The sequence below is a fragment of the Mixophyes fleayi genome, chromosome 5 (genome assembly GCF_038048845.1).
Source record: "Mixophyes fleayi isolate aMixFle1 chromosome 5, aMixFle1.hap1, whole genome shotgun sequence".
Lineage (NCBI taxonomy): Eukaryota > Metazoa > Chordata > Amphibia > Anura > Limnodynastidae > Mixophyes > Mixophyes fleayi.
Genome location: NC_134406.1, coordinates 230579772 through 230640506, shown reverse-complemented (window position 1 = coordinate 230640506; position 60735 = coordinate 230579772). Strand labels below are relative to the sequence as shown.

General features: G+C 39.2%; 1 protein-coding gene across 1 annotated transcript; it reads right to left on the bottom strand.

Moving 5' to 3' along the window:
- Positions 1-3652: 3652 nt before the first annotated feature.
- On the bottom strand, positions 3653-59928 carry SGK3 (serum/glucocorticoid regulated kinase family member 3). The gene is made up of 17 exons (XM_075213601.1): positions 59770-59928; positions 29700-29910; positions 27271-27354; positions 25589-25661; positions 24154-24229; positions 19170-19257; positions 17552-17601; positions 15529-15586; positions 15250-15333; positions 14119-14250; positions 11770-11882; positions 11635-11671; positions 10950-11036; positions 8697-8792; positions 6852-7007; positions 5355-5444; positions 3653-5253 (listed from the first exon to the last, which is right to left on the bottom strand). Exons 2-17 carry the CDS (start codon positions 29775-29777, stop codon positions 5083-5085), a joined length of 1473 nt encoding a protein of 490 aa, XP_075069702.1. The 5' UTR covers positions 29778-29910; positions 59770-59928; the 3' UTR covers positions 3653-5082.
- Between the last annotated feature and the right edge of the window lie 807 nt (positions 59929-60735).

Genomic DNA, 60735 nt, shown 5'->3' with positions numbered 1-60735 from the left:
GTTCCTCGTGTTCTGAATGGCAAGATAGCTCTAACATGCAGTTTCTGCTACCTTGCCATTCTAAAGCAGGTTTTTAAAACCGCCGGCAGTTTAACCGTCTTCAATCAGCCACGTATCCCAGGCATTTATCATCCCAGTCTCAAACCACACTAAAGTAAATGCTGCAATTTCAGGCACTAAACTACCGGCAATGTGCAGCAGTTTACAACTACCACCAAACACAATTTTTAGTAAATCTAATGCCCTTTTCTCACATGAGGCTTATTTTATTATTTCCATTGTTTATTTGCCTTAGACCCTTGCCACTTATCCTCAAATCTATATCAAAGCCCTTAATGTTTATCATTTTGTTTTAATTACTCTCCTTCCATGGTATTATTCTTAGAGTTACAACAGTTTAACAGCCTGGATCTCACCCCTGTCTATATTACCCCTCACTGCTTCACTCCCATTTAATTCATAGACATGAACAGTGGCAGATCTACTGTAGCTGCAGGATTCACAGTTGTTATGGGGCCTGAAGGTGAGTGCGCCCCCCGTAGTTACTGCATTCTCTGCGTAGAGTATAGGAGATTGTTGGCACATGCAGGAAGCGACCAGTTCCTGCCAGAAATTCCTTCAGCTCATTTAATGTTGCCGTAGGGCTCTTGGTTGCCTCCCTGAGTTTTATCTGATTGGTTGCTAAAGGCAACATCCCCACTTTTTCAAACCTGCAGCTTAGTAAATCTGGACCAAAGTTAGAAATATGGGACCATATCATAGATATGCTTTATTGATTCACATATCTGGTACGCATAGTTACTATCACATTTGTATTCGGCAGTAATCCTGAAAATACTACTATAATATATATAAAAATTTATTTTTTATTTTTTATTTTCTTGGGGTTCCAACTGTGCCACAGGATTCTTCTATGTTCAGCATTTTAATTGAAGGATCTGGGACGTCCCTGTCACTCCTGTGGAGCACATTAAGAACTCGTTCGAATGATCATTGCGTGAAGCGGTGCTAGTCCAATACCTGCAGCTTCACAAGCATAGCACACAGCCTCTTGCACGTGATCCGCTACTGGGGTGAGGATATGATGTAAGTAGACTTGCAATAATGGGGCATGTTTTAGACAAAACACAGCTCAGAGCAGAAATGAAGGTGGGGCTACCTATGCAGTAACTTCTAGGGCGGTAGTGCACCATTTCACATGTAAAGAAAAAACACCTTCTGACATGCTTAATAGGAATACAGAGGGTTAAAAAAGATTGTTCATTTTATATAGGACAGACAAGCAGACCCTCCAACATAACCTCCATTCAGCCATGGCCCTGGTCTGTCTTGGTCATGCCGTTGGTCCACAGGCCAGCACATTTTATTTTTTTGCGCATACTTGTTAAAGTCAGTAGTGTTCTGCCAAAAACAGGACAGTGGGGAACATGTCAAAACACTTCTTATGATGCAATTATATTTGATAAAAGGTTATTGATATTCAGGTGCCTGTAAGCATCACAACCTAAACATATATTACAGATGTTTCTGTGAGGTGGTGTTCAGGCCAATAAATGATCAAGCTCATCTGGGATCCATTTCGCACAAGACTTTAAGGGAAAAACTCATCCACCCTAATATCTCTAGTTCAATTCATCCTTCCTGTGTGTGGCAACCTGTTCACCCACCCCCTTTGCAGTTTTTATATGTTCCCCTCCATAGGCTTTCAACAGGACTGTAGCACTAAAACATAAAAACCACCAAGGGGTTAAAACACACTGGTGCAAGGTAGCCCCACTCTTTTTTTTTGACTCTTTGGCCCTGCATTAGCTATTTTATTGAGGATCTTCATCCCAGTGTAGGGTCTGGGGAAAGATATTGGATTAATTCATCATCATCATCACCTATTTATATACATCCATTTATTAATTGAAACCTATGAAGAAAGTGAAAGATAATGGGACATGCTGCACCCACATCCATTCACCATTAATGCACTTTGACGCCTAGAGGCATTCTTAGAACATCTTCGTGTTCAGTGGGCCCTATGTCAAGTGTTGGCTATGTTGCATTCACCATAAGCGGTACCATTAGCCCCAGCAGACAGGCCCTATTCTACCAGCTGTGGTCTAGGCAAGGGAGACTAGGGGGTAAAATCTATCATGCTGAGGGTTTCTGGCTGGTTTGAAAAGTGGAGATGTTGCCTATAGCAATCAGATTCTAGTTATTTATTTAGTATATTATACAAAATAATAGCTAGAATCTGATTGGCTGCTATAGGAAACATCTCCACTTTTCAAACCCGCAGCTTGATAAAAGCACCCCTAGGTCTCATTTGGTTAAACCACTCATATTATATTGGCAGGGACAGTTCTTTCAAACATGGACTGTCTCCACAATCTGGAAACAGCTGGTCACTGCACATTGGTCTTATTTTCAAAAGAGAATCTATGTTATAAGATTTTAAAATAAGACCAAATTCCTTTTTTTTTTTTTTTAAATTATTCATCTTCAAGCAATGCCAAGAAATATAAGCAGTTTAACTATGTATTTTATTTTTGCTTACCAAGTTTTCTAAGTAAACGTCATAGGGAAACATGGGTAGGAGGAAAGGTATATGAACTCTGAGACCAGGATAAACAGTTTTCTGTAAGTTTTGTTTTCCCTCTTATCCAATCAAGTGAAAGCTTAATTGAAATAGAAAGAAGTTTCACAATCTGCTTGGTCAAAAGTGCCGTTCTAGGAGGGGTCAAATAAATGTATAGAAGATTCCTCACCTTCCTCCAGAAACTGGACACTCCCATCCTACATACTAGTACTATTAGCTAAGCAGCCTCTAAGAGAGTAAGACGACACTAGTAAATCCTAATGGGTATAGTGTACCACCTTGTTAACACCTTAAGGGCAATTATTTTATCATTGCATGGCAAGCTTTACATTTATATCTGTGAATGTTATAAAATGCCTTCTCATAATATAGATCTGTGACTAGGTTTACTGATCTTTAAAGCACACAAGCAATTGTGTAAAAACCTAATTAAGGGCCCGCTCTACCCTCTGTCTCATGTTTGCACATCCTCTAGCATGCGCATGAAGGTAAAAAAAAAATGATAAGTGACGAAAATGTAAAAATATTTAAATGAGCACAGTATGACAAAACAAATACTATGCCTACACATACCTTCCCATATTCCATATAACCAATATATCGGCATTCAGCCAATATAACTACATAAAGCCATTATACATGCGTATAGTCACAATGCAGACACATAGCCAATATGCCTACACAGCCAAAATGCCATTTTATTTTCATGTTCTCCCATATAGTTTTTGAATTTAAATGAGATTATGCAATATTCTTGCTCTTCTCTCTATAACCCACAAATTATGCACCATATTTGGTTATTGGAATCAGAGGGTACTGCCTTTGACTGTCCTCCCTCCCTCTCTCTGTTCCTGCATTTGCTTATTTATAGCAGAGCATTTGGACGTAGGTGGTCATGACATCACAGGAGACTTGGCTCAGCCAATAGGATGATCGCCGTGACAGAGTGAGATGTGATTCCAAAGCGTGAAACTCATAGTGGGACCATGAGATTTGGCAGGTGTGATTAAAATAATGATATATAGAAAATCTGTCTACATAAATAAGAAACAATAGCAAAAAAAATATAGTTTAACTTTGTTATTTACTAGTGGAGTTTGTATTATAAAATTACATTTTATAAAGAAAAACAATATGATTTATCTCTCTGTTACAAAATAGATTTTGCATAGTAAATATAAAGCACACAATTGCTTGCTTTAAAGGCAGCAGACTATTCTAGCTTAGTTTCCAGTTTTATATAGTACTCGGGACGCAGACCTGTACAGTTAATAAGACAAAGCTAAACTTGAGACATCAAGGATAACACAAATCATCATTTTGGCTACAGTGAACGGGTGTCATTTTGGAGCACATACGTTAATCATTGTTCATTGCCAATTAAAATGGCTCACAATCCAATATATGCTTTTTATTTAAGTATAGGGCTGTCCTGAAAGTTGCATTAAATGTGGAATAGCTTAAAAGACCTTAAAAAGAGTATGATGTCAAATGATGAGAAAAGATTTAAGAACAGCAACATATAACACAAAGCTAATTTAATTACATGATGCCGTCTTCATATCTAGGTGTGTTTCCTGTGTAGTCATTCTTTAGAACATTTCAAAAAGGAGTGATGTCTTGCAGGTTTTATATTTTATAGATGCTGGCCAGAAGTATTTGGTTTATTTTCACTCCTAGTTTTTACCCCTGTGAAACATTTGTCATTAACCAGAGGCCAAGGAAGAGACACATATTTTGTTATGTCACAAACACACACACCATTAGTTTTCAAATGCAGGAAGATTAAAAATAATTATCCAAAACATAGGTGCCATAATTGACCAATATTGTGCCCCAATGACAGCACGAATTCTCATCGGCCAGTGAGTGTGAGGCTTGCACGGCAGCCAAATTAATTCTATTAAAAGAATCAGGAACATCTCAGTAAATTAGTGGAATGTAGAAGGTACAAGGGTGATCACCAGAAAAAAGAAAAATTTGCAGCTCGATTCTAGCAAAACACCCTGTACCATGTTTTAGACAAAAGAAATGGAAGGGAATGCAACTTTCACAGTCAACCTATAACAATGGTTTTCATGTGTAACAATCTAAAAGGCCCAAATTTCAACATCAGTAGGATGGAGCGTTTCATACAAAAGCAATGATTACATTGAGTCAACATACATTAACATGGTGGGCTACTGTGTAATGTTGGCAGCTCTTCCATTGCCACAAAGCAACTGTCCAGTGAAATCCTATTGTTAACATACACAGTGGAGGTAGGCATTTTAAGGGCTAAACCAATATTCATGAAATGGCAGCCAATCAACTCACTAGGAACTAGTGATGTCACTCAAGTTATAGTTGCTCCTAATAAAGTAATAGGCTGGAGTGTCATGAATATTGGCTCATCACAAAACATGGCAGACTCCACTGCGGGTAGGTGACAGATGTACTAGATACCATGTAACAATCCATATATGCCTAGACGGAGTGTATTACAAGTCCAAGTTCTAAAAGGAAAAGTCATCGGATGGTGGAGCATAGGAGAAGCCAATAAAGGCATCATCAGCTTCTTCCACGCTGGCATTAACGATAGAATAGTCAGAAGATATGCACACGGAATCTGGAACCATAGCATCCGTAAACTCTGTGTCAAAGTTTGAAATATCATCCGGGCCATCCTAATCATGAAAAATAAAGGCAATAAGAGTCATTATTAGAAACTGGATTAATAAAAACCTCTTTATTGCAATTTTTAGCAATATAAAACACTTGAGCTTACCACATGAGGGTCATACGGTGTTGGGATTTTCTTTTCAACAAGATCTGTCCAGTTTATACACGAAAAGAATGGATGCTTTTTAATATCTTGCTGCAAAGCAACAGAAAAAGAAAGATGTTTTATAACAACAAGAGGAGGGGAAATCAAAACACATACTTAGCGCTGCTACTAACTAAAGAACAGGACAAAAGACAAGGAAGTTACAAGTAATATTTCAATGACAGCTGGAATGCAAGTTGTACCAGGAAATATATATTCAAAATATATTGTTTTACTGTGCAAATATGCACCAAAACATTGTCTAGCTTTCATTACACAGATGAAAGGTAAGTATTGATTGGTAGAAACACTTTTCACTTTGCTAGTCAAATTTGGGGGAATTCTATACACTATTAGGAAGTTGGACACTGATGAAAACACGAAAGTGTTACATTTACTTGAGAAAGCATTTTGCCGCTGGAAGCCTACCATGTATATATTGGGCTTCCATAGTCTATTCAAACCCACAGTTTATTAGAATATATTGAAAGCTATTTTTATTTATTATCTATCACAATTAATATTTTTGTCAATTTAAGATACTATACAAACTTGACTATTCTTCTATTATGTAGGCCTGTAAAATTCTCAGTATTTATGCATTCTGATAGCAATAACACTTTTATTAACAGTTTCACACAAATAGAATATATATCACACGTCAAGGTTGTATTATCCCCCTCATTCACTTACTGCCACTAACTATCTTTTGTGTGTCTAACAGCACATGCTTTCATTACTAAAGCAAGTGTGTTTCCTTTCTCTGCATTATTTCTAGAGACTTCCTATCATTTGTGGGCCCCCCCCCACGCGCTTGAGAGATCTTGATTAATGTGCTCTGCTGTGGTAACACTAAATTAATTTTGAATGTTCTGCGTAATATATATATACAGAAAACACAATCCCACTCCAAACGAAAAAACAAACTCAGAACCAAAACACACAAAAACAAATTATGTCAAACAAAACTCAATGCATTTTTTTGTCACTCTATGGTGGCAAAAATTTGACAATCAACTATAATGACGCAAAAATGGAATGGAGAAAAAAAATGTACCCTATATTACTAGTCTCAATTAAGCACACACTGTACGCGTAGCTTTTAATCCATATAATGCACAAATGGTGCATTAACAAACACCAGTTTTTACAAGTACATTAGCCACCGCAGAATGTAGTCTTTGGACCCCAACCAACTTCCATTAAAGGATGCTAATGTGTTAGAATGAACAGGTTGCGAGAAATTATGACCAACTGGTGTATTGAAATATTATGCCTGTTAGAGGACAGCCTAAATTTTACAAATTACAATAGATTTTCTACAATTTCTGCTAGGTTCCCATTATCTATCCGGGTATGAAATTGGTAGGGAAATAAAAAGGAATAACCAAACATTATATAGGAATTATTAAAATCAAACTAATACAGGTTTAAAAATATTATATGAGAGTCACATACAAAATCATTACTTGACCCAAGCCTGTGTTTTGGATATTTTTCAAGCAGCTCCTCCAAGATAGATGATGCGGTCACACTTATATCAGTCCTTATAACCAGCGAATTGTGGAGAATGTTTTCATACATGATTGTAGTATCACGGTTGTAAAAGGGGGGCTGCAACAAAGAAATTAGCAATCAATGCTCTCAAATATATTCAGCATCATATAAAAGGTGGAGAGCTTAAGCAAAAATAATATGGAACCATACTGATTACATTTGCCATCTTCATAGACCTAAAAGGCACACACACATCTACTATATAAATGCCTAGTGGCGTGTGTGAAAAAAAAACCCCCCAAGCTGCAGCGCCACCTGCTGGGAAGAGTTATACACTGACCTATAACATTTCTTGAAGGAAAAGTGACAGTTGGGAGTGGTTGGTGGTTGCCGGGGGTGACAGTGGGGAGTTCTTAACACCTTAAGTAGCTTGATGAAGGATGTGGCGATGAAGATTAAGGATGAGGTGATGGAGAAAAATGATGAGGTGGTGACATGTGGACAAAACCACGTTAAAAAAGGGCGCTTGCTTCGGGAAGTAACGCTCTTCCCCTGAGGAGGCCTGGGCTAGGCCCAAATGCATGACAAGAACCTTTTTAACACCTTAAGTAGCTTGATTTGACTAGAATGCATGAGTATCATGCACGGGTTAACATACACACACACACACATATATATACATACATACATACATACATACATACACATATATATATATATACACATACATACTGGCCAACGTGGAAATTTAGAAGTGGTGGTGTGGAAAAATGTGAATGAATGACTGAGGGCAGTTCACATTGATCATAGGATTCCCATCCCCATTGCACCATGAAATCTGGCTCTATCATTAAAGTACTAAAATGTTTAGAGTATGACCAAACCCATCTGTTTCATGAGAATGCCGTTTGATCAAACCTGGAGTTCTGTTTGTTGCTTCCATATTGCCACTCTGCTGAGGAGAAAGTTCTAAATAGACCTTTCCCCTGAACATCTTAAGGTGAATTCACTTTTAACTTAAAGTGTGTCTGTATTCATGACTGAGTCATATAAGGCAGCAGCCATTTTTCTGGAGATCAAAATGCACTTAGGTCTATGTAAATAGCTCACTCACTGTTGTTTTTACATTAGAGACAAGTTTATGTGTGTGTATCTATCTAGCCAATAAGGTACTTTATACGCAATGGACATGTTGATCGCCAATTTGTAGCCAGCTGGGAGAACTGGCAAATCCTATCAAAAGGTGACTGCATACGCAGTCCTCGTCCAACCATGGTAACTGTGCCTTCTGTAATCTGACTGCATGGCCTGTAAGCCAAATAGATGAATCTTTCATACTTAGCCATACAGGAGTATGGACGAATCTATTGAAACCTGGCAGATATCCAGCAGTCTCTGGTCGGGCTGCGCAGTCGGATCGCCCTTTCCATGAGCAGCTTGAGAGAGGCGTTTTGAGCTAGTCGCCTTAGGGTCAATATGCAAATTATCCTTTAATATTCAGGAGAACAGACTTGTTGAAGATACCATTTACTTAGATGCCCCTGGAGTCAATACTTTGAGATAATACAGAATATTCATGTTCAGATAACCAGACTCATAACACATAATCACAAGAAAATATACTAGGTTCAAAAAGTACTTCTATTTCACAGCTATTTAATAAACATAGCCTGTCCCCAAAAATTTTATGATATTTTATTGGCTTTATCAAAAGCAATTCCGGGTGGAAGCTGCTAAAATATAGTACAACATATTTACAGCCAATATATAGCAACATAATGCAAATATAACAAAAATAAATCTTACCAGACCATGCAGCATTTCATACAGGACAGAACCAAGACACCACCAATCTACTGTATTGTCATATGGCTGTTTCTTTATAACTTCTGGTGCTAAATACTGAAAAAAGGAGCAAATTACATACAACGGACATCAAGATAAAAAATGAATAATTTTTTGTAAAACAGAACAGTAACAATGTATGCACTACAACTAAACGTAGTAGTCATCAGCTGGTCATTTATTGAGATGAATTTTAAAAAATGCTGTTTTGAATATGAGTATTCTTTCCCATTTATCTTTATCCTCTGTACCATGTTTCAAAGTGGGTGGGGATAAAACAGCCTATAGCAAATCAGATCCTTGGAAGGTTTATAGCTGCAGGTAATGAGTGTGCGGACCTTGTGGGAATCAGTGACTTGTTCACCTGTGTAATTGTTCTATATGATATATAAGGAGTGGGATGCAGGCAAGCAGGAAATTGGATAGTGGAATGAGCTAAGCCCCCGACAGCACAGATTAGTGATGTAAGATTACGATCACACTGGTTCAGGAAACAGTGGTGTGAAAAGTATAACATCTATACATTCAACTTGTTTGTATCATAAACAGTGCAATTATAATTTATATGAAATACCCCTATTAAATACTGTACGGCTGAACTTATTCTACCTACATTTACACAGGGATTTTTCTTTTTAATTGACCCTTCTGGTTTGAACAGGTCAGAATTTGATCTAACAGGGTGTGAGACAATATTTTAATATGAAATCTGAGATGTATGAAGGAATGGTGTAAATTGAATTGTCTCTGGAGGTTATGGGGAGCCAGTTAAGGGATTTGCAGGTTGATATGTTTAATGTGGAGTGGTGAGAGAGTAGGATGCAGAAGCATTTAGGATGTATTGAAGCAGGGATGGAGGGGGAGGAAAGCCAGATAGGAGGAGGTTGCAATATTCAAGGTGAAAGATGATGAGAGAATGTATAAAAGATTTGGTTGCATCTTGGGTAAGTAGTCTACAAATAGTTTGACAGTGGAGGCCAGGACTGGGAAAAGACACTGGATGTGAGGAATAAAGCAAAGACAAACATTAGCCCTTATCCATCCCCATTCCACCAGGTCCAGGATCTCACCCATGTCCCACTCCAAAGCCAGCTCAAGCAAATTCCTGCATTCCAAAAGATAGCAGAAGGCTGTTATAGTGAATAATAGATCTCCAACATATGTGTAGTGCAAAGATAGGAATTCTAGTGTGGGTTATTGGGAACTCAAGAAGACTTTGTAGTACCGGTGATAGAGATGTTGAAGCTGAAGATATTGAAAGAGACCAGAATGTGATATCTGTCTTCTGAAAATGAGGGGAAGCTCTAGAGGGGTTAAATGTGTGTTAGGAACAATGTTCCCCAATCCTTCCAGGCAGAGAAGCAATGAGGGTCGAGTCATGGAGGAAAGGCTTGGTTATTATAGATAGGCATAGCAGACATTACAATCCCATATTTCTAAGGAAAATGTAAAAATTTGGATGCTTTTTGAGGTCAGAAGATCTGAGAAGGGATGTACATGGCGGAGGCAATTGAAACTGAATTTGTGAGTATGGATTCTATGGACACCCAAACTCTGGTACCATGAGGTGTGTGCCAAAGAGGTAGCTATGAAATAGAGCTCCAAGTTAGAGAACCCAAGATCCCAACTCCTTTACAGTTTTGTTGAGGGCACAAATTCTCACAAGCGTCATTCACCCGCCCAGAGAAAGATTGTCATTTTAGGCTGGGGCTCTTTGAGGTCTTTAGTCGGTATGTCAATCTGCAATTTTTGGAACATGTATAGGGACCTCGGTAGTGTATTCATTTTGACTGTGTTTTCTCGTCCGGTCTTTATTAAACAATTTGTAATAAAATCCAAAGCACAATTCTGTTGTTGAAATATAAAACACATGCAGAGAGTGTGCACAGTTTCCCCTGGCAGCTAGCAGAAAAGATATGACTGAATTCTTTAAATCAGGATGTGAGAACCAAGCAAAGTATCAACTACAAGTTGTGTTCTATTAAATGATAGATATTTATACAGTCGAGAGCTGGCTCACATATCACTTTACCTATTATTGACACTTTCCCTTGAATACAGAAGAATATTTGTGTATAAATACAGCATTGGCGGAATAGCAGCAATTGCATTCAAATTTGTAAGGCTACATTTGGTAAATCACTTTATTTAAAAAAAAAATAAAAAAATAAAAAATGAAAATCAATTCTCGACTCTAGGAGACCAATCGCTTACCTCTGGTGTCCCACAAAATGTGAGCGTCTTGTCAGAATTCGAAATCCCTTCTTTGCAAAGTCCAAAATCTGTTAAAACAATGTGACCCTAAACCGAAAAAAGTTGGACGTTTAAGGGTTGAGATATCACATTAAAGAAAAGTTACATAGATTGAATAATTATACAAAATATTAAACTTTTCAACATGAGGTGCTACATTAATAACATGACAGACAACAGTCAACTGGATATCAGCTTTCAACAGCTGAATGCGGCCAGTCTAATGAAAGCCAATTCCCTAGCGCCTTACAATTGGGAACAAACCGTAATAAAACAATGCTGGGTAATACAGACAGACAGAGAGATAAGAGGGCCCTGCTTGCAATGGAATATAAGAAAGGTTGTAATGGTCTACAGCTCACGTGTTCTACTTGCACTATTTTATGGAATAATAGCTCTTAAAATGTTTTTATTTAGTAATCAGTATTATGTATTATTGTTGTTATAATTATTTAGCAGTCAGTATTTAGGCACTCTTTTTGAGTAATATAAGTGCTGTGAATGTTAATCCTCTGAATAAATGTTACAGGAAGAGCAAGTTTGTCTTCCATATGTTTTTATTCACCATAATCGCCCGTACATCATAATTTAAGTTACATAACCCATTCGCTATTATAAAAAGAATATTTAGGAAAAAAATAATTACCTCAGAGTCTAAGAGAATATTTTCTGGCTTTAGGTCTCTGCCAATAAAATGTAAAATCTGATTAGAATTCACAGACTATGTTAAAACATCCTAAATCCAAGAACTGTACAATAATAAGACATAGGAATGACCTACCTATATATAATTTGAATGGAGTGCAAGTAACCCAAGGCACTGGCGATTTCTGCAGCATAAAAGAGTGCTCTGGGCTCTGCAAAATATCGCTCTCTTTGCAGATGAAAAAAAAGCTGTAAGTGAAGAATACAATGTCAACCACGTCAAAAGAATACAGTCCCTAAAAATTCTGTCTGCAGTGTTCCGACATTAGTATTTGTGTATTTTGTTACATACAATCTATTTTTATACAAAGTCTGCTCAGCTGAGGGAGGCATTGTACTATATATGTGCTCACTGGCCGACGAGAATACAATGGCCCCCGGCAAGGCAGATAGGGCTCATGGGAGAAACATTGCACTAATAATAATAATGGTCACCATACAGAAATACAGATATTACATTATGAGTAATGCTTATTGTTTTCTCTTCTACACTATGCAACCAAGATGCAGCAAGTATGTCCGCTTTTCATACAAGGAGGATTTACATATTTTCAATACAAGTGGCACTGTTGTCAGCAACTTGGGTCACTAACACCTCACAATGTTAAATCAAAAGTCTGATTTTTCTGCATTACCGTAAATAAAGCGTCAAAGCACCTACGGCTTGTGGGATACTGGCTGAGTGTAAGCAAAATTATGGCGTTCCTTGGTTACAAGAAATAAAAAAAAATAAAAAAAAGGCATTCTATTTAAAGTATAGAACGACTCCTTTTAGGAGCCCCTGAATGGTTAACTTTCACTGCTTCCCAACGTTGACTGCAGCTAAAAACAACCTTCTACCTGTCTTACCATCCACATCATAGGTCTGGCTAATGCTACAATCTGAGCCTCACTACTACAACTTACTAACTGCACTCTGAGTTAATATACTAGATGCATCCACAGATACACACCAGGGGTAAAATCAAGAACACATCAAGAGACATAAAAACCGCAGCACAGCATCAGTCACAGTAGATTAAAAAAAAAATCTCTGAAAATCCTGTGTGTGTTAGTTCCCTGTCTGGTAGGGGATTCACACGACCAAGTCTGAGGAAGTGAATCTTATTTGTAGCCAATTACACCCTGTTCCATAAATAAGTATGAGAAAACATGTGAGAGAACGGGCATTGTACAGCAGCTCACGCTTCCTTTGTCTATTGTGATGTTTCATTGTCCTGGTCCCTACAACATGCAGCAGGTGTTGAATGTAAAATTTGCATTTCAGTGTAGACATCTGTAGGGAAGACAGCATCTTCCACAACACATTGAGATTTCTGTGTCTGTCACAGTCGTACATATGTATCACTGCATGAGAGAGCAAGCGTCTTTCTATATTGTGCAATACCTAACACAAATATTCATTCAATTCCTGTTCTGTAAATGAGTTTTGTAGCTTCAAACAGCTCTTCATGTATTGTTTTGAACATGCCCTCCAACTCCAAAGCCATTATACTAAGCAGAATTGTTTATTTTCATGGTCATTGGATACTACACATTGCAACGCAGAGCAGAGTTGTGTGCCACATTCAAAGACAAAGAAAATAAACTAGATCATATAGGGCTTTAACAATGAACACAGAAGACAACTATATGCATAAAGCACTGTATTTCCGGTTGGTCATGTATATGTATATATATATATATATATATATATATATATATATATATATATATATATATATATATATATATATATGTCTAGTGGCGTGTGTTAGTCTGTCTGTGTGTGTGTGTGAAAAAAATAAAACCAAGCTGCAGCGCCACCTGCTGGGCGGAGTTATACACTGACCTACTAAATTCATAGTGTGTGTGAAAAAAAAAATTCAGAAAGGGCTGAAATTTGGTATACTAAGATGTTTTTAATTTGTTAATTTAATTTGTTAATTGTTAAAAGTGTTTATAAAGATTCTAAAAAAAAATATACCGGTATATATTTCTTGAAGGAGAAGTGACAGTTGGGAGTGGTTGGTGGTTGCCGGGGGTGACAGTGGGGAGTGGTTGGTGGTTGCCGGGGCTGACAGAGCGAGAGGAGTGTGATACTCATGGACCGCTGAGAGAGATCCCTGTGTCTGGATAGACATCTGGATAGATGTGGCGATAAAGATGAAGGATGAGGTGATGGAGAAGAATGATGAGGTGGTGACATGTGGACAAAACCACGTTAAAAAAGGGTGCTTACGTCGGGAAGTAACGCTCTTCCCCTGAGGAGGCCTGGGCTAGGCCCAAATGCATGACAAGAACCTTTTTAACACCTTAAGTAGCTTGATTTGACTAGAATGCATGAGTATCATGCACGGGTTAACTTGTAATGTAATATGAACTTAAAGTACCCTTTAGGCGCACAACCTCCTATACTTGAGAAAAGTAATGCACACTCTCCTACCTCTCCTCCATTGATGAAATCCAGAACGAAAAAAAGCTTGTCTGAGGTCTGGAATGAATAATGAAGATGCACCAAGAATGGGTGTTTCACGTTTTTCAGCAGCACGTTGCGCTCAGCCATGATGTGTTTTTGCTGGGAAAAAAAAGGAGCAAGAGAGTTTTTCATCGGTCTCCTCAATCACCTGGGAAAACTCATCACACTCAATAAATACATTCAAAGTAAGTGTTTCAGTATTGGCTTAATCAGGAGGAATAAATCTCATAGCCTGAGAAAAACCACTTCACAGAAAGGGTAGTAGATAAGTGGAATAGCTTCAGAGGTGGTAGAGACTAATACAGTAGAGCAAGTTAAACATGCTTGGGATAGACATAAGGATATTCTTACAAAGAAATAACAATTAAATAGGGTTTGAGGTTACCATAGGTTAAAACATGGCCAAACTAAATGGGCCAAGCGGTTCTTATCTACCGTCTATGTTTCTATGTAGTTCACTCGGGTTTATTAGGAACATCTCATGATATTATATTGGAAAAGACGTTCCTAATAGCCCAGAGTGAACTGTGAGTTCTGTTTTGAATTCTACCTTTACCATTAAGCCATACTGTGGGAAACCAATGACTAATATTGAGACAAATGTCCGTTGATCTACGTCTCCTTTCAGTGAAGGGTTTCAGTCTACAGTTCTGTGGATGTCTATTCTCAGAAACGTTTAATGCGGATATACATATGTGAAAATTGGTTTCATGTCTTTGCCTATGTAATGTGTATTTTTTTTTTTTAATAAGTCCTTTACTAATATGATCATGTGTGAATAAATGTAACACTTTTCTACTTAAGCTACTAGGAGCGCTGTTTTTAATTCCCCTTATAGAATGAGTAGCGCCGTTTATTCTCTCTGGGAAAAGTATATCTTATAGTCTTGTGTATGGATATGTTTGGACTGTGCAGGTCTATAAAATTTGGTTTCCCCAAATCATTTAATAGGACTGGAATTATTAAAATCTAGTTTCAGAATTGTGCAAACATTAGCAGCCTAAAAGTTATCCCGCACAGGAGCGGGCGATTTGGTGCTCAGCGTTTACCTTTTCACACATTACCTCAAAACTATTCAGACCCAATAAATATCTCTACCTCTTTCTTGTTGAGAATAACTTTCTTCTGTAAAACTTTCACTGCATAATACCGTCCATCACATTTCCCTCTGGTAAGGACGACCTAGAAGAATTATAGAGATGTCATTAATATCACCCACTCTCATTATATGGATAGAAGTGTAATGCACAGGTAGGCAACCAGTGCCTCTCCAGATAATGGAAGACTACAAGTCAAAGCATGACCACCGTCAAGTGCTGGGACTTGTAGTGCGCCACCGACGTAAAGGATTCTTTTCTATGAATAACCAAACCTCACCTTCCCAAAGCTTCCTTTACCAATCAGTCTGAGGTATTCAAAGTCTGAAGGCTTAGCACTGCAATGCACAGAAAAATCCACAATTAGACAATATTTTAATGCATTGTGACCATCCTGTAGAATATAGGTAATTTACAATGAATGTCTCCTTTCTGTTTAAACATCTCAAGTTGCTACAACATCGGAAACACAATATGCATGTGGAACATTTTGACAGAAACTGAAATATTTACCACATCTCCTCAGTCCAGATGTCTGTGATGCAACTGAGTCGTGCTGGTACATTGTGTACACATGCAGATGTGTGTGATTCATGAATGGTAAACTGAATGCTGAAACCTTTCAGAATCCCATTCACTGGCTCGGATTTCAATCTCCTTTCTTTGTCAACGTCTGCCGTCTACCTTTGATCGTAATTTGTTTTATGTTGGCAGGACGCCTGCATGATCTGATGTTTGCTCAGTCCATACATTTCACCTAGAGTTTATTTTATGTGCCAAATAAGGTAAAACAGTTTTAAGAACCTATTCCAGATTGTCCTGCTAATTTGGGCTTATCGGGAATGGACATATCTGTATTGTGAGTTAAAGATTTTGGATGAAAAAATAGGGGACTCTCGGGAACGTCAGATAATGCATGGTACCATTTTCTTAGACCCAAACACACCAAGAAGTTCAGATATAATATAATAAGCAAGAACACCTATAATTTATAACTCGCCCGTGGGAACTTACTCCTGCTACTGTCCTACGTCTGAGCCTATGTGGTCTTTCCATAAATCCCGTCCATCCACACAGTGTGTTTATGCCCTTATTTATCTTGACTCTACTACACTATTAACAAATTTACTTTTTTATATTTTTTACCCAATATATGGTGAGCCCCATAACACAATCTGTGTTCTATGAATAAAGACTGCAAATTTGGCATAGTTTGTGCTTTATTAGTTAATATGACATAAAAACAGATGTTTACAATTATGGTTTATACCAGCTACTTGCAATTAAACATTGGTTTTTATTAAAATGTAACATTACTAGGAACGATAGAGAAAGATGTTGCACCGAGGTTTATGTTTGTGCAGCATGCAATAAGTGACTTCCCCTTTACTCTATCTCAGTTGGGTTCCAGCTTGTGTGTGCTGTTGTCACACTGTACATATGTACATATGGGTGAGATTTCTTGTGTCACACCATATCTATTCATACTCAAGACAAAGGAATGAAATGACATAATACTTTACACTTCTATTCATGTGCAGGTGAAAAATCTGAACTAATTTTTTTTGGGGTTTGTGGTTTTAATGTATGTGATTTACCTTCCTTGTTTGAATTACTTAAAATACACTTTAAATTTGAAAACAATAGAGGGACATAGGCGCACTTGCCTACGCCTCAACATTATTATTGTCAAATATTAGCAGTTAAACAAACAAAGGCTCTTACTTATCCGTGAACTATACAAGTTATTGTTATTATTACATCATAAAAAATCCAACATCTCTGGCAGAAATGTACAGAGAAACCACTCGGTAGATGTACAGCATTATAACAATGATGTCAATTAACATTTACAAAACACCGTGTTCAAAATACCCTACAACTTAAACTCACAGCTCATAACTACCACGGATGGTGCATACTGCGGTATAAAGATATTTATGAGAGAGCCAGTTACAGAATATTTTCGTAGGACCTTTTGAAACGGACCCAGAAGTAGGAAATAGAGAAGACAATGGGGTCAGAGACATTTTGGCCTAAGCTGGGACAAGTATATATTTAATAATAGAACGAGGAATAAGAAGTGCAATGTATAATTCTACAACTGTGTCCCTGGTTTATACATCCAACAGTAAGGCAACAACACAACCTTTGTAGTTTTTTGTAATGCTATAGTGAAACATAAAAAGGAAGAAAAACACAAACCAACACATCGAGTACATATACACTCTGCTATAATACAAGTATTCTATGACTAAATGTAGCAAAATTAGACTCTTGGTTAGTAACAAATCTGGACGTACTGAGGATTTCCAGATGGCCCCAGGTTGACATTTTGTGACGGTGATCCATTCTGTTCAAAGAAAAAAGGTGCAAGATATATTATATTGAAAATAAAAGATTAACTAGCATTTACATTAAATAGGTTATAATCTTTTGCACTTTTAAAAAAACACAATATATTTTCCTTAAAGAACAAAAAAAAAAACCATTTTGTAATTTGAATAAATAACTAATCTTCGGACATTCTCTAGTGCATTTTAAAAATAAAAAAATGAAAACCATCTGACCGTTTGCTATGAGCAAAGGAAAACAGTTTGTCTGTATTACTAACAAAAAGCTCTCTCACCATTATCAGTTTGAGTGTAAGTGCCAATGGCGAGGTAAACGGTTTTGACAACCAAGGTAAAAATGCCCATCTGTACCCATCCCTCAATTCCTCCACACGTATACATGGCATAACAGGATGGCAGCCTCATAGCATTGCTGCAGGGCTTAACATTGATGCTTCCCTAAATATAACAAACCATGGAAAAATAGGACAAAATTCTCCTAATGATATTCTGAAGCAAGAACTAAATAGTTGTTTCTGTGCTAAACCTGTGCCCACAAGCCCGCTGTCCATTCTGCCCTGCTCTAGACCAACTTCTTAAACAAATAAGTAACAGAGCTGACCTAAGCTCTTTATCAGACAGATATAATAAATTGTGTTTTATGGCTCACTCATTCTATTGTACAGATATAGTATGGTCTCAAAATGATTAGTATTGTATTCTAAATGATGCACTGTATGAAGCAAAGAGAAAACACAAAGCCAGCAACCAACATTCTAAATCATTTTTACTATTAGGGAAATGTGTAACACAATAGGCAGCTTATTAGTATTGTGGATTATTTCAATTCAACCATTATTTTCAAATACCATTTTGCTCTAGTAAAGCAGAGATACTATAGATGTTCCGTGGCCAATACCCAGATATCAGGCTGTCAGATTTAGCTATATATGTGCATCACCAAATCTGATAGATTTAATGGCTTGGCGTTATGGCTAAATGATACAGGACTCTGTGAGGTTGGATAATAACCCCATCCATTGCCAGATGTGTCTATAACTCAACCAGATTTACCAGCCATAGCACTTGACATCAGTATAATCCAAATCAGTTCATCCAAATCTTTTTGGGTCCCTACTAACTGCAATTTGTAGCTAACTGGTTCTAACCCAACCTGTATGGCAGGAAAACTGCAGCGAGTGTGGGCACCATTAGAAACACCAGAATGCAGCTCGATGACTAAGAATAAAGGATGGAAATTTGGCATTTCTAGATATTAAGCAGCAGATATGGAGCTCCTCAAGTTCCTGGTAAAGTGGACAGAGATGACTTATACAGAACTGAAACTATTAATGAATTGACGGTTAGTAACAATAACCTGTTTACTACAATATTTCAGGAACAGAAAACAAGAAAAAGGTTAATGTGTCCTATGTGAGCAGTGAAACAGACATATCGGGCTTTGCTATGCGACCACAATCACGTGCAAAAAGGAACTTTGTTTTGCAATTCTGCTTTAGCCCCACTTTATTCTAAATAAACGAAAACATAAAATATATACTGATTTGATCATTTTAAGCATGTTTACCTTCTGATCGGCCCTTTCATCTTCATCCTCTGAAGGAACAGTCCGGTGTCTGGAACAGTCCAGATTTAGGAAGGCCTGGACATCAGGGCTGCAAAACAAACACACCACATTGGAAAGGGCTATAGCAGTCTTACTATAGAGTAACATGTTCAACGTGGCTTTACAGTCACAAACCCTTACTACCCGCTCCAGTGGACATGGCAGATAGCCACTAATGCCTCGCTAGTCCAATATCGGTCAAATATAGTCACACTTCAAAAATCAGATCACATTTTATACTTATCCACCTTATTCGATACAGTTTTACAGCAATGTTCAGTCATGACTGTATTCTATGTGTATAGTTACATGTGCTCAACAAGCTGCATCATGAGAGATCACCTTTAACTTACATTACTTCAAATATAGGAAGTGACCTTTTCAGTGGTGCAGTTTGAATCGTTTTAGCCATGGAGACAAAGAAACACAGACATAACCAGTTAGACTAGCGTGGCAAAGATATGCAGTCCATCACAGCATATACTAGCTGGGGTGAAGCAATTGTGAAAGTGGGTTAAAGAAAAATTGGAGTAAAAACAAAAAGTATAGAACTCTCAAATAAGTCTAATTTTTATAACATTTGGAAAGTTTTTCACATTTTTTCCAGTATACAGGTTTGGAAATGAAATTTCACAGGCTCTGTTGTGGTGGTCAGCATTTGTGGTGGTAATGTGATGTTGGGAAAAAAAATGAAGACCATGGAATACTAGTAGTAGTGGTATCTGGCACATAGGGTCCTGTACAAATGGACCGACCCTGTCCCTGACACACAAAGACCTGAACCACACTGAGGCACACACTGATCACTAGAGAAGATTGTAAGCTCCATGGGCAGAGACCACATTCTTCCTGTATTCTCCTGTCTGAACTCTTCACCCATTTAAATGTCATATACTGTCCCGTATGTTGAACTTTATTACATATGTGCAGAGTGTACATAGAACATTCAGTCACCGCGATTTTGCACTGAGGCCCAGGAGCCTTAAACTACATTATTTCTCTAATCCTGGCCCCACATCTAAAATAAAATGCATAAACTTCGCTATAAGTATAATCTAATCATTATAAAATACAGAACTGGAACAATGCTAATTCTGTAGATAAAATTAAATTTTTACTGCTTGACAATAGTGTAATTCCTAACAGGATTAAGAAAAATATTGTTTACAAGTAACAGAGTAAATGTCTGCACTAAGAAATGCCAAATAAATTATTAAAACTTGTCAATAAACAAAAAATAATTAAATGGCTTGTTTTAAATGGTTTCAACTTCTTAATTGACAGCAGGGGATCTCCTGCGATAACAGCAGATATCTCACTTTCTGAGAAAAGAGCAATAAAACAGCAATATAACCCTCAGTGCAGATAAACACACAAACAGATGAGTATTTCTTATGGAGTATAAAAGGTATCGAACTACAATACTTTGCTCTAAAGCAGAAGCTTCTCAACATTTTGTTTAAAGTATTCCTTTTTCTTAAATACTTTTAACAAATGCCCTCTGTCTACAAATGCTCACCAAGTAGCCCCTCACTGTCTGTAAATACTTGCCACGCACCCTTAATGTTTATAAATGTTTACTTATTACCATATACTTTGCAGAAATTCTAAAAAAGAAAAAATACATGCAACCTGCAACTATTTCAAAAGCACTGAAAGCATATTCACAATTGCAAAATATATAACAATGTTAGTGTTCGGTAGGGAAGAATTGGGGGCCTCTGAGTTGGTGGCATTGGGGACCAAAAAGGAAGTGGAGTTGAGGGAAGGTGCAATAACGCATACTGTCACCTGGACTAATTCACGTTGTATAGGGCCTGATCATATATTTAATCATTTGTAATTCAGTAAGTATTGCTTCTGAAGAACCCCCTACACCTGGCTCAGATACCACTTGCCGTACTCATACATCAGGTAGAGAAACAATGTTCTAAAGTAATTTATTGGTAATGCTAAACAGTTATTAAAGCATGGAAGCACAGATTTAATAACCATTCTGTGCATAGTAACTTATACTACTATATTTTAACTAAATATTTATTGCAGCTCTTAGGTAATAATGCCATATTGTAAACCTCTACAATGCCATCATTAACACTGAACTTCCTTTGGTAAGTATAGGGCAATATGGACAATTACTACAAAAAGTCTTGAGAAACACAGTACAAACAGCAATATCCTATTGCACCAGATATTCTCTCTGACGAGTCTACCACAAGTTGGAATGTTAGTGTCTGACAGATTGCTATGGTTTACCACACATTTGTACAATGTCACAATGTTAATAATCAGTTTTCTAGTGCGATACAGTTTGTGTTACAATAGGATGATAGAAATCTATATAATCTTAATTAGAAATCCTGCACCCTGATTGTTCACATTATCCAACATTCCGTTTTACGCAGATTACCAATTAAATAAACTATAAAACATTTTTTTAAAAGAAAGAGGCAAAGACAGTCAACATGGGGCCATTCTTTGCTGCCCCATGAATGAGAGTGTAGGCCCAGGCCTATATGTTGACACAGTTCTATAGCAACTATAACAATAAGTATCTTACTCACACAAACATGGAACTAGCTCTGCCACTTTACATTGCAGGAAATGAGGCTTGCTCAATTTAGAAGCCTTTTGCAGACTGAAGCTGGAAGTAATGAATTGCACGCGGTACAAGGAGAGAGAAAATAATAATACTCACTATTAACGGGTCTCCCACTCTATTTCAGATCTTGTCTTGCTGCAGATTTCAAAGGAAACAAACCCTCGTGTTCAAATTATACACATTGTGGTGATTTGTGTAAAATGTGATTACACTAGATGTTTCTTCGTTTTCTTTTTTTACACATTCTGTATGTATGAAACATGGAAGAATTCCACTGATTCACTGGATTTCTGAATTATTAGAAGTACTGTGTCGAGACTGTGTCATTAAGATTCCATCTCGCAAACCAAAGACGTATGTTTTGTATCAATGGTTTATTTATTATCTGGGAGGATTTTTCGGAAGAAGCGCATGCCATAAAAACTTAAGTTTTTATTGGGATGTTCAGGCCAGCTTTACTCACAGCCTGCTGACAACAAATAAGGTCGCACACAGCAGGATTTTCAGATTTCCGATTGGTGTGGGAGTTGCTGTAGTCTAAATTCCTCATGTGAAATCTTTAATTAGTTTTACCTTCCTGATCACTGTTGTAGAGGATATGTTTCCGAGAAAACGTAAGTCGCATCCAAATGCATTGATGTGTGGGTAAATACACTGCCCTATTAGCAATAATGCATGTAGCTATATATAAACTTGTCTTTAGAAAATAACTAGTCTAAGATGAAATTGAAGTAGTAAGTGTTACTCTTTAGATTTCACAGTGATGCGTGACAATAAAGTCTTTTGTAATCTCTACAGTTTCTATTTCTAGAAGAACACACTCAAAACGCACTCAATACAGATGCTCAGCACATCACATCCATTCCTTCCAGCTGCCACACTGAAATTGCTTCAAACAGCAGAGAATAAGCTAACTGCACAGAGGGGAAGGCATATCTTACAACACGGAAGTGGTGCCTACCGGTCTAATGCGGTCCCCAGTCATATTACTCCTTCACTGCTACAACATTATCTCATATTTTATACTAATTCATCTTAATGAAGCAGTTGGATGTAGTAATGTGCATTTCTCCTCTTCCTCTTGTTTTAAACTGTATAAAATGCAGTTATTTGACTATCCAGATATATGATAATGATGTTAATAGATGTATAAACGTCTGTAAATAACTGCATAAATAGTGAGTTATGAGGCCGTTACTTTAGTGTTCATGTGTTGCATAAATAATAATGCACTCCTACTGTATTATTGCAGAAATTAGAAGTCACCTTCGATTTCTGTGATCTCTATGAAAGCTTTATGTGGTCACAGAACTATTTAATGGCATCCAATATTCTTATAATTTACAGTAGGGAGCTAATTTTCCTATGTAGCATGGGATTTTAGGGTGACGGCATCCAAAGTGTCCTTTCAACTTTCTTTACCTTTTTGGAGCCGGAGTTTAGTTGCAGTTTGATATCTAGATTAAAGGTGCAATGTTACCCTGTAAAGTGTTTTATGAAGGTACCCTCAGACCTGTCCGTGGCTGTGAGCAAGAGGACCAATCACAAGCCATAAGCACTTGGTTGTCTTGTAATGGGGGATGTGAGCAAGAGGACCAATCACAAGTCACAACCAAAGGCTTATGGCTTGTGATTGGTCCTCTTGCTCACATCCCCCCTCTACACCACAGATGAAACACAGATGTTGCCTTTCATTTGCTACGGGATTCTGCTGAAGCCTCTTCGGCTTTGCAGAATCTGATACAAGGTTAGTGCTGTGCGCACTTCCTCCCGTCACCAGCAGCGCTATGCTGCTGGTAAGCAGGAAGATAAGATCGCAGGAGAGGGGTCACTTCACCGAGACTCCCAGAGTAGATCCGGCATGATGCATTCAAGCGGTGCATAAATATGAATCACTGCGCTGTGCAGCGATGCATATTTAGTTGCACCGCATCTAATTGATGTATACACCCCTTAGTGCTTTAGTATTCTTAGAAAAATGCCCATATTATGCCAATATTATACTGAAAATAGAAATATTAAGGAGAATCAAAACAACAGCTATCAGGTGTCAAATATCAACTGTCCCACATTAGTTATTGCATGGGTTATGTTAGTGCAAGAATCTACATACAAAATATAAATACTTCAGTTGTTTTACAATGCACTACATATATATGGGATAAGCACTTGCAATCTTTCTCTCCACATCTGTGCCTTATTTTAGAAGATACACAACACTTTTGTAAACTGTTGAATGCAAAAAGGAGTCAGACTTCCCACATCAATATTACATATTAAATATTACATAAGTACTATTGAAAACATTCACATGTAAAGAAAGGGAAAATAAAACTTGCTTACTGGCTGCATAATTCTGAATGCTGAAGTAAATTCTGGATAAACTCATTCAGTCCTGCTCTTCTCTGTTGAATAAAATCTGGAATGTAGCAACGCAAGGCAAGTTATGACAAGTTACTGCATGCACTAGTAACACTACCCTGCATGACAAATATTAGCAGAGAGTTGTACAACTATGTTCTATCTTTTGGGGGCATTAGAAAACATTTACAGGTACACATTGTAACAATGTCACTGGTCCCTCAAATTGTCAGTCTGTCCCTTAATTTCAACATAATTACACTCCCTATATACACTATTGCAAGTTTTTGTAGAGTTCCCCAGTCACAATGCTGGCAGGTCTGAGTAAGTATCCTTTAATTTGCTGCCCTATGCCTCAGATAGTGTTGACAGCAGTAACAGTAGCGGTATTATAAGGTCCTCTGGATGACAGATCTGAAGTCCAGGGATGGGTAACCACAGCGATGCAACTTCTATATGTATGTTACTAGTTCAGAGTGAACTGACAGCAGTCTCCTAAATACTGGTCACCCTACATAAATGGCTGTATCCATGGTGTACAGGAGCAACGTACACTTTAAAGAAAATGAGACACTGATATGAGAGGGATCAGACAGAGCGTTGGGTGCTTCAGCTGGAAACGTAGGGAATAATGCTGATTTTCTTAGAGAATAAAATCTATGTCTGCTTATTTTTATCTTGAAAGTGAATCTAACAATGATCAAATTAAAAAATCCATATATTGCAGAGCAGATTGTACTAATTAAAAGGATTATGTTAGTTTCTGCCAGTGATGCCTCATTTCAGCTGCTGCCACCTAGCAGCAGACTAGCCCCATTGAGCCAGTTTCCCATATTAACACAGTAATGGCACGTGGTGTTGCAGCTTTAAACAAAACAAAAAAGCTGCACAATTTTGCCCAATTTGGTTGGTAATGAATTGGGCGTAATCTTGTAGACAGACAGGAGATACAACATGACTTTACTACCTGTCAATTGTCAAAGACATTTTAAAATGTAAATATTTTGTAGACGTGTATTTAATAAATTAACTCTTCATAAAAATCACAATACTTTGTTTCTTCTTTAGGGTGCTATATATTATACTAAAATTGTCCAGATCAAGTAAAGCTTTCAGTGAGCAAATCTGGTGTCATGTTTTAGATGACAAAGTCTTGGCATTAGCAGGTATATATATATATATATATATATATATATATATATATATATATATATATATACATATATATATATATATACATATACACACATATATACATATATATATATATATATATATATATATATATACATATACACACATATATACATACATACATATACATACATATACATACATACATATATACATACTGAGAGCCTAACAATGTTAGACAGCAACAACACAACTACAGCTGATAAGAAATGTTCCACTTTACCTGGATCAAAATTATCTCCAAAGATCCTCTTGGCAGGAATCTTGAAGTTTATAGCTGGAAATTGTTTCCTAAGCTGAGAAAATAGCGAGATATCAGAACAGATACAGATATTATGCTTGTGAAGTTAATAGGTATTATTATACCCTAGAGGAAGTCTAGCATTTTTATTGTGCAATGTTACATAAGTCCACACAATGCATTACTATAAATCTACAATGGATCATGGATCATGTTTGGCATCAATCTGGAGCAGATGCTACAATGACAGGTGTTCTCAATATACACAAACATGAAGTAATGGCAAGGCTCAGGTTTTTGATTTAAGGTAAGTGATGTTCAGGTGGAACGACATATAGCTACAGGCATAAAACCTCTCTAGAGAACTACCTACAAGCCTCTTAATCTAACCAGACACGTGTTACTATCAATTAGTGTAACCGTACAGAAATGTGGTTGCGAATTCTGATTTGAAACATAAATAAAGAATGTTTGTGTCTATCTGAACTGTCAGGCTTTGTCATCCTATAGCCAATCATATACTCCAAATTCCTCCCAGCAGGGTGCAGATAACAATGACCATTTTACTAGGGTATGTTCAAGGGATACATACCCTACAACTACTGCATATTCTAGCGACACTTTTCTACTTTGATTAATTTAAAATGTATTGTCTTGTGTGCGCCATCATACAACTTACTAACTACATTGCATCATTTTTAGTTTTGTTCTGTACTATTTACTATTCATGTTTTGTACTGTACCTCAAAGACTGAAAAGCACACAGATAGAAACTAGTAATAATATAAAGTAATATATATAGCAAACATTGCAGTTACAAGTCAATAAATTAAGTTTGCCCAGAAGCGGCGAGCCCGTAACCCAAAGTAACGGTGAGCATGCTTACTGCATGCGACTCAAACATCCTCAGACCCCATTTTGGGAAATTACTACCAAACTGGGTGTTATTTCTGCCAAGGACGGTGCTTTGGAAAACCAAAATACTAATAAAATTCACAACATTTTGAGTATTTATCTCGGCATAGACTACACTGAGTATCTCACAATGCGTACGTAGAAACAAACAGTCACACATGTAATTGGTTTGAAAAGAGAAACGTGAACCAACAATGAATATTCTGCAATACGCAATTTTCAAAACATTTCCAATGGAGCTCTACTCCTCCCAACTAATGTTTTGGGAATCCCTTGTGAATACTGAAAAACACTAAACCGGATGTTTAAAGAGGTATAAAGGCAGTACTCACAAATGCTTAATAGCAAGTACTTAATTGATAAAGCAATCAATTAATACATCTAATGAGTCAAATAGAAACATAAGCATTAATTAACTATTTTGATTTATTTTTTTATTCCTAACAGTTGTGATGCATTGCGAACACTTTCTACAGAACACTTTTTTTTTTAATAGGTTTTTTTTCCTTCTCACAATCTTAATCCCTGTTAATGTCTGCTAGCATGTCCATTGCTTTAATATTTTAATTATTAATCATGTAATTATCCTATATTTTTACTAAACCATAGCTCAATCTTGATAAGTAATATATAATGAAGCAATATGAATAAAATGCCCAATACAAAAAAGGATCACATAATGTACATTAAAAGATTATATTTAGATTTATTACAAGTAACTGTCAAAGTAGGCAACAAACTGCGCTTACCGTGTTATACAGTTTATCAAACTCTGCATAGCGCCTAAAGACAAACCACTCGTTCCGTCCTATAGTGACTAGAACTTTGTAAACCTGTGAAAACAAAACAACTCTTCATTTCTGTACACAAACAGATCAGCGGATATTGATCCATAGTGGTTTATTTACTGAAGACACAAGGAGGTCTTCTCTATGCAATACTAGAACAGTAATTTGATGGCGACTTATTTTTTTTCCCTTGTGGCTACTTGTATATTGGAATTATTTGTTATATGGCAAAAATCATGGACCATTTTACATTTGTACTTTTTAAAGGACAAAGGCAATTCCTTTATGCTTTTCAGAGATTAATAATGTGCAAAAATAAAAAGTGAAGACAGAGGCATTGGACAGTAACAACGCATCATGAGTAATACCGTAGCTCCTTACAGGAGGTGGAGGGATGGATGGATGGATGGCTAGGCACAGAGAATTGCTGAGACATACTGGATGCCAGCTTTACTCTCTGTTTATGTAGCGTGGAGCAGTACTGATGTCCCATTGCTAACAAATAGTATCACAAGGGGGACTGTTCAGACTGACCGAAATAGATGTGTATAAATGGATGGCTGACACATAGAATCCCCACGACAATTACTGTACATTGGCAGCGCCCACAGACATTATATACTGTATATATCTATATCAGATTGGGTCATTGAAAGAATTATTTTCAGGCCATACTTCTTCCCAAAAAAGAAAAAAGGGATTTCTGGTACTTTTTCCAGCAGTGATACAAATTAAACCATTTGTCTCATTTGATAGATTGCCGCATGAAGTAAGTCTCAGTACTCTTTCCTGCTGCTACATAATTACACTTTGTTTGAATATTTATTCCAGCTGAAAAAGTGCAGTAAACTGAAGGAGAAGGTATGCTTCAATGACTCCCACATGTCTATTATCCCTTTATTTCCATATGAACTACCAAGTAATACAGGAGGGGAGTGTATGTAAGCATATTTCTGATGCAAGTCCGCTTTATACAATCTATTTGCTTAGAAATTACACAGGATAACACTGTGGCTGATTCTGAGCTTGTAATTAAATTCTTATTGTTTGAAGCCTGCTTGTTGAATTTTGAATCTCTCTTAACGAATACGGATGTTCACCAGAAACAAAACACATGGACAGTTGAATATATTTTTATTATTATTTTTTGCCAGAAAAATAAGTTGTGTTTTTATATGATGGTTATTTATATATTTGTCTAATGCTTTAATACAACTGTTCTGGGTTTTTTCCCCCAAACAATAAAGTAACAAGGTGAAAATCAGTCTGGCACACACCAGGAATAATTCAAACATCAAATTCAATATGGTTTTAGAACAAAGAAGAACCTGCATCAAGGTGGAAATGTTAATGTTAGTGAATGAACTTAGTTGTAATTTGACCTGGGGAATGCTAAAAAAAAGGATCTTAGTAGTGAGGGAGTCATTAAGGACATCGGTATGGCCGTGTTCAGAACCATTTTCTGCTCCTTCGTATGTGGAGAAAACTGAAAGGCTGTAGATAAAGGAGATCAAGCCAGAGCAGGTCTTAAAAGGTGGTCAATTTGAATACCCTGCCCACTGGAAGTACATTTATACTTTTTTTTTTTTTACTTCAATAGATTTTTATTGAGTTTTTCAAAGTTAAATGGGGTACAGAAAAAAAAAAGGGTAACAAGCACAGTTGGGGAAACAAACAAAAGGGGGGGGGGGGTCACTCAATTGAAACAGCAATCTTATAGCATGCACGTTACTTTGAGAAACAGAAATAACATATACACATTGGTCTTTCTCATGGTACACCAGATGGGGAGATATTAATACCTAGGTAGCGCAGATAACCCACAGGCAGAGCCTATTCGTTAGGCTGGGGTTCCTCTATGAGGGCTGCTGGGGAGGAAGGGGGTGAAGTATTTGAAGCTACTCGTGCTCTACCAGAGCCCTCTGTAACATATTCGTGCCAGCTAAACCATTTGAAAATTGGATTGGAGGCTGATGACGTATAGGGCACATCCGTAGTTTCCATTTCAAAACTATACTGGATCTTAGACACGACCTTAGTGATGCTGGGGGGAGCAGGGGACAGTACATTTATACTTTTGAAACATATTTGTCCTGTTTATTGTATTTCCAGCCGCTAGAAATAAATATAGTGGTCAATCTGTAAATTTTGAAAAACGTAGAAGTGGCGGTATGGAAAATGTGAGTGAATGGACTGTGATAGTTTTACAATGAAGGCAGTAGGAGAAGTGGCGGTATGTCATACCACCGTATACCAGACCACTTTGATTAATATAATATAAATATACACATACACTCACAATTTATTTGAAATAAATTCCAAAACATAAATATTTATATTAAAAGGGGAATAACGGTGTCATTGCTATAATGTTTACGCAATATACTTACAGTAAATCTCTTCTTTTTTTCTCGATGCTCATCGTGGCTGGGAATGTGTACACTGGGACAGTTCGTATTATGGTCCATTGTTTATAAACGCCCTTGTATAGAGCTGTTGTAGCCACCTTGCATTGATTTATTAAAATATATATGTATATCAATCTGAGGTGTTCTAAAACTCCAGTATTGAAGGAGTTATTTGGTCACTTCATCTTGTAACCTGCAGAAGACAGAAAAAATGCACCGTGGTTACTGGTCTTTCATTATTCAGTACTGTAGCACTGGGACAGGTGTGTAACCCTTCCTGATAGGGTTTTTATGGAAGCATTTTGATACAATACAAGTTAAGAAATAAACCTCAGATTTGCTGAATGTCATTGTAATGACAATTAAGTACCTTTATATTATACCTAAGCAATGGTAATAAACATGTAGAACTATAAACAGTGACAGTTACAACTGGGCTAATAACTCTACAAAGAGGACTACAGAGATGACATTTAAGAGGAAGACCTTCCTGTCTGATCATTAAGGCCTGTGATTTCAGAAGTTAACAGGGGGGTCAGTTGTAAACACCCTTGAATCTGACTTTTAGTGACTCTGTGTAATGTATTTAAACAGGTCTCCCATAATAAAAAAACCATAAAAAACCAAAACAACTCATTAGATTTTTGTTTATCGAATGTCATCTCCAGTTAACCCATCCCAAATCCATAAGGCAATTGGTCTGTAAATAAGGTTAATGATGGAGCTATTGAATGTATCCTAAACTGCAGAAAATCTTTGCAGCACTGGTGGCCAATAATAGTCTCTTTTCCCCCTCTCCTGATTCTTTACTCCAGAATAGGCAGCTCAGCATATCTCCTAACTTGCAACCCAAATCTCCTAATTAAGGGACAGTCCCAAAGGAAAGGATATAATTCAACCTATACAATATTGCACTTCAGACAGTTATGAGAGATGGAGACCTCCTCCAAAAACAATCTATGTGGAAGAGGTAACACTTGTAGAAAATATTAAGGAATATCTCGCTGTACATGCTGGCAGGTCGGAGCCTATACAAGTCTGGAAGAGCGCGTACCAGGTTTCTATTGAAACTGAATATAAATCATCTAGCCACTGTGCTCTTTATTATCTTCAATAATATTCTATTAATGTAAATATTTACAAAAAATATCAAATACATAAAACTTGAATAACCTAGCTAATACAGTAGGAACAACTTCCCTACATGCATACAAAACAATTATATGTTTTCTCATATTTGCTTCATCACACCCTGGAAATCCTATTGCAGAGCGACTACTAAAGTCTCAATAAGTGTCTGCGAATCATAAGCAAACTTATATTATTATAAGCCTTTCACTAGTTTGGGCGTTAGTCATCATCATCATCATCATCCTCTGTTACTTACACCTGCCCCAGATCACCTGCAAATAAATCTGCAACAACGTCCCAGTCTGAATCCGTCTGCAATTGTTCAAAACACACCCTTACTATATATTGCCTACATTAGACCTCCTCTTCCCTCCAGGGGCTTCAGGTGCAGGGAGCTGTAAGTGCCAAGAGGCAGGTCTGAATAGCTGCAGTTGTACAAATTCACTTTTTTGAGCATGTGCAGTGTGGAAAAAGGCAGAGACACGCTACGTCAACGTACATACGCTCGTCTCAGTCCGAACAAGGCCCTCAAGTCAGAAAAAAAAGTTCTATAATTCATTAAATATGTCAAACACACTCAGTCTTATGAGCCACCATTACATATACTAGTAAAATATTAGAAAAAACTCATTGCTTAAATATAGGAAATGTGTTTCTGAAAAATAAGTGAAAAAAAGGTTTTTATTTTTTTAATTGTGTAATGTTGAACCAAGTTTTTATCATATTTAGTAGCACTTCACTATGCAATTAATAAGAAGGATTGACAGTCCCTGGAGGAGTTTAAAGAGCCCAGCATGGCGGGGTGAGAGGGTGAGTGGGAAGAGACTCCATACAGCAGCATTGTGGGAAACATCAACACAGACCAGCAGTTATACACCCCCTGCTGGGGAGACAGAGGATGACACCCAGCCAGTGGGACGTCTGAAATACTTGAAAGATAACTGTGGGGGTTACAAAAGACCATCTCCGGCAGGTTAATGAAGAGAACTTCTGTGACCGACATTTGCAGGGACAAGGTGGAACTACAGAAATGCGCTAGCTGTAAGCAACTCTTTCACTGCCTCTTAGCACTTATTGCTCTCACTGTTAATACAACTTAGGAGCAGAGACTAATTTTATATGGATGTCACTGACAGAGTATTCAACACCAGAGACTGCATGTATAATGCGGAGACTTGTCTAATAATTACCCCTGCCCTTGCTGTGACACTGATCGTGTACCTACTTCATGTAGTGTGACTGATACAGACCGATAGGCTGGCATTTTTATTAACAACTTACTTGTCACTCCGTAGTGGGGACGGTTTATTAGACAGAATAGAGGTGCACTGACCTGCCTACTACTACTGACTTAGTGGCCTTCTGCTGCTGTACAGCCGCTATCGCTGGTAGCCACCTTACTCGCCACTGAGCCATTACATGACCAGCACCCCATTCCTCATTAACAAGTGTGCCACATAGTTTTTCCCCACTGCAGATTTAGGTTGTCTCAGTCGCTGTGAGTGTGCGCACCGAATTGGGCAGAGTTTTCACCAAGTCAACCTCTGGAAGGAGATGACCACCCTACTACCCAGAGACCTAAAGAATCGGGTGGAGGCACCAGGAGACAGAGGACAGAAGTTCCACATAACTAGAGACTAATTAATAGAACCCCTGAGCAAGCAAGTGCCAGTGGTTTAAATCACATTATCCTTTAATATATGTTCATACATATTCTGCTACTTTTGTCTCCCATAAATTATCCACCATCTGCAATTCTCTAGCAGATTGTGTGAAACCTGTCTGGGTGTGTATTGTCTACAAACCCTGGAATTTGAGTTTCTATAGCTATTCTTGGAAAGAAAAAAAAAAAGTCTGTCTAGCTAGTTTCATTTTCTTTTGTCTCTTCATTTGCAAGACAATGACACTAGGTATGGCTCTGCAGCTTCCCTGTTTATTGCCATCATTATAAAGTAATACAATGTTTACATATAACCATCATTTTATTATATTTGCACTAAACCATACTGAGGAACCACTCAGTAAGTAACTTGTGTGTGTCTATGGTAAGTTACTCAATGAGAGCAAATGTCTCATTGGCTGCTACAATTGTTGGTGCATTTTGTAGGTACTTTTTCAATGTTTACACTCTGCCCACAGATCTGGTTGTCCATTGATAATATAGCAGGATTGCATACTTGCCTACTCTGTCTGGAATGTCTGGGAGTTCTCCTGGGAGAGTAGGCCACCCTTCCGGAAGTGTACGGGGGCCCTGATGATGCAATTCAATGTGAAACATGTCATCATGTCCCCTCCCCTCATTGCATCATTGTGCAGTAGGGGAGAGTGTCCCGTGGAGCTTTCCTCTGGGTTCTGCCATACGCTGGACCCAGAGCAGTCACATGATCAGAAGCTGTTCAAGTTAAAGTTCCTGATTAGACATTCATATTTTTTTTCTTTATTGACTTTTATATTGTGCATACACAAAGAAACAACAATTTTATATTTAGTTTTTCATTTTTAATATGTTACAGAGTGAATTATACAGAAAATTATGAATTGGTCACAGTAGTTGGCGAACCAAAACACAGTAAACACAGCCCCCGCCCCCCCCCCCCCAATTGAATTTGTCAGGCACAGTTTTCCTGCCCAGTCCCTTGGTGCCTGGTACACAGAGAGACAAAACTATCCAAGGTCAAAAGGAGCCAACAATGGTAACTCCACACAGGTTATGTGCCCTTAACCACTCGGCTATTCTTTCTTTACAGTTTGCCAACATCTAAATATTAGTTCCAAGAAAACATTGCTTTAAATATATCCCTCTACACATGCTATGTACACGGTGAGCATAAGATCTCCAAGATGATGTTATTTCATTTTAATTCCCTCCCTTAAATCAATCAATACCAAAGTACAAATGATGAAGCATAACCATCACTGAGAATTGCATGTTACAATATAGCCAATATTAATCACATCATTTTGTACATAATTGGGGCCAAACGGACTGTGATATTTGGCTAATTGCCAGATATTGCTGATGATGGCTAAGCATTTGTGAACAACTAAAGTTATTGATTGCTGTATTTAGTTAAAGATTACATTATGAAAAAGATTAAACGGAAGGCAATTGTATAAAAAGTGGTACAAGAACATAGGTGCTGCAGCGCATAGCAGGCAGTCAGGTTCTAAGGACAGATTCCACAAGTTCTCACTAATGTTCCAGAAAGAATTTCATCTAATTAGTTCAAAAGACGAATATGTGAAAATGGTTAAGCAATATATCGTTAATGATGACCCTGCCAATGCTGTTAACCCTTTCCTCTTCCTGTAAAAGAAAATTGGGTTTAAATAGGAATTCTAAAAATATAGGGGGGAATTCAATTGACCGCGTTACTGTAAAAAGCAAACGCGGCCTGCGCACTATTACCGTTATTACGGTAATAGTGCACTTAAATGCCATTACGGCAGTTTCAACGCTCCCTGAATTGCAAGCAGAAACCCGGGTTAAATTTACCGTAATAACAGTAATAGAGTTATCTCGGCGCTACTTCAGGGGGGGAATTGAATTCCCCCCATAGAATTTGCCACTTGAAAACACCATGCCATATTTACTTATGTGCATGCAGTGTGATGACAGAGGGCACCAGCCACTACTGGCCACCATCCTCATCATTTACTTATATAGCGCCACTGATTCCGCAGCGCTGTACATGGAAATCACTCACATCAGTCCCTGCCCCATTGGAGCTTACAGTCTAGATTCCCTAACACACACACACACACACACACACACACACACACACACATACACGGGTCAAATTTGTTAGCAGCCAATTAACTTACCAGTATGTTTTTTTTGTTTTGTGGGAGGAAACTGGAGCACCCGAAGGAAACCCACGCAAACACGGGGAGAACATACAAACTCCTCACAGATAAGGCCATGGACGAGAATTGAATTCATGACCCCAGCGCTGTGAGGCAGAAGTGCTAACCACTAAGCCACCGTGCTGCACCAATACTACTTCATAACTCTCAACTGGATCAAGACTATAGTCCCAATTCCAGGACAGATGGGAGATGAGTCCTTCCGACAGTCATCCCTTCAACAACGGCAGGTTTGGGACATTGAAGGAATGCTTTTAGGGAGAGGAAGATGGTTCCTATAGGGATGAATCTGCCATCTGTAAGACATATTCAGATGGTTATTGCTTTTTACCAGCTGAATAAGCCGGGACCAGTTTCACTGAATCAGAAGAGCCCCGTGACAACCTGCTTCAGTGTGCAGTCCCAGTGTGCAGTCCCCGGGGATTTCCTATGGGGAAGGAGCAGCTCAATTAAAACATTAACATTGTTTAGAAGAGCACACCTTGTGCAAAGAACAAAGTTTAAAATAGGCAATGGGATTGTTATGTGGGATATATTTAACCGAGATACTAAAAAATAGCTTATTTGTTAATGATTCCGGTTTTATTTTTAACACTGATGTTACAGAGAAACAAATCATGAAGCAGCTATGGCAAAGTATGAAAAATGTCTGGGTACCAAAGAGTTACAAACTAGAGGAAGACAACTCATGTATAGTGGTCAGCGCAGTGTTTTTATTTTCGGTTCCAGCTATCATTGGTATGTAGATTGCATAATGGAAATTCTGGTGAATTATTGTGCAATCACTTCTAATTAATAAAATTATAGTTTTAGAACATTGGTACAGATTCAAGAGTGCACTTAACACTTTGGAAACATCTGCCCTTGTTGTATGAACAGCTTCTGTGCACTGGGGATTATATAAAATGCTGCAATCCAAGCGATAATGTGTTGGAGTTAGTACATTATGCAGAGGATCGCCTATAGCCTCCCCCTCCCCACTGAAGAGGGAATATCACTCTCCTGTATTTAACCAACTATACAAATAAAATTTAGGGGGAAAAAATCCCACAAAGATGGGAAGAAATGGATCATCTTATAAGCAAGAGCGGGTTTGTTTTTGTTTTATTTATACAAGTGTGTGTTACTTCTCACATAGCAGCAGTGTCTCCTACAAGGGAGTATTGTTATTTTAAAGTGCACCTGTCAACTATACACAGTGGAGGCAGCCAATTTTCTATATGAACAATAGTTATATAATAATTCAGCCTAGCAAATCACTAGCCACCAGCGATATCGCTGAAGTATTTCAGACCTGTCCATGAGACACTGGTTCCTACTGAATAAACTCTGCCCATACATGAAAATTGCCATCCGTGTAGGTTAATAATGGAAAACTTGATACGCTCCAGGGCCCTCTAACCTTCAAAAGGGCCACACATTTAACTTATTACTAAGCTTAAGGGTAACCAATACATTGGGGGGTATTCAATTGACGGCGGGATTGCCGAAAATCCCGCGCTCGAAAGATATTACCGTTAATAATATTACCAGCGAGTAAATTACCGTATTAATACGGTAATCCTGTGCGTAAATACCGTTAACGGTAATATTTTTGGAGTGCAGGAATTTCGCCCATCCCGCCGTCAATTGAATACCCCCCATTGAATTAAAGATAGAGGCACATATCTGTAATGACACATCAGCAGACATTGTAAACAAGTGTTACAAGCTATATCAAACACATCTGACAATAACCCAGGAAGGAGCTGGGGCAGGGCCATCACTGGTGTAAGTGACTCTTGCAGTTTTAGTTGAGAGCAAAATGTTTGTTTTTATTTTTTTCCCTTAACTTTGGATTAATCATTATCCCTTATTTTGTCATCACCCTTCCCCCTTGGAAAGTATTGGTTGTATTTGGTATTTTGTAAGTCATCAGACATTTGCTTGTGTGCCATTCAATGCTCCAGACAACGTACAGATTAGAGATGTGAAGCACCAGTGGCGAGCCTTGCACAAAGAGCAGAGGGCACTAAATATAGTACAGTATAACTGCAACTTGAAAATATACGCCGATCAGCCATAACATTAAAACCACCTGTCTAATATTGTGTAGGTCCATTCAATGCCACCAAAACAACTCTGACCAATCGACGTCTGGACTCCACATGACCTCTGAAGGTGTCCTGTGGTATCCAGCACCAAGAGGTTAACAGCAGATCCTTTAAGCCCTGCAAATTGCGAGTTAGGGCCTCCATGGCTCGAACTTGTTTTTCTCCAGCACATCCCACCAGTATTCGACTGGATTGAGATCTGGGGAATTTGGAAGCCAAGTCAACACCTTGGACTCTGTCATGTTCCTCAAACCATTTCTGAACAATTTTTGCAGTGTGGCAGGGCGCATTATCTTGCTGAATGAGGCCACTGCCATTAGGGAATACTGTTGCCATGAAGGGGTGTACTTATTCTGCAACTATATTTAGGTAGATGGTATGTGTCAAAGAAACATCGCCATGAATACCAGGCCCCAAGGTTTCCCAGAAGAACATTGCCCAGAGCACCACACTGCCTCTGTCGGAATGCCTTCTACCCATAGTGCATCTGGTGCCATCTTTACCCCAGGGTAAACAATGCACGTGCACCCAACCATCCACATGATGCAATAAAAACAAGATCAGGCCACCTTCTTCCATTGCTCCATGGTCCAGATCTGGCCCTCACGTGCCCAGTGAAGGCGGTTACAGCGGTCGGCATGGGCAATCTGACTGGTTTGCTGCTACACAGTCCTATACGCAGCAAGCTGCGAAACACTGTGTTCTGACACCTATCATAGTCAGCAATTTGTACTACAGTAGCTCATCTGTGGGATTGGATCAGACGGGCTAGACTTCCCTCCCCAAGCGCATCAATGAGCCTTGGGCGCCCATGACCCTGTCGCCAGTTGTTCCTCCTTGGACCACTTTTGGTAGGTACCAACCGTTGCATACCAAGAACACCCCACAAGACCTGTCATTTTGGAGTTGCTCTAAACCGGTTGTCTAGCCATCACAGTTTGGCCTTTGTCAAAGATGCTCAGATCCTTACGCTTGCCCATTTTTCCTGCTTCTAATACATCAACTTTAAAAACAGACTGTTCACTTGTTGTGAAATATATCCCACCCCTTGCCAGGTGCTACTGTAACAAAATAATCAAAGTTTTTCAATTTACTTGTCAGTGGCTTTAATGTTATGGCTGATCAGTGTACAATGCAGAGATGAGAAAGGAGTGCTGAACATAAAAAATATCTACTGTATGCCAATGTAGATTTGCACTTTATTATTGTTGCCAATGTTGCAGGTTCTCACGAGATCCTTACCTCCCAATAGTTAAGATTTTAGCATTATTTTCCCCCAACTCACTGACCCTATGCCTATTGGAATCTGGGAGTGGCTGAACAAATCAAGGATGTGGCTAATTGTGCACAGATTTAAAGTTGAGAGATATGGGGATGGGATGTGAAAGGTGTTTAGCTATCTAATACAAATTCGCCAAGCAGTAGACCATGATCTATTTATTCTGCAATATTTTCTCTTCTTTTCCACAAAGCTTCAACAATCATTTAGCTCATTCTATTTATAGTACACTTATTGTAACAAATCAGATTTGTGTCTAAAGAATACTATGGTAGACTTGTATACTCTAGCTTGCCAAATACAAATTTAATGATCTTTTAACTACTCTGGCTTCAATTCAAATTGTACTAGATGAGGATATAACAAACAGCGAATACTAGCACAATGCAGGAAATTGCTCCATATAGCGATAGGCAGATTTATTCAGCAGAGTTTACATAACAGTACCCGAGGTTTCAGGACAGCAAGTCTAAAAGAACCATGGTGGACATATTTGGTAATAAAAACAGAATATGGAGAAACTGTCGGAACTGCAATGACCAACCAATCCCTTATAAAATGTTATGCAACTTGTGATCGTAAAGAGGAGATTATATACATATATATTTTTTTTTAAATGCCCCTGTGGGATGGGAGTTGGTCAGATAGCATGGAGTATGAGTGAGTGAACGAGTATAAATCTAAGACCATTTAAAGCTGAAGACAAGAAACAAAAATATACAAAATCTGGCAGACTTTTTTTATGCTCAGACACAATGCATCACAACTACAGTGAAACTCCCATTCATTGTCCCATAGATTGTAAACTTGTGAGCAGGGTTCTCTTACCTCTATGTCTGTATGTACTACCCAGTATTGTCTTATTAAATGTTTGTTCCCAATTGTAAAGCACTACGGAATTTGCTGGCGCTATATAAATAAATGTTGATGATGATGATTATGATGCTCATTCTCTGGAGAAAACTGCTGTTTTCTCCAGGTTTTTGGCTCATCGCAGCTTAGTAAATAATCGCTTAAATCTGAATACAGGAAAGCAGCAAGTTCTTATAGTGAGCCCAACCTCCACTTATGCCATTATGATATATTTGCTGGAGATCTATTCTATCATTTCTCTTATGAAATTCATACATCTCATTACGGTGTTATGTTGCCTTCATACAGTGGAGGCAGCCATTTTATGGGATTGGAGCAATATTCATGAGAATGCAGCCTTTACAATTCACAAGGTGCCAGCAACCTCACTAAAGTACAAAGTGTGCTCTAGCTAAACACTTGTCTCGGCCTCTTACATCTAAACACTTGTCTCGGCCGCTTACATCTGCTTTACACGCACTCCAGACAGGCTGAGAGCATTACACATGCTCTGTGTTCTGCCCTGAACACAATGAGCTTTCACACAGAGGTTCTTGTTATTTCTGTATTTGCTCTCCGGTTATACGGATCTCGTCATTCAAATACAGAGAAATAGTTCCAGCATATTACTTATACACTCACATACCCTCTTCAGTGATTGAATACACACACATTCTCTTTCTGTAGAGTATTAATATACAGCTGTAAAGTTTCAGTTGTACAGTAAAGCTAAGCTGACATCTTGCAAGCTATAGCCAGTTTTGGTACATAAGGAGGCTGTCTCAAGCAGTGGATTTTGGGATATAAAGCAATATTTTATTTTAACGCCTAAATTTATGATTTCTATCTTGTGGTAAGATCTTAAAAAAAAGTATAGTATTTGCCTTTCACACTGTATACTGCATGAAAACCTTTTTCATTTGCATAACTGTAATTCTGCCTTAAGCAAAACACCTCCCCAAACTTCACTTGTGATCTGTAGCAAATGGAAGCAAAGCAGCAGAGCCACATATACTTGTAATTTTCAGCATATAACACATGCAATTACTGAAATGCAGTGAATTTATCATAATTTCTATAGCGCTATAATACTATGAGGCACTGTACAGTGTATGTAATCACTGACATCAATCCCTGCCCTATTGGAGCTTACAGTCTAAGGGCCTGATTCATTAAGGATCTTAACTCAAGAAACTTATTATTTCAGTCTCCCGGACAAAACCATGTTACAATGCAAGCGGTGCAAAGTAGGATTTTGTTTTGCACATAAGTTAAATACTGTCTATTTTTTCATGTAGCACACAAATACTTGATAGCTTATTTGTACACTGACATTTAAAGTTGATATTTGTGTGCTACATGAAAAAACAGTCAGTATTTAACTTATGCGCAAAACAAAATCTTAATTTGCACCCCTTGCATTGTAACATGGTTTTGTCCGAGAGACTGAAATAAGAAGTTTCTTGAGTTAAGATCCTTAATGAATCAGGCCTTAAGTTTTCTACCACACAAATACACTGTGCGGTTCATTGTCAGACGCCAATTAACCTACCAGTACTTACCATGATCCCAGCTACTATGGGGCCGCAATGCCAAGCACAGTGCAACGCAAAACTAATTTATTATTTTCTATAATTTTGACAAAGAAAGTAAATTCTAAATGTATAGACCCACAGCAGTGATATGTCAGGGTGGGGCAAGCACAGGATGACGCTGACCTACCATCATTTACGAAACAACAAAGCAAGTCTCCTAGCCTTACAATGAAGAAGTTTCAGATGATCACTGTCCCCATCGGAGTCTTATGGCTCCAGGAGAGGGGTGCTTAGTGGGCACTCCCTGAGGTTGTTAGCATGCACCTTAGGGTATCAATAAAGCTGTAATGCTGTCCTAAATATCCAACTTCCTAAGCATTATCCTCTCTCTATCTAGAGAGAATCCCAGGCACAAGTCAATGAAGGTTAATGAAGAGTAGAAAGAGATGGAACAAATTACCTAGCAAAACCTATGTTTGTATGCAATATCCAATGAGGAATTGTTAACGGTGACATATACTTCACAACAAACCAAATGTAAAAATAAACAAATTTTCCTTTGCCACTATTGTCAGATTTAGACATATTTAAGAACTGATCCGTCTGGGATTTAACCAAACATGAAAGCCTGATCTAATGAGAACCAAGGTATTTGCAGACTGATGTGCAGGTCCATTAGTGATCATCGGACTGGAAGGTACACAGGATTCACACAGTCCCTCGCTATTAGTGGTGGATGTGTTCTTTGTGGATGTGAAAGTATAAGGGAATCAGGAAGCATGAAATGGGATTTACCCAAGCAGAACTAAATCAGTGTTCAGTTACCTAACTGTTTGTTTGCTTAAATGCTTTCATTTTGTTTAGTATGTTTTCAGTCACTTGACAAATTTCAGTCTGGCAACAAAACTGCAAACAAACAAAAGAACAGCAACATTTTCAGAGACATTGAAAGGAGAGTCCAAAACCTCTCTCATACACGTGCGTAGCATTTACCGCAGGTGAACACATTGTGGAAGATTACAGTGAGTGGCAAATGCTAGCATCAAATGGTTGCGAGATACTTTAGTGTTTCACGTTTAACCATTTTAAATGCAAAAATCAGTCAGTCAGTAAGTGCGAGTCCATAAACTTGTCACATGTTGTGATCCTGCAGCTAGACTCCTGTGACGAGAATAGAGCAACTGGATCTCTTTCCAATTTGGCCAAACTGGATAAGAGAAGAGCATTCTGGGCTTTGGTCGAGCGATTGGTTTAGTTCAGGTGTAATGGTGGCCTGTTGGTATCAGGAGAGCCATATTCTGACCTTACGTTTGCGTCACATCAATAATCCAAAACAACGAGTTCTAACAAAAACAATCATCTAGAAATATGATCTACCAAGAATCACTAGCACTTGAAAACAATGGTGTCAGTATGTGCGAGTGGATTGACTGGTTATAGTATATGCACATCCTTCAGTGATCATGAATTTAATTAAAACTTCATAAAATTGTTGTGTGTGGAGGCAGCTCAAGAAAAAACAGCAGTAAGTACAAGACAAAGATGAAAGGTGGAAACCCTTTACGGCTGTTTTTCAGTACAGTATGTTTTATTAACTGGACAGCTTGGAATACAGTTACTCAGGTTTTTACAGTTAAGATTTTAAATCTTACATGTATGTACATAAAGCCTATTAATCTTTTCACTTTCTATGTCTTCTTTCTGATGTACCCACTTCCCTGTAATGCCAGCCCCTTTCAGCGTCTGTGAATCTTAAAGTTACGACAAAATCAGGACTATTGGGAGGAATGATACTGAATAGTGACAGAAATGCAAGGCTTTGCTCTTCATATAGGTCAACTATACCTTACAAGATAACCTAGTACAAAATTACTTCTTCCCAATTCTGCAATAGCAGTAAAATCAGCTGAAACACACACACTAATATTATATATATATATTTACCGTATTTCCCCATGTATAAGGCGCTCCCATGTATAAGACACACCTTAATTTTGGGCTCAAAATTTGAATAAAAAAATATTACGGTAGCTGTCAAAAAAGACAGGGAGAGTGTAATGGCCGGCTGCTCTGATTTGGGATCAGCCGGGCAGCACACTCTCCCTGCAATCGCCCCCACTGCTGCCACTGTACCTCTGTCCCCCTCCTCCTGGATGCGTGCATACCGCTGTCCCCCTCCTCCTGGATCCCCCCGCTGCCACTGTAACGCTGCCCCGCTCCCCCCCCGCTTCCACTGTAACGCTGCCCCACTCCCCCCTGCTGCATCCCCGCTACCTCTGTATAAGACGCACCCAGGTTTTAGACCCAAATTTTTTGGGAAAAAGGTGCGTCTTATACATGGGCGTCTTATACATGGGGAAATACGATATAAGATAAGCTTGATTTACTTGTCTAAATTACAGAGGGACCCTAATGAAGAAGAAGCAAAAAGATATACTGCTGATGTGCGACTCTCTCTCTATATATATCTATATCGAGAGAGAGAGAGAGAGAGAGGCGCACATCAGCAGTATATCTTTTTGCTTCTTCTTCATTAGGGTCCCTCTGTAATTTAGACAAGTAAATCAAGCTTATCTGTAAAATGGGATTGTATATCAGACAGTCCTTCAAACGTGGCCACAGCACGATTGAGTCCCATCATCATCATCTATTTATATAGCGCCACTAATTCCGCAGTGCTGTAGAGAGAACTCACATCAGTCCCTGCCCCATTGGAGCTTACAGTTTAAATTCCCTAACATACACACACACACACACACACACACACACACACACAGATTAGGGCCAATTTGATAGCAACCGATTAACCTACTAGTATGTTTTTGGAGTGTGGGAGGAAACTGGAGCATCCGGAGGAAACCCACGCAAACATGGGTAGAACATACAAACTCTACACAAATAAGGCCATGGTTGGAAATCGAACTCATGACCCCAGTGCTGTGTGGAAGAAGTGCTAACCACTTAGCCACCATGTTGCCCCATGTGTGGCTTATCCTAGTCTCAAAAAACAGTTAACAAAGGCTCATCTGTAAGTCATCTAATACACAAGGAATCTTTCCTCTAGTGTTACCCCACTGATACAGTGGAGTGGACCTGCACAGTAAACATGCTGATGTGCGCATGTTTCTCCGTATACTTGGTACACATGTAAAAATATCATTTGGAATTAATACACTATGAGGCGCCCATCCCTTCTTCTTGTATTTGTTTTGTTTCATCTGGACTTACCATCTGACTTTTTGGGAATGAGGCGGCCACCTGTACATATGGAGTGATTCCTATTTATTGATGAACTGACAACCGGATTATTAAGTGGAGAGCCGATTGTGTCTATTTGTCGATTCTGAATATGCACACACACACACACACATATATATATATACACACACACACACACAGGTCAAAGTAAGCTGGTATACAGTTGAATGCCATACTGCCTCTTCTAAATTTCCACTTTGAGATTACATCTATCTCCTACAGTATACAGCAGTAAAAAAAAAAAAATGTTTTTACATCAATGAAACAAGAGTTTACCACACAATGAAAACAGGTTGGAGGAAGAAGAGCAGATCAGTCCCTTCTCCCTTGTCAGTTTTGGCCGGGAACCACAGTAAACAACCCCCAAAAGACCTCCTCATACAAACATTTAGAACTTTGTCCTGTCACTCTAAGGAGACAGAAATCAAGGGAGGTCAAACATTAGTAAGTTATAGTATATCAATAGTTTACAGACCAGATGCATTATGGGTGACTTAAGAACAAACACACCTAAAGAACCCAACATGTCTAGTATGAAGATAAAGTACATTCAGAGTTCTCCTAACGTCTATAATGTTTAAAAGAGCATTAATTGCCCACTTCATAAGAGAAAGCTGAAGATGCTTCCAACATGTTCAGTAAAGTGTCCTAATGGTATCTGATGCAGGTCATTAAACTGATAATATAAAGTAAGACATGTCAGATCCGCTGTGACATCACTTATACAGTGTATGAAACCACATACACAGCAGATCCTTATAGAGCAAGATAGAAAGTCTGTTACTCACACTCTGCTGACTCCGAATGATGTTAAATAGAGAAGCATAATGGTTAGAGAGAGCATAACGAACATATTTAGCCAAGGATAAATAGTTCAGCTATTTAATAATGCACAATATATTTAGCTCAGTAATACATACCATTTGAAGTATAACAATGTAAAATAGTTATGTCTTGCTCATTTTACAATTAATTTACTACAGCAGTTATTTTTACCATATAACACTGCTCTACCTCCATGTAGACCGGTACGATTTTATGGTGTGACGAATATACTGTAAGATTATAAATTCGACTGAAGTGAACATACTACTAAGAGAAAAAAAAAAAAAAGTGTTTTGAATTGAATATTTCCCATTTTTAATAACAAAGGTGGCTTAATTCATAAATATTACTTACAGCGTACAAGTTCGAGACAGTAAATCAAAATAAACTTTCTTCCCTAAAAGCAAAGCACATTGCCTGACTCGAATACGTCCACAAGCTTCTCTCTGTTCTCAGATTAATGTTGAATAATTTGTGGATTCTTGGCAATGATAAGACAAAATTTGTTTTAAAGAGGGTCTTTGTTTGCCCGGTGCCATTTTAGCAACAAAGCATAACATAGCTGTCACACTGAGAACAAAGGCTTTTTTAATTTCCTGGAAAATGAAGGAATATTATAAATTCAAAGCGTAGAGTTAAAACACAGTCTCCAACGAATCAGCCCATAGTTTACTGTACAGAGTTGTGACATGGGGAAATCTAATTTCCTTCTTGTACGTTCTGTAACAGATGAACCACATGCAGTGCATTTTCAAAACCCATCAAAAATAAATGACCAGGGAAGTCTTCTGACTATAACAATAATCCGCAACACTAGAAAAGAATTCAAACTTGCTTTAAACTTGTGTTAATAGAGAAGGGACAATATTAGAGAGACACCCACAATCTGCTCAACATGCCCCTATTTCACATGACCGCACCCATATTCCAATAGCCACATCCTTTTGCCTGAAGAAAATCTTAATTGACCCATGAAAAGCAACTGTTGAGGATATGGTGTGGTCAGGTCACCACACACCCGCCCGCCCATGTGGCCGGCGCCAGAAAGGTTAATGTTTTCACCGAAAGGACTAATGAACTCACAATGCTGTAAACCCTGTGTAAAGAAATATATAAAAATCTATAGCATTAATGGGCATAATATGAATGTATTTTAAAATGTATTAATCAAACTAAATGTTTTACCCTGCCCTTGTGTATCGGGTCTCTTCTGTGCAATACAATTGAAGTCTAGTAGATGCATTACTTCCTGGGAGTCTCAGGAGGCAAAGTGCCACACTGGAGCTTTGAAGGTTCCTAGTTGGTGCCGATCATGTGACGTGCCAGATGCGCAGTGTTTTCATTTTTCAAATGAAACGTTTACTGCGCCACCCCACCACCGAAATACAGTTCTGCTACTTAATGTAGCTCCTAGAAATTTGGTATCTAAAGTACAGTAAAAGTTACAGGACCATCTACAGTTTACAGCTGATCTTCTGACCTGCAGTAACTGGGAATACAGAGATCAAAGCATACCACCTACTTGTTAGAAAACCACCACAGTAAAACAGGTCAAGTGGTTTACTATAAAAGTTGTCTATCTGCCCACAGTAATTTTAAAGTGACTGGGTGCGAAAATACCCAGGGGTGCACATTTCACCTATAATCAGAGCCTGGTGGACAGAGCCAAGAGTACTCAAACTTTCACATTAACCACCATGATTTGTTCGGCTTATACTCATATGGTATGTACTCTATGTACCATAGAGTACTTACCATTGAGGCTTAAAGTTTTGGAAGAAAATAAACTCTCAAGGGGAGGTGGGCCCAGGTTCAGTATTTGTTAGGGGTCCTATAATTCTTACAAATGACAATGCCTTTTCATAAATGAAAAGGAACAGGGTTGCACTTATCCTACTAAGAGATTGAGCACCAAATATTAGATTAAGTTTACAAATCTTTCAATTTAAAAATCTAAATCAAGGACACTCTTTTCTAGTCCCTAAAAGTACAAAAATGGCTAATTATTCTTTTTTTCCAGATATCTTTCAACATAACTGTTTGTATTTGCAATTAAAGGTGGGAGGTGACCTCAACACTGTGTGCGACATACAATTAGATCTTAGACTGTTCCAGTACTGGTGTACACAGAGACCACATACACGTGAATAGCAGACAATTTCTAAAATCTCATTTTAATCCCATATTAACATGGTTGATCTGTGGAGAATGTATAACCTAATGAAACTGCAATAAACCTTTTATTCACACCCACGTGATATATTCTTAAACATAGATTACATTTAAACATATTTAGAACACAGACTGAAGACAGGGAGCTCACATCATGCTCTCTCTCTCTCTCTCTCTCATTATTGGAGATTACCATTATACAAAACTCACAACTTCCATCTAAACTAGCAGAAACGAATAAGGAAAGCATTTTTCTGAACGTATCCAAAATCCTAATGAAGACTCAATCGCAAAACTTGGTTCATCACTCTAAATCAGAGCACATGATCAAAAGTTTTGAGTCATATACTACAATCACAAATACTGAAGAAAAATAAATAAATCATAAAATCATTTTGGAAATAATAATATACACTGCTGAACATGATGATATGAACACCAATGGAAATACAAAAGTACATTTACTTAATGGAAAATCTCTGAGCCCAGATGGACTTATTGCCTAATATTACAAAGTAATCTGTCCCCATGTGATCCCACACTTATAGACTATATAAAATAATGCCTTGAAATGAGAATCATCTTCAAATGATATTAACTTGGCATGAATCATAGCAATCCCCCAAACTGGGTAACGATACAGAACAAGTGCCTCTTTATCACCCCAACTCATTATTAAACCAAGACTTTGAATAAGCACAAAAATATGTGTAACATGATTACCACATATGTAACCCCACTTATTACAGGATACACAATAGGAGTCACTTGTGTTAGACATTATATTACAAACATACAGAAAGCCATAGTAAATTTAATAAGCCATAGTACCTTCAATATACAATATAAAGCAATATTTTCAAAATTATTATGCAGAGAAAGTTAATTTTTCAATTGTATAATAAAATAAACATCTTGGAGGCAGTATTCTACACCTATTTAGGACAATGTGCCATTCACCCAAAGCTAACCTCACTATTAATACCTAAAACTGAAAACTTCCCACAAATACAATGAAGCACTCAACAAGTTCATCGATACCATTCAATGTCGCATTATGCCCATTTACCTCTTACTAGATGTACACAGACAGGCCAGACAAGCTGCAAGCTAGATGAGCTGATGATGTTTTTATCCAGCCCAAAAGTAGATCTCTACATGTACAAAATAACATACAATACAAACAAATTTCAAGCTTAACGCAGAGAAAGCTATGGCCTTGGCAATTCGGATGTACTCCAAAGATGGGATCATCCATTCCTTTATAAATTAACAATTGAAACCATTAAATACCTGTGTATCATACTCCCAACACACTATCACCAAACATTTCCCCAAAAATAAACCAAAATGAAATTATTTTTTGGGGGAAAAAAACAGAAAATCTTTCAATTTACCTTCTATCTACTATATAAATGCCTAGTGGCGTGTGTGAAAAAAAAAACAAACAAGCTGCAGCGCCACCTGCTGGGCAGAGTTATACACTGACCTATATATTTCTTGAAGGAGAAGTGACAGTTGAGAGTGGTTGGTGGTTGCCGGGGGTGACAGTTGGGAGTTTTTAACACCTTAAGTAGCTTGATGAAGGATGTGGTGATGAAGATGAAGGATGAGGTGATGGACAAAAATGATGAGGTGGTGACATGTGGACAAAACCACGTTAAAAAAGGGCAATTGCGTCGGGAAGTAACGCTCTTCCCCTGAGGAGGCCTGGGCTAGGCCCAAATGCATGACAAGAACCTTTTTAACACCTTAAGTAGCTTGATTTGACTAGAATGCATGAGTATCATGCACGGGTTAACTTGTAGGACATATCAATCTATTAGTAACCTTTCCAAAGTTACTCTACCTTATTTGACTGCTACCTATTGTTTTCCACAGAAAGATGTAGCCAAAATGAACAAGATTTTCAGAAAACTTCATCAGGTAACCATGGTTTCCCAGAGTAATTTGCAGACACCCCTCTCAAGGTAGACTTGAAGTACCCAACATAAAAGATAATATCATTTGGCATCATTATACAGATAGGTTACTGACTGGGTCAGACAAAGTAACACATATACCAACATCATAAGCTGGGCCAGCCACACCCAAACTCACATAGTGCCCTTACATCCCCAAATATTACATATCTAAGATAACCCATTGATCTGGATGAGTTGTAAAACATGGCAATAAGAATAAGCCTAAGTGTACAATTCAGATGTTCTCTATGCTTATCTTGTACATAAAATCCAAGTTTTCAAAATGGACACATATCCTACATGTCGCTAAGCAGGTTTACATAACCTAAGTGACATAAAGGATGGTCAAGCTCAAAATATACTCCAATATGAACAAACATGAAATAAATTTCTCATTACAGCCTTAGTCTTCTCATATTTTCAATGTAAAACACATAACGCCCTTATTACAAAACCAGGAAAAGATAAATCCCATAGACATAATAAACGCACAATAATCTTTCAACTTAACAATATAATCAATTACTACAACAATATCAGTCCTTACAATAATGCACAAGGAGAATGGCTGCATCACTTTTCAACACAAACTTAGGAAACCTTAATCAAGCTACTCTCCATACAAAGCAAAACAGTGGTTTCCAGTAGCCATCATGCAACTAATGTCAAAATATTCCACATTCTCACAAACTGCTGTATTTAGCCAAACTTTCTCAGACTTGTGAATGCCCCAAATGTTTTGAGCTGGAAGCAGATATGCCCCATTGTCATTCAAATTTACTGTAAAAACACCCTTAAGCTCAATTTAGGACTCATACTCAAATTTTGACATCTCTCATAGATTAGACTAAGGGAAACTCTGATGCGGAAAATAAACTACTAAAATTTCTTTCCGCAGCAACACAAAAAAAAATAAAAAAATAGAAAACAAAATAAATCCCCCCCCTTAATAAATACACCCAGACATACCAAATAATACAATGACAAAAATGATCAAAACTTAAAAGAAAACTTTCCTTAGAAAGACACACTTAAAAAGAAATGAGGTTACCATTCTGTAGAAACAACAGGTTTCTTTTTCCAAATTCAGCCCTTTGGACAGATCCTTAATAGCTATTGTGATAATACCACTGTAGCTGTATATAGGGGTGTTTGGTCTAAGCTACAATAGCAACAGCAAAGCATAAAATATGTTGCATGACACTAATGTAAATGTGGGAATTTATTGCTGCAAGAGCTTTCAACACAGCTGTTGCAACAAAGTTATCAGTGTATTAAAAAGAACAAGCTTTAGATGCAGCACATATTATGGTTGATTTCCACAGCGGCATCAATAACTAGGCTTATTCCCAGAGTTCTCTTTCCAACATGTGAATGCGTATGTTTACACATGTAAACATACTAAACAAGGCTGTCCGTAATCAGATTTAATAATCTCCTGACGTGCAATTGATCATCCATAACTACATTTGGCCATTCACAAGAAAACGGTACATAGTATAACCAGACACTTGTGGTTCTCCAGCATCTGTAGAACCACAAGTCCCAGAATGTCCAGTCAGACAGGAACTTTCATCCCTAGCAATTGCTTTTGCACAAAGATTTTAAAGGTTAATAACTAATCATGCTTAAAGGTGAAAATGAGCAATATAACCATAACCACTAGACAGCTGTCATTGTCTAACCTGCACCAGACAGGTGCAGGCTAATTGCTGATTGGTTGCTATGGCATTAGTGCAGATTTGGCCCTTTGAGCAATGTTAGTAAATGCCCCTCAATGGCTGGCAATGCAACAAATGATAAATCCCACCCACATTCATAACAAATAGCATTTTGTGTACAGAAAGAGTTATAAATATATATTTTATGGTACATAATGCATTGGTTCATGGATCAAACTACAGTTGGTATTTATTATGCAAACATACCTCACAACATTGGGTAGATGGCATTGGGACATAGGATGTACCACCTCACAATGGGGGAATGTCTAGTTTTTTGAACCAATAGGCTGCCCCCCAAACACCTTAATTGCTGTGCATACCTGTGAACACGGCACCCGTTCGGAGCAGCCGTGAGCAGACAATACTTCCCAACCTTCCCGTCTGTTGGACAAAGCTGTCCCGATCAGGATGGTGGGACCGAGCCCTCAAATCAGCGCTCTCCCACACGAGTCCTTTCTTGAGTTTTCTTTTCCCAAGATATCCGAAGATTTAATTTTCTAATTTTTTTCTTAGTTAAAAGGTCAAACCAAAGCTTTCTTTCACAGTATGAAATGGGTTACTTTTTAGCTATGCCATCTACAGGGCAAAGGTTAATAGTAAATGGTTTCATTTTCCTAAGAAGGGATACATGGTTTCACTTTTTACTTTGAGACATCTATATTCTGGTTAGGAACAGCAAGTATTTATAATCCAAAGGCTTTCTCCACCTTGTATCTCTTCTCTTCTCTTCCCATGTACAATTCCCATCACCTAGGAGCTCCCAGGTGCTGTATCACGCTGCTGCTGCTCACAAAATGAGAGGACTTAACCCATCTAGTTCTCTCCAATAAACATCATATTACGTACTATTGCCTCAGTGTACCCTGCAGCGTGATACTGCACTCAATATATGGTGGTTAAAGGGACCAATGGGCAGGTAAAAGGAGTCCGAGCTGTGCAAAAGTGAAGAACCCCTTTAAAAAAAATACTTATGTAAGAAGTCACCATACATGTCAGGAATTAAAAGGTTTGATTTCTTTTTTAAATCATCATTATTAGTCAGCATGTTCTGCATCATTGTACAAGTAGGGAAGAGAGGAAGCCATGATAACAATACAGGAACATACAATACACAATAGCCACGTGAGCAACAGCATCCTGCAGATCAGTGTCTGAGTATGTGATGACAAGGGCCTAGGTGACATCTCCTAATACATGGCGTGTCCCTTCTGTGATTTAACGCAGATAACAGCCCTTGTCTACTGACTTGGCAGGTCAGCTCACACAATAAACTGTCACCAAAGGTACTCTGTACTAACGGAACATAGATTCCTGCTTATTATTCCTAACACAAGAGTCCCTCATCAAACTGCATCTCCCCCACTTTTTTTTATTTTTTATTTATTTATTGAAGCCCGAGGTGCGTGCTCCAAATCACCCAGTGCAGTCTGTGACTGTGCTGGGGGCTTGGGTAATTGTACCCTTCCCAAAAGGGAAAGGGCCCCATTTCTTCCTTATGCATCAGGAGCCAAAAGACCCAAGAGAGGGAAAAAAGAAAAATAAATCTTCAGGCCCTCCTTCACCAAAACTAGGGAGAGCCCAAATGCCCATTCGGAGGCAAGTGTCTTCAGGACCACCTCCGTCGCAAGGCTCGGGCGGTCCCCTTTCCCCAAGGTTGGCTCTTCAGCTCACATGAAAAGTGCTTTGTGATAAGTGCTATGTGTCCAATAAATAAATAAATGCCCAAAGGCCCCAGCCTAGTGGCCAATGGGTTTCAAAAATGTTCTGGTCCAGCCAAAAGGCCAGGACCAAGAAATAAAAGTGATGAAGGGAGGTTATAAGTGCTCAGTGCTCGTGTCGTACTCTGTTCACAGTGAGGGTGCTGCAGGTTCCCCATCACCAGTGAATTTTCAGGCACCCCTGACTGCCTTTAAACCGGGGGCACATCAGCACCTCGGGCTCCAGACACTACCAGCCTTTTGGTCAGAGGACCAGGCAATGGCCCATCGCCTATAGGGGGTGCCTTTAAACACCTACTACATACAGAGGCATCCACAACTAATCTTAGCCAAACCCCCCCCCCCCCTTGCCTTACCTCAGATGCTCTTCACTCCAGCTCTCTAGAGCTTGCATTCTATCTAATATTAATGTCACTTTTATGCTCACCTCACCTACCCCAGCAAATACATGACATCACTTCAATACACACACAATATAGCATATGTTGTATAATTAACATTGTATTACAAATAACATTCATATATCACAGGGATAAGCAAGGTTATTTGATTTAGACCTTGTCCTGAAGAACAGAATCAGACACTGCTCACAATAGGCTAAATAACATACAACTAGAGGTCCAAAGACTGGCTTGCCCTGAAGGTAACAGCGAACAATAGCCTATTACCCATTAATCTAACACCGTATCACTGACCTGGCCTACAAAGCTTAACTTTATTACCCTTATTACCCTCCACATTCCTCACACAGTGATACATTTACAATAGATAGCAACATAAATTACAGGTTACAATTTTACACAATGGTGCCTTAAGCTGGGTACACACTACACTGTTTTCGTCCAATAATCGGCTCAAACAGCCGACATATGACCGCTCGTTCAAAAGTCGGGTCAGTGTGTGCAGTGACACGATGGTTGAAAGTCTGCCCAAATGGACGATTGTCGCCTCATTTGGTTGGTCGTACCGTTTAATATTTTCGTTCCAATCTCGTTTCCGCTGTGTAGTGTGTATAAACTTCCGACCGATCCACAACTGTGAGTACGAAATTACAGTAATTGCTCACGACAACACGGCTGTAAAAAGTCGCTAAAGGGACGTCCACTCTTCCTTTTATCGTCCTAAACAAGGCTAGTGTGTATGCAGTCCGTGGACCGAGCGATCAGACCATCGGTCGCATGTAAAATCGCTCGGCATAAAAAGTTGGTCGAAATTTCTGTAGTGTGTACCCAGCTTTACTCATAGAAGTCAGTGCATCTAGACTATATCTACTTGCAGATTGCAAACGGCACATTTTACCATTTAGACTACAACATGTGACTTATACCAGCCAAGTATTAAATACATATTATTAACACAGTACTTGACAATAACATATTTCTAAGGTAAACCTATCACAACATTGGCGTGCTGTATATTCACAATATATAGCAACATTCGTGATGCAACTTTAAAACACATGTACTGTATTAACCACTAGATAACGTGGGCCCTAGCAGCTCACAGATATTTGCTTTCATAAAACTGTTGTGTGCAAAGATGATTTAGGCTAATAATATTTTATTGTTATTTGCAACTTGAACAATTATATAAGGAAAACTGTCAGACAAAGAAAACTAAGCACAGTTCTGGTAAGAGGATGCTGATGTCAATACTCTGCATGGGGGGGGGGGGGTAATTTGCACAAGGGCAAAGTTAACATTAAATACTCAAAATAAATTGTAGAAAATATGTGACACATTGGGGCAAACAAGCTGTCAGTGCTGAACGAGCAATGTCCAAGCATAGCTCTATATATTAAACATGACATGGTCATTTCACAATCATACATGAATCAGCGTATATTCAGCTAATGTAACACATACAAGTTTTGTTTTACCAACTTCTTTGTAACCCTGCAAAATATTGAAGCACAGCTGTAGAAATGGGCAGAAATATGAAGCTTGCTGAGTCACTGCTGAACAGGCAGAACCCCCCACCCCGTGCACCTGGAAGTACTGTATGTCCTAAATGTTGGTTTTAAAGGACACAAGACACATGCCCTACGCACAGACAAGGGCAGTGTCACCGCAGCTGCCTCAAAACCTCTTGGGAAAGTATGAATGAATGGTAAATGATATCTGTCTTCCATTATTCATGCAGATTTCCGACAATATACCAGTCCTGCCACATTTAATATACTGGATCCAGTAGATGGACCGGTAGGGTTTTCAGCCCAACAACTCAGATATACTATAGTGTCAAGGTACTATAATGAAAGTCTGGGATTTTTTTTTTAATAGTACTTAACACTGTACAGAAGCAATAACTAAATTAAGACTGAGGATAAATAATTAAAGCTATGTAACTTAAAAGAATGTTGAAGTCCCAAAATTAAAATGATTTGTTATGAATGAAGGTAAATTGCATTGTTCAGTATTAAACTGACAATTCCACTGCAGCTCTGTTAAATAGTAAAGTTTTACCTCCCCACTTCACTACATAAAATGAAATGATAGGATCACATACAGGATCCCACCAACAGCTAATGCTGCATTCATTTCAGTTACTGTGAAATCATTGGCCCTGCTCCGGTGTAAATTTCCACCAATCCACACAGTGTATTTCCGCACAGCAGATCTGCAAACATGTTAGTGTCTGTTACTTAGTTAGGGTCATTAGTTCAATTCTGACCAGGGCCCTATATGTGTGGAGTTTACATGTTCTCCATGTGTCTGTGTGGGTTTGCTCTGGGCGCTCTGGTTTCCTCCTACACTCCAAAAACATAGTGTGTGACCCTAGTGAGTGTGATAGAGAATATAGTTTGTAAGCTCCAATGGGACAGGGACTTGTGAGATTGATCGATGTGAATGACTACATATTCTCTGTACAGCGCAGCTTAACACAATTGGTGCTATATAAACAATAATAAATAAAATAGTATTATCTTCCCTGCAGTTTAGAAACAAAATTAATTACCCCCCATCAATAGCATGGCAAATACAGCATCATGAGAAACACCTATCATTAATGTTCATGAGGCACTGGTTCATAGTGAATCATTAGGCTACATTCTAATGATTAACTGGTTCAGAACACAAACCTGGGACACATCCATTTCATACATTTTGCTTTGGGTGTCAAGTAAATTATAACAATCATAGGAACCGATTCCAACATGTCCAGTGAATTTTGGATGATCGGGATAATAAGTTGTGGGAAAATAAGTTTTTGGAGTTCAAAATTTTAGTTGGAAAAAGTGGCTTGTCGTGGGAAAAACAGGACACACAGAAGTCCTAGACAGGCACCAAATTGGGTTAATAATACTGCATCCACAGATAAGGGTGGCGGAATCATACAACTGATGCACAGTAATGCACTACAGCTTGAATTTTATTCTTCTCTATGTTCTGATGGCTTCAAAAGAATGTATGGGGGCTTTGCTCTGCAGTTGGTGGTCAAGCACAGTCGTAACATTTAAAACTACATCTGCCTAATCAGGGGCAGGCTGGGCTAGGGGGCATCTGCCCCTCTGGCCGGTCCCAAAGTGCGCTACCTTGACCACCTGCATTTGATTTTCTTTTAAATTAGGCTGCTGAGTCGAGTCTTGCCCCCTATGCTAAAGTTTGCAGCTGCCTCTTGTCTACCACTCACATAACCTACACATGGAATCTATATCACATGTCTGACAGGAACTGTAGGAAGTGCTTTGGCAGTTAGTCAACCGAAATATGAAAACCCACATATATAAAATAGGCGCTGAAAACTATCATCTGAACATATAAAATGAATCCACATTATTACAACATATGAATAATAAATACTGGGAGAAGACCTCTCTGTACACACCAGTGTGTTGTGGCTTTAACACACATAAGCTGTCTCCCAGTACACAACCACCTACTGAATAGAAGCTTCCTTTCCAGTCTGTCCTCACTGTCTCTATGAACACCGATTCTCACTGTAATTCACCAATTAATAACTTGTTAATGATCCTCCCACACCAGGGCCGGACTGGCCATCTGGCACTTCTGGCAAATGCCAGAAGGGCCGATGGCTATATGGGCCGGCCCGACTCCCCCTGTCTTCTTGGTGGCTGGGTTCAGGAACCAGCCACCTCTGCTGCGCGCTCCCCAGCTCCCTCCCCCGTTATGCTGTGCAGCCAGTTACACTGGTGAGTTTACTTTTTTTTTTAATTTGTTTTTTCTTTTACTGAAGAGGGGGGGTGCCGCGATTTTCGGGGGGGAGGGGGTCGCGGGGGTGCCGCGATTTTCGGGGGGGAGGGGGGGTCGCGGGGGTGCCGCGATTTTTGAGGGGGTGCCCGCGATTTTAGGGGGGGTCGCGGGGGTGCCGCGATTTTCGGGGGGGGGGGTCGCGGGGGTGAGAGCCCGGGGTGCTGGGAAAGGGGGTGAGAGCCAGGGGGTGCTGGGAGAGGGGGTGAGAGAGCCGAAAGGGGTGCAGGGAGAGGGGGTGAGAGCCAGGGCATGCTGGGAGAGGGGGTGAGAGCCAGGGGGTGCTGGGAGAGGGGGTGAGAGAGCCGAAGGGGGTGCTGGGAGAGGGGGTGAGAGAGCCGAAGGGGGTGCTGGGAGAGGGGGTGAGAGAGCCGAAGGGGGTGCTGGGAGAGGGGGCGAGAGCCAGGGCATGCTGGGAGAGGGGGTGAGAGAGCCGAAGGGGGTGCTGGGAAAGGAGGTGAAAGCCGAAGGGGGTGCTGGGAAAGGGGGAGAGAGAGCTGAAGGGGGTTCTGAGAAAGGGGGAGAGAGAGCTGAAGGGGGTGCTGGGAGAGGGGATGAGAGAGCTGAAGGGGGTGCTGGGAGAGGGGGTGAGAGAGCTGAAGGGGGTGCTGGGAGAGGGGGTGAGAGAGCTGAAGGGGGTGCTGGGAGAGGGGGTGAGAGAGCCGAAGGGGGTGCTGGGAAAGGGGGTGAGAGAGCCGAAGGGGGTGAGAGAGCCAAAGGGGAAGAGGTGCTGTGAGAGGGGTGAGAGAGCCAGGGGGTGCTAGGAGAGGGGGTGAGAGAGCCAAAGGGGAAGGGGGTTCTGGGAGAGGGGGTGAGAGAGCCAGGGGGTGCTGGGAGAGGGGGTGAGAGAGCCAAAGGGGAAGGGGGTTCTGGGAGAGGGGGTAAGAGAGCCAAAGGGGAAGGGGGTGCTGGGAGAGGGGGTGAGAGAGCCAAAGGAGAAGGGGGTGCTGGGAGAGGGGGTGAGAGAGCCAAAGGGGAAGGGGGTTCTGGGAGAGGGGGTGAGAGAGCCAGGGTGGTAGGGAGTGCAGGAAGAGGAGTGAGAGAGCCGGGGGGTAGAGGGTGCAGGAAGACGTGTGAGAGAGCCAGGGGAGTAGGTGGTACAGGAAGATTTGTTAGAGACAGCGGAGAAGGTGGTGCAGGGGCATAGGTAAAAGAAAGTGTAAAGGGAGAGACATCTTAAGAATGGGAATGTCAGGGATGCAGCCATCATAAAACACAAGTAGTAATGAAGAATGGAAATGCACAGAGGGGACAAGTGTTAAAAAAAATAAAAAATCAAGCCTTCATACTCCATTCACTTATATTTTCTATACCCCCACTCCTAAATTTCTGCTTCGACCACTGCCCTCTATTCCTGCTCCCCACTGCCTGTGTGAGCTGACAGCTGCTGATCCCTCCTCGCCCAGCGTGCCCAGTAGGAGAACAGAACACAGGATGCCATAATCAGGTAAGTTCATATATTTGCTCGTGTGGAATATGTTTTTAACCATCCTTTCTTGAACTGGGAACACTACAGCGTATCCAATAATGTTTAACACTATGTATTGCTCATTATTGCGCTGTAATGTTTTTTGCATATTTATCTGTACAGAGATTTTTAATTAAGAGGAAAAAACATTGCTTGTCATAAATTTTATCTGTAATTATGTCAATATATCTATTTTTGTTTGCATTGTAAATGATGTATTAAGCTGCTCTTGGGACTCACACTCAGAATCTGATATGCTGTACCAATTTTTATTTGTGAATGAGTTTTTGTCTGAGCTTTACTAATGATTTGGGGGCACTACTATGGCATAATGTTATTTGGGGTCACTATTGTGGCATAATATGATTTGGAGGCACTGTTGTGACATAATATGATTTGTGGGCACTACTGTATGGTATATGTTTTGGGGGCACTACTATGCCATAATATGATTTGTGGGCACTTCTGCATGACCAAATATGAATTGAGGGTAATACTATGTGGCATAATATGACCTTGGGGCACTACGATGTGGCATAATATGAACTGGGCACACTACGGTGTGGCATCATATGAACTTCTGCCAAAGGCAAGTTTTTCATTGTTGAATATGATGGGAGCCCAACGACGTCTCCAGGTAAATAATCTAAATGTTTCCTATCTAATCAAACTGATGGATCATGATGGGTCACATCCAATTATTTCTCACCCACCTCCTCTATCCCCCTTAATTTATATACTGTGTTATTTAAAATGAATAGAAAAGACGCATATCCAATTACTGTAGTAAAACAAAAATATTTTTCTCTGACATTTTGCTGTAGATGGAAATACTTTTAATGCGGCCGTGTGGGTTCAACTGATCATTCAATAGTTATGTTTTTTTTAGATATATGTTAGTTTTATTTCATGTGGAATGATTCATGAAAATTCTGCCATTACTATTTCATTGAGGGAAAAGGGTACCTGTTACCTATATGTGTGTGTAAGTACTCTGTTCGTAGTTGCTATTTTGTGGGAGATTTGAAAAAAGCAAAACATTGTTTCCTACAGTGGCATCTGTATAATTGGTGGTATTGCTGTAGTATGGGGTGGCGTGCTGGTGGCAATGTTGTAGTGTGTTTGGTGCTTAGTATTGCTAATAAGTAGGAGAGGGTATTGCTATAATGTGGGGGGTGACGCTGGACGCTGTAATGTGGGGGGTGATGCCGGTTGCTGTAATGTGGGGGGTGATGCTGGACGCTGTAATGTGGGGGGTGATGCTGGACTCTGTAATGTGGGGGGTGATGCTGGACGCTGTAATGTGGGGAGTGATGCTGGACGCTGTAATGTGGGGGGTGATGCTGGACGCTGTAATGTGGGGGGTGATGCTGGACGCTGTAATGTGGGGAGTGATGCTGGACGCTGTAATGTGGGGGGTGATGCTGGACGCTGTAATGTGGGGAGTGATGCTGTAATGTGGGGGGTGATGCCGGTTGCTATAATGTGGGGGTGATTGATGTAGTATGAGTGTGTGTGGGGGGTTATTAATTGCTGTAATTTGGGTACTAATAATGTATTGTCATGGTATTTATTGATGTAATTGGGGTGCTAATAATGTAATGTTGAGGGTCATTAGGAGAAATAAATACCCCCTCCCCCCCCCACACACACTGATACTACATCATGTTGTACTGCGCCAGCATCAGTGTGCAACAATATAGTGCATGGAGTCCACGTGGGCCTGTGTGCTTTAAATGCCAGGGCTGATTTTTAGTCCCAGTCCGGCCCTGTCCCACACACATCCCTTTGAGCTATGGTAACCAGCAATCAGTCCTAGTAGTGTGAAGAAGCAGCTCTCACAGCTGTTTGTAAGTCTGCGAGTGACCAAGTTGTATAAAACCAGTGAACACAAACTATGCACAGAGTAAATATTCATGAACTGAGCACTAACAATAACAAGCTGTGCTACATACCGAGGGCTGAGCTCCGGCAGCAGCAGCACGACCAGTCGGCTGGTGTGTGAAGTTTGGACTCTCTCTTCCTCTGCCTGCTAGAAGTGCTGTGTTTACAAGACGTGTCAGCTCCTCCCGTGAGCGGGCTGAGCCAGCAGCATAGAGGCACAGTCAGTGTGTACAGTGACTGCACGCTTCCTGTCAGCTCACTCACTCACTCTCTATGTCCAGGAAGTTTCAGGCTTTGCAAAAAAAATGTCAGGAATTCACATTAACTCTTTTCCTACCAAAATGCCGGCTATGTATTACACAACCAAGTAACATGTTTGATTTGATTGTAATGCAGTGTGCTGCAAAGCGAGGAAGGAACTCATCCAAATCGAAGGGATATATTTACTAAACTGCTGGTTTGAAAAAGTGGAAATGTTGCCTGTAGCAACCAATCAGATTTTAGTTATTTATTTAGCACTGTGAGAAGGTGGGGGGTATCCGAACGACCAAAACGCAATAGAGGGAAAGGGCTCCTGTTCTCATGTGCCAGGTATTCGATTTACTGTAAGGGAAAGGGGAATATATGGGAGGGACAACTCCACAAGGTGAGTGCACCACGGGAACAGCCCTCGCTGGGCTATACTCATGGAAGCGGGTCTACGACAGTGACTCCCCCTATCCCTGCTGCTTCTGGGCTTCTCACTCGCAGGGGTCTTACAAAGACCTTGTCTGACGACCAATGCCTGTAAAACAAGGGAGACCAAGCCACACAGAACAAGCCTTTCCCCAACACCTCAGGTACTCACCAAATCCTGAGGGACCACTACGGAACGCACAGTACCTTTCTTCTCCTCGAGCGGGATCGTCCTACTTACACGTCCTCGGCCATCTGGGTCCACTGGAACTCTGTCCCTCCACAGGCCTCCGCCCGTGGCCCGAGCCCCAGCTGTTAAGCCCGCCTTGTCCTGGGGCTCAAGACTTTAGGTGCCCTTCCGG

Coding starts and splice junctions, on each gene's coding strand:
- SGK3 (XM_075213601.1), bottom strand. CDS start 29,777: ATGGACCATAATACGAACTGTCCCAGTGTACACATTCCCAGCCACGAT. Junction 27,355..29,699: donor AAAAAAAGAAGAGATTTACT/GTAAGTATATTG, acceptor TTGTTTTCACAG/GTTTACAAAGTTCTAGTCAC. Junction 7,008..8,696: donor ATGAAATGCTGCATGGTCTG/GTAAGATTTATT, acceptor TCTTTGTTGCAG/CCCCCCTTTTACAACCGTGA.